General features: G+C 39.2%; 3 protein-coding genes across 3 annotated transcripts; all 3 read left to right on the forward strand.

Moving 5' to 3' along the window:
- The first annotated feature begins 2,569 nt into the window (after positions 1 to 2,569).
- On the forward strand, positions 2,570 to 7,209 carry zmat2 (zinc finger, matrin-type 2). Its single transcript, XM_033636019.2, has 6 exons — positions 2,570 to 2,642; positions 4,469 to 4,568; positions 4,914 to 5,037; positions 5,959 to 6,032; positions 6,127 to 6,272; positions 6,369 to 7,209. Exons 1-6 carry the CDS (start codon positions 2,625 to 2,627, stop codon positions 6,510 to 6,512), a joined length of 606 nt encoding a protein of 201 aa, XP_033491910.1. The 5' UTR covers positions 2,570 to 2,624; the 3' UTR covers positions 6,513 to 7,209.
- A 9,745-nt stretch (positions 7,210 to 16,954) lies between these two features.
- lcp2a (lymphocyte cytosolic protein 2a) lies at positions 16,955 to 41,659 on the forward strand. The gene is made up of 21 exons (XM_033638830.2): positions 16,955 to 17,399; positions 19,246 to 19,308; positions 20,371 to 20,417; positions 22,281 to 22,346; positions 25,419 to 25,444; positions 25,716 to 25,756; positions 27,317 to 27,509; positions 29,424 to 29,509; positions 29,620 to 29,677; positions 30,387 to 30,464; positions 30,989 to 31,014; positions 33,323 to 33,342; positions 34,353 to 34,463; positions 34,670 to 34,688; positions 34,780 to 34,795; positions 34,878 to 34,965; positions 35,659 to 35,711; positions 36,163 to 36,245; positions 37,802 to 37,876; positions 40,099 to 40,248; positions 40,416 to 41,659. Exons 1-21 carry the CDS (start codon positions 17,322 to 17,324, stop codon positions 40,554 to 40,556), a joined length of 1,518 nt encoding a protein of 505 aa, XP_033494721.1. The 5' UTR covers positions 16,955 to 17,321; the 3' UTR covers positions 40,557 to 41,659.
- A 9,420-nt stretch (positions 41,660 to 51,079) lies between these two features.
- foxi3a (forkhead box I3a) lies at positions 51,080 to 53,260 on the forward strand. The gene is made up of 2 exons (XM_033652057.2): positions 51,080 to 51,794; positions 52,330 to 53,260. The coding sequence occupies exons 1-2, from the start codon at positions 51,236 to 51,238 to the stop codon at positions 52,980 to 52,982; spliced, it is 1,212 nt and encodes a 403-aa protein (XP_033507948.2). The 5' UTR covers positions 51,080 to 51,235; the 3' UTR covers positions 52,983 to 53,260.
- Positions 53,261 to 72,089: the final 18,829 nt, after the last annotated feature.

The following is a 72,089-nucleotide window of genomic DNA, read 5'->3' on the forward strand; positions in this document are numbered from 1 at the left end:
CTAAGCATTGGTTGACCGTCGTGGAAAATTAGTTCTATAGGTGACATCTTGGGTAAATTCCACTGTCCTTTAAGGTTAACCCTTATGAAATCCCTCAACTGTAGATATTTTAAAAAAAATCTTTATCAGACAGTTGGTATTTCTCCTTCAACTGCTGGAAGGACATAAAAATTCCATCTGTATAGCAATGTTCCAAGTGTGTGATAGCTCTTTTAGACCATTGTTCAAAGTTTCTGTTTTGATAAAAAATGTGAATAAGTCTATTTCCCCATAAAGGGGTCTTAGGAGATAGAAAACTGCCCCACCCAAACATTCTATGTATTTTGAACCAGGTTTGGACTGAGTGCACAATGATAGCTTTATTAGTGATAGATCTAACTGACTTTTCATCCAGTTTATACAAAATATCAGATGGGATGGTCTCTTTTATGTCCAGATTTTCAATATTCAGCCATGAGATTGAGGGAGCTCCATCAGTTGAGCCAAAAATCTAGATTGTGCAGCAAAATAGTAAAGTCTAAAGTTAGGGAGTTTCAACCCCCCATTTGCATAGCTTAAAGTGAGTTTGTTTAAAGAGATTCTTGGAGATTTACCTTGCCAAATAAATCTTTTAATCATATTATCCAAGAAAAAAATGTAGAAGGTACATGAATTGGAAGAGATTGAAACACATACAAAAATTTAGGTAAAATATTCATTTTTATAATATTAATTCGTCCTAACAGAGTAAAGGGAAGGTTAAACCACTTATTCAGATCTTGTTCTACTCTCTGTAACAAATTCAAGAGGTTAAGCCTATATAGATTCTTTAAATCCTTACTCACTGATATACCCTTGTATTTAAGCCCATTAGGTGACCACTTGAAGGGAAATTTGTGTTGAATAGTCATATTTGAATTCTAACAATGGTAATATTTCACTTTTATCAAGATTAATCTTGTAACCTAAAAGAGAGCTGTACAAGTTCAACAAATCTACTAAATGGGAATCTTTCTCCATCTTTATATCAACATTTATATAGAATATTTACTCTTTTATTTTTCCATTTACTTATTTATAGTTTTATTTATTTGTTCCTGTGTTTTAGTTATTAATTAAAACCTAAGTCATTTTTGTCCACCATAAAGGAATTATATCACTGTATCCTTTATTATATTATATTCCTGTATTGTTTTAGTGTTTTAGTTATTTATTGATATTTCAGTCATTTTTCATCCTCCATAACATTATAACGGAATTATATCAGACTAGAAAATCTAAAAATAAATAAATAATAATAATAATAATAAAATAAATGCAGTTGTACAAAATGTAGAAATAAATTTTTGTGTTTTATGTTTATGTAAAGAGCCAAGTGTGACTGTAATCTGCGTGTTGATGTGAGACGCCGGTACTTTTTTTTTTTTTCCTCCGTATGCCCAAGATGAATTTCTCTTGAGAGACAATAAAGATCAATCTTATCTTATCTTAAGATATGTATTTATGTGCTGTTTAACTATCAACTTTCATTCATTTATTCATGCATTGATTTATTTTCATATTTATTTCAATATTAAGTCTATTCCCGTGTCTATTTAGTGTTGTAGTTATTCATTGATATTTAAGTTATTTTTCTTCCTCTATACAAGTAACATTATAAAGGAATAATAATATATCAGCCTACAAAATTATGCAGACTAAAAAGGGACCTCAGTATCAATAAATAAAAAGAAATAATAATAAATGTAGTAATATATAAATACAGAAATAAGTGTATATAGAAATACAGAACTAAATAAATGCAGTTGTTGAAAATGGAGAAATAAATTTAAAATATTTTTTTACTATCAATTTCATTTTTCCATGCATTTATCCATTTCCATATTATTTCAACATTCGCTCAATTCACTCTTTGATTTATACATTGCTATTATTTGTTTGTTTGTTACTTTTTATTCCTGTATATGTTAAAAATTAAGTCAATTATTGTCCTCCACAGTTAAATAACATTATAAAGGAAATTTGTTATTTGGCATCCAAAAATAAAAGTACTGGTAGTCTAATAATAATGAAAAATAAACTTCATAAACTAGTCAAATCTTTAAGTTCTTATAGAGACCTGAGACTTTATGATAAATATTTTATTTACCACAAAGAGTTCTGTCCTTTAGAAGAACATTGACTGTAAATAATAGACTTTAATTTTTTTTTAAATTATTTATACATTTATGTATGCATTATTTATTCATGTATGGTATTGATGATTTATTCCTGTATTTATTTATTTGTTTATTTGTTGATACTTAAATCATTTGTCGTCCTCTTTAGAAATAACACTGTAAAGAAATTAGTTATGTGACTTTCCAAAATAAAAGTACTGGTAGTCAAATAATAAAGGAAAATAAATTAAATAAACTAAAACAGCTTTAATAAGCAGTGAAATCGACTCATGAATACAATTAATATTAAAATATTGTTAACGTAATCAATATTGAAATACCCTCAATATAATATATATTAATATATGATTAATTTAATGTATATAAAATTAGTGTGTCTCTGCTCCAGCAGGCGGCGCTGTGATGCGACTTAATAGACCAACACTGATTTTACGACATGACGTATTCTGTTACTGGATAAACAAGATGGCGTCTGGCAGTGGGGTGAGTTCCTGATCTAATCTGTTTTACAGCGTTAAAAATGTAAAATTGTTTGAACATCCAGTGACCTTCACTTCAGCCGGAGTTTGTCTGTTTATCAGAGCCGGTAACGCTTCACACCGAGTCCGTTTAAATGGTGTAAAACCCGGTAGAAGCGGCGCCTCAGCTATAAGCTAACCGCTAACAGCTAAACGGTGGCTAGCCCTTCTAGCCTGATTACAGAGAAGCAACGTTTCCGGTTTCATTTTCAATAAAAAAACTAATGTTTATGAAACGTCACGTGTTGGTTTAACGTGTTTATACATTACTGTGATCTATGTAACTGCTAAATATTAGCATGCGCTCCGCTAGCAACAACAACAAGACGACTTCCGGCGGGAGACCTTTCAGAATAAAACAGCATCATTAACACAAACACATCAAACTCACATTTTAAGTGAAATACATGGTGTTTGTAGATTTTATCTGCTGCTGCGGAGGCTGATGTGGGCCAATCACATGTGTCAGAGGAATATTTATGTGTGTCTGAATGGTCACTGATGCTTTTAGTTTGAAAAAAGTCGTCTTCATAAACAGATGTCATCATGTATGGACGGTGTAATCATTCAGTTCAACAGTTTTATTCAAAAAGCCAAATATCACTAATCACAAATTGTCTTAGAGGGTTTTACAGCATCCCTCTGTCCTTGGACCCTCACCCGGATAAAGAAACACTTCCCAAAAAACCTTTAACTGGTAAAAAAAAAAAGAAAAAAAGAAAAGAATGGCAGAAACCTCAGGAAGAACAGCTGAGGAGACATCCCTCTCTCAGGATGGACAGACGTGCAATACGTGCAATGTGTGAATAGTACATCAACATAATAAATATGCAGTGATCTATAATCAATCATCCACGATCAAGGGTCACTGACTCTTTCCTGGACTGGACAACAAAATCAAAATCCAGGTGCACTCACTATTCTCCTGTCATGCAGCCCTGTGGGGACATCAGCTAATGGACAGATAGAGGACAAACATCAACATAAATAAAACAAAGGTGGAGAAAACACACAGAACTAGGGATACAAGATAATATCAGCACGTCATCGGTATCGGCCAATGTGGTTTTTCTTATTTTGCACAGTGAATATATGTTACAAACACTGAACAGTATTTCATGACTCCATCTGCTGGTGGGCCGTCATGATAAGAGTATGTATGTATAATATGATGTTAACTCCACTACAGAAGAGACTTGATGATCACTAGATCAGTATCAGATATCAGCCAAATAAGTTGTTACATATCAGATATCAGCAGAAAATCCAATCTCGTGCATCCTTACACAGAACTTAACATAGTAGGGGTGGGGAAAAAACTGATACAGCGTAGTATCGTAATAATTTTGTGCGGCAATATCGTATCATCACACAGTGCCAGTATCAATTCTTTTATTATATAAATTATTACTGTTACAAATACAAATTAAACTTTGGGTAGCCAACCAGAATAAAATAATCGACTGCTTTTTCAGTCCACTAGATACAGTTTGCTGCTACAAAAAAAGATTGAAGCGCGATGAACAGACTAAAAAAAATGAATCTTATTAGATAAAACAGAAGTTTTTCTTCGGGGTGTAATTTACAGCTGAAAAAAAGTGATACGTTACAGTATATTTTAGCGCAATACTCAGCACATCGCACCATATTTGGATCGTGGTTCCTCTGGTGGTTCCCACCCCTAAAACACAGCAAAATAAAATACTGCAACATTTACATGATCTGTTTCTTGTTCTGCATGGGTGCAGGTTCATCTTCTTCTCTGACTCTCTTCTTCTTCTTCTGTTACAGTCCAGTAAGAACGACTTCCGCAGGAAGTGGGACAAAGACGAATATGAAAACCTCGCTCAGAAACGACTGGCTGAGGAGAGAGACAGAGAGAGGAGAGATGGTGAGAAGATGGGTTAAAATCAGAAAACCCAGATCAGTGAATTTAGTTTCTACTTCTGATTCTGAGACTTTCAGGAAATTATTAAAGAAGAATCTGTGTATAATGTCTTTTAGCTGCATCATTTTCTTTTTCATACTCGAGTGTTTGTTTGTTTTCATGTCTCTGTGTTTACTGTTTTCCTCCTCAGGTGTTTGTTTATATATTTCTGATATCTGCCATTAGTCGTGACCCTCTTCAAACTGTTTGTTCAGTCGGACTCTTCACATCTGAGAAACTAGACTCAGTGAAGAGAAATTATTAATTATAACTTTGTAGTTTAACCGACACGTTACTCATCTCTTTCAGGGAAAACGGCTCCGCCCGTTAAGCGGGACCTCCTGCGTCACAGAGACTACAAAGTGGACCTGGAGTCCAAACTGGGGAAGACCATTGTCATCACAAAGACCACTCCTCAGGCTGAGATGGGCGGGTACGAAGAGTTTCTGACACCAGAAACAGATTTGATTTCACTCTTTCATATTTTACGGCAAAGACACACCAAACAGCGGCAAAGTGCAGCCATACAGTGTCTGTGGAAGGCTGCGGCCGTATGAGTCTGTGGTGAGCTGCCGCCAGACTAAAATTTGGGAGAGTTTAACTTTTAGCATTAAGTTGTGACAATCAGTAAACAGAGTCCTATAACTCCTTCGACATGTTGACCCACATTGCAAAAGCCCCTTTTATACTGCCTTCCCAAGGGGGGACCGAAATGGCGTCTGTGTAAAGCGACAGCTGGCAGGACGGGTGTGATGGTTTGATGACACGTTATCTGTGTAACTAGCCGTCGGGGCCTGTTTCAGAAAGCAGGTTTAACAAACTGAGTGTAACCCTGAACTCTGAGTTTTATTCTGCAGCTGCACCGCCATCTTGTTCATCATAAATATTAACATATTGTCTCCAATATTATCGGAATTATGTTATTGACATGTTATGTCATTATTATTATTCATAAAGCGCCATGCCTCTTTTAATTCTGTGGTGTCAGCTTGTTGTCTAAAACCACTGGAGCATCACGTTGCCCGTGTTTGGTTCTGTGTAAAAATACAAAGGCAGCATAAAGAAGAGACTTAGTTGCGACTCTATAGCGCCATCTCTGTGTAAAAGGTCAAAAGAATTTTTTCGCACCTGCAACGCATGAACACGCCTCCTCACCGCAGAATATTAACTGTTGTGGCGAGCTGCACGTCGTAGCTTCTTGGTGTGTGTTTGGCGTTTGCCTGCAGAGTGAAGACGAGTTTAAAGCTTCTAGAATTGACTTTACTGTAACCATAATGAACCTGAACGGCTCAGTCTGTCGCCTTGCTCTGATTGGCTGTCTTCTTCTTCTTCTTCTTCTTCTTCTTTCTCTCAGTTATTACTGTAACGTCTGTGACTGTGTTGTCAAAGACTCCATCAACTTCCTGGATCACATTAATGGCAAAAAACGTGAGTTCACATTGATGACAAGACGACGAGTCATCTGTCTGTACGTGTGTTACTGTGTGTAACTCTGTGTGTGTGTAACGGTGTGTGCAAACAGACCAGAGGAACTTGGGGATGTCGATGCGAGTCGAGCGCTCGTCTCTGGATCAGGTGAAGAAACGTTTTGAGGTGAACAAGAAGAAGATGGAGGAGAAGCAGAAGGAGTACGACTTTGAGGAGCGCATGAAGGAGCTGCGGGAGGAGGTGAGTTGGAGGAGGAGGAGGAGGTGTGGGGACACGCCCTCTGTTGGTTGTATTTTCTGGTGCATACGTAACGTCTGGCGTGCTCTGTGTTGTCAGGAGGAGAAGGCGAAGGCCTACAAGAAGGAGAAGCAGAAGGAGAGGAAGCGGCGGGCTGAGGAGGACGTGGACTTTGAGGAGGACGATGAGATGGCGGCTGTGATGGGTTTCTCCGGCTTCGGCTCGTCCAAGAAGAGTCACTGATGCTCCGCAGCTGCACGGCGAGGATGGCCACCACGCACCAGGACGGGGAACTGGTTTCCAGTCAGCTGGAGCTTCAGACTGTGACGACAGGAAGTTCCGCTGCACGCTCACTGTCCCGATTCAGACTTAAAACCTGAAAATTATTCTTTTTATCTGCTGTCATGCTTTTATTTTGGTAGTTTGATCCATCACTGTCAGCTCTGATGGCGTTTACTTCAGCTGCTTCCTGTCGGTGAGCACCAAAAGTTCGTTTGGATAATCTGTGTGTCAGAAAACATCAGAACTGAGAGATGATGAGCGGACCAAAAATAAAACTGCGGAAGTTTTCTTTAACGACAAGACGTCTGACTGCGAGGCGTTCAAGTTCATGCAGATAAAATGAGATTTTGTTTTCACGGGAAGCAGATTTTCATTCTGAAAAACATTTAACACCTTAAAATCTAAATTTTGATATGATTTAAATTCTCATCTTGAAAAATATAATTCAAGTTAAATCTGATTTTGTGATTAAGAATTTGTTCTGACGTCTTCACTGGACCTGAAAATGATTTATGAACAGTTACAAATATCAGCAGCTTAAATTTTAACTTGTTAAATGTTGATTTTTGACGTTATTATATTAGTATTATTATCAACATGTTGAGTCTGTCTGAAAATTCAGATTTTAATAAACACACTGTTTTTTTTTGGTTTCTAAGTGATTACTCTGATTTATCAGCTCTGTTAGTGTCAGTGAACGCATCACCAAAATCGCCTCATAATAATCGTGTATATATCAGTTACTCTGTGTGTTACGTTGAATTCATGAAGAAAACTTTGGTTTTTCTGACATGTCTCCACAGAAAACCGAACATATTGATTTACTGATTGGGCTCCACGTTTAACAGCAGCAAAACTATATCAAAACATCTGTTTACAAACTGTCACAACTCGTGCGGAATAATCCAAGTCTCATTTATCCAGTCAGATGATCAGAACTTCAGTAACACGTTGTAAAGGTAATGTGTTACAGTAATGTATTGCGTTTTAGCAGTAAGATGTAAATCTATGAAAATAAAGTCAATATATTACGAGATCAAACTCATCATTTTAGGAGAAAGAAAGTCACAGATTAAGACCAGAAGGTCAGGTAACCAGAGGTCTGTACTACGAAGCAGGATTTGGAGTTAGCGAGGTAAGTTCAAGGTTAACTCTGGGTTTCAGTGCTACGAAGCTGATTCTCTTCTTAACAGGATAAATCACTGTGGCAACTGATGCTGATAAGCTGACCTGCTCGGGAGTAGGTTATGTTCAGAGTATCAGGTCACAGCCTGTCAACACCCCAACCTCTGACCAATCAGATCAAGAGGAGCCAGCCAGTAAGATTACTGACTGACTCAGGGTTACACTGAACTGGCTTTGTGAAACGGAAAACTCAGAATGAATCATCACAGAGGAATTCCTCAGAACTGCAGGTCTGTCAGTGTTGAAAAGAAATGAATCTACATGGAAACATTAAGCGATGATTTATGAATACTTTTCATAAAACGAGAACGAGCGTTAATTGGCGGTGGAAACGTGCCCCAGGTGTTGAGTGGCCCACTAAAAGTGTTTGTTTTTGTCACTGATAGGCTCAGATTGTTATTCTAAGTGTCTGACAACATTATGAAAGGATCCCTACAGAGATAGAGCTTTGTGTTAAAGAGTAAGATCCAGAAACAGCCCTGAAATCACCATCACCAAACCCACCAGACTCCATTTAAATAAACAGTCATTTTAGAGGCAACATGTTTTCACATCTAACTGGGTGAATTAAGGGTTAATTTCAACCAAACCAGAGTTGGTGACTGTTTGTAACGGTGGAAAGACGAACCAAGATGGTTTTTGTGAGTTTAATTTTAGTGCTGTTGACTTTGAATGAAGTCTGTTTTATGATGATAAAATGAGGTTATTTAAATTGAGTCTGGTGGGTTTGGTGATGGTGATTTCAGGGCTGTTTCTGGATCTTACTCTTTAACACAAAGCTCTATCTCTGTAGGGATCCTTTCATAATGTTGTCGGACACTTAGAATAACAATCTGAGCCTATCAGTGACAAAAACAAATACTGTTAGTGGACGGACACTGACGGTGTGAGCAGAGTGGAAACACTGCAGCTGTTTCCTCTCAACACTGGACCAATTTTAAAAATTGTTGCTCCCATTGATCAACTTGACATAAAAACATATGAACATAGGTTCCAGACTAAAAAATACTTTAGTCACCCTCTCACACTCAGTAAGGACAAAAATAAGTCACAACAGAACACACTTCAAGTTCACACACGTCAGAGTTAAACACTCACTGGTCCGGACGGAGCTGCTCTTTCTGCTGCTGCAGAGCTCTGGACCTGCAGCTTCATGCTCTCCATGGACCGGAACAGTGCGGTGAAACTGGTGGCCTGAACAGGTGCAGTGGATTATCATTACCTATGGCCCAGAGGGCGTCCAAACACCTACCTGCTCCAAACTGCACACAACATGTCAGCACTCACATTTTCCACCAAATGCAAAAGAACTGCATAAAGAAAAGAAAAAGAGTATCCCTTCAACAGAAGTTTGAGCTGTGCTTTTTGTGAGTCTGATATTGAATCATTAGATCATCAATCTGCACAGAGTAAAAAATAAATAAATCCAAGTCTTAAATATGTAAAGGTGTCCATCCGAAGAGTTCAGGTCTGATTCAGAGCAGGTTCAGTGAAAACTGACATTTCTTCAGTAAACCCAGTTTACTTACTCCAGCCCTTACTTAGAGCAGGCCAACTGGGCACATGCCCAGTGGCCCAAAGTGTCAGGGAGCTCCGAGAACTTCACTGGCAAAATGTTACTCAAATGTACAAGTACTGACCAGGAAGACAAAACAAAAACAAAAACAAAAAATGAAGAAAAGCTTTCATATAAAAGATATTTTAAGCAATAATTTACAATCAGGTAATGTGCTGTCCAGCCTGATCTCAGGCAGAGAATTCCAGAGCCTCAGGGCCTTGATGGTAAAAGCCTGGTCACCTTTACATACCAGCCTTTAATGAGGGAGAACTAGTGAGGAATTGCACAGAGACACAATGTAACTACAAAGTGGAACAAAATGACCAAAAAGACACAAAATTATGTTAAAAAGGCTCAAAGGACTACAAAAAGCATGCAAGGAGACACAAAACAACTTTTAAGAATAAAAAAATGACCACAAAAGACTAAAACGCCAACAAAAAGACATAAACAACCTCAAAGAGACACAAAATGAAGACTCAAATGACTACACCGGGGCCGATATTATGAATATTTAGGGTTATTGGTATCAGTGATTTTTTTTCCACTGATATGCCGATATACAGTTTGTTGTCCTTAGCTGCACTGTTTGCCCCTGTCGTGCTTCTCACTGCCTGCACGGACCATTCTAGGCTCTTAAAAGCAAACACAAGACCTACCCTTTTAGCCTGGCTTTTAATTGAGCTCTCCTTTATTTTATTTTATTTCATTATTATTTTTATATTTTTCCATTCATTTGTTTACTTGTCAAAGTTGTTTTCAAAGTGCTGCTGGCAGCACTCTGTACCGTTTGATTGGAAAAGTTCTCAGAATGAATATATGCTTAATTGCATTTGAATGTAATGCTTTGTCAGTGTTTATTTTTTTCAATTCTGTGTCAACTATGATTTTTACAGCAGACATCTATTAGTTGTAAATATCGGCTATTCTCTGTTTCATAATAATTGGTATCAGCATCTGCTCTGAAAAAATGTATCGATCGATCCCTAGCTCAAAGGACTACAAAGGCTTATTCTGGTGACTGGTTTATTTACTGAAACAACTGTGTGTTCAGATTCAAAGATTAAAGTCCACAAAGTGAAAACAGACTCTCCTGCTGATCCAGTACTTTAACTCTGAACACCAGAAGCAGGGAAATTACCTGAATGTTTCACTAACTCAGTGAACTTCTTCTTCTGCTTCACTAATTTAAGGGTTTATCAGAGGATGAATGTGAAGTTATTTTAGACGCAGAGGAAGCCAAACACACATTTTTGAAATTTGCATGTTCACACTGCAGCGGCTCAGTTACTGTCAGCTTTGACCGCTGGTTAGACATGTGGGGATTTATTTTTGCATCTGCACTCCCAGAATGCACCTCTCTGAGTCAGTCTGTGTCATTTATTGACTCTTTGTTGCTGTTCTGTGGAAATATCTGCCAAAATGTGTCTTTTATGTGTTTTATCTTGTACCACTGTTGTACATTTGTGCAATGACAGTTAAGTATTCTATTCTTCTGTCTGCCATATCTCCAGTATGATGCAACAGGCTGTTCTCACTGTGTGTACGTAAGAAAAGTGATGCACCAGAGTTTGTGTATAACTCATGTGATCACGAAGGATGTAATCACATGAGCAACATGGTGATGGGCGAAAAGAAAGAAGAAGTATAAAAAGCAGTAGACAAGCTGTGGTGATGAAAGGGTTAAACAAATACAGGACTTTCCTCCAGTAGACTGATGTTCATGTCCCGCAAGTGGAGTTTGTTATTTTAATGTACTTTGTCACGTCGTCATGTTACATTAGTCTTTAATGTTAAGTATGTAATGTGATGACGCCAAACCTATGTAACTTTATGTTAAGTACGTAACTTTACTTTCCTAAACCTAACATTTGTAACATTACATTTCTAACCCAACCTACATAACTTTACATTAAGTACGTGACTTAACTTTCCTAAACCTTACCTAAGTAGCTTAACATTTTTTAACCTAACCTATGAAACTTCATTTTCCACAACCCAATCTACCTAACTTTACTTTTCTAAACCTGACATGCAAAACTTTAAAGTACACTTTGTACTTTATGTTAAGTATAATTCACTTTCCTAAATCCAGTCTACGTAACTTTATCTTTCATAGTATGTAACCTTATGTTTCTAACCTAACCTACAAAAATTTACGTGAAATGTATGGCTTTACTTGACTGAATTGTTAATTTTCAACAAGGGGGATGCAATGTAGCTTTGATTTTTTTGCGTGCACACATCATCAAACATGACAGCACAGATGTGCAAAATTAATCAAGATAAAGAAAAATGGCATGACCTATACCTGCTGCCTTTAAAAACACAAATAATGCAGTAGTATTGCTATTGCAATACAGACAAAAACATTTTAGAGTATAAATAAGATTAGTTCTGAAACAGCTGTGAAAATTAATCTTAGAGTCACTCTTATCCTATAGAAATTTCCTTAGCCAGTTATAATTTCTCCTTACCTGTGAAGCCTTGGGCTGATAATTGCTGCTCTTTATATTGTGGCAATAAAGATTAAAAAAATATGTGCAAAGCATTAGTGAACACAAGTTCTTATTAGGGAGGAGTAGGTTTATTCCTAACATGAAATTAGCTAGCAAGCGATTTAACATTGGTAACAATAACATTAGTGTTCTTGTTAACTATCTTAACTTGATATATTGGCATCTATTAATTAGTCATCATTTATCTATTATCTACATGCAACAGCATTACTCAACTTACACGGTTTGTTTGGAAGAAACTGTGCAAGGATTTTTTCTTCTTGCTGGCTGCTTTGCTGAACATAGTTAACATAGAGGCACTGCCCAGTAGAACACCTCTGGTCTGTGTGCGATTGATTCTGATCACAACATGAGAGCTGTGTCTGCCTACTCATGATGCATTTAAAGACGGCTCAGAAAAACACATTACCACATGTTAAAAATTGAACAGTTATAATGGCTGTAAAAAAGTGCAGAGGATGGAGGGCACAGATACGGGAAGTGTGGGGGACATTACCCTGCTTCATGTCAGAACTATTTTCTTTCTACCAAATTACACTCACTAACTGAATCACTGTGCAGAAGGAAGCGTATACTCATGAATGAGAGGCTCGTGCTCGTGACAGTGGGAGATGTAAACACTAATGGCATCCTCTTCGGCTAAGCTGCAACGTTAGCTAGCGCAGGGATGCTAGGTGAGCTAGCAGTAGATGCACGCTTCCTTCTGCGCGGTGATATGGTTGACAGGTGTACTTCGTGAAAAGAAATTGGTTCCTGCTCACAACAAGGTTATGATGTCACAATAACCCTGAGTCTAAAGTGACACCTTCACAGTGTTTGTTTTGTCCAACCAACAGTCAGATATTATGATGAACCATCAGGGGCCAGTCGCACAAAACAACTTAAGTTAAGATTTTTTTCATAAAGTCCTAGTTAAGGTTTACTAATTATGAAATTGGTTGCACAAAACACTCTAAGTCTTCTCCTTAAGGGTTCCTTAAAATGTACAGTTAAGTATTTATGGTTTTCTCCTTATCTTGTTTTATACTTAAGGAATCCTTAAACCGTTGAATGAAAGACCTTAGCAACTAAAGCAGGGTAAAAATACCTACGATTCCTCTGACTCTGTCTTAACTGCAACATGATGGAGTTTATGGTGATAAATGAAAAAACTAACATGCCAGAGAAGAGTGTTCTGCGACCAGGAGAACCCAATGGATACACTTTTAATTTTACACTTTACACTAGATTTGATTGAATTAATAATTGTTGTTTCTTCCAACAATCGTTTTCTGTTCTCTGGGGATCAAATTTATTTTGTAGTTTGTTCTCTGTATGATTGTATTCTTCCAGAAGTTTAATCTCTTCCTCCTCTGACCAGTATGGTTTTCTTATCTTCTTCTCATCTGACATTTTTTTCACTATCTAAATATGAGCCAGCTTTGTGAGACAATAACTGCCGCCACAAGCCTGAGTCCAAGCAAACAAACAATCTCTATGGAAACTTGTACTGCTGTAAAATCTCTTTCAATGTAGTAATAATAACAATGATAATAATAAGAGAAAGAGGAAGAAGGGCTTTACAATAAGGACAGTATAAGCTCTGAGTGCTTCACATGAAAATAGACATAATGGATATAAAACAGACCTGTGTCAGTAAAGGCAAAGCGAGTTAAAGTCTAAAGTGATCAGAAATGTCTTTAACTTTCTTTTAAAAATATTTAGCGAGCAGCTTCTTTGATATATATAGGTAGTGTGTTCCATAGCTTTGGGGCGTCACTGACAAAAGCTGCGTCCCTGATCTTCTTCCAATAAACCAGCAGCAGATGATCACAGTGTTCTTGGAGACAAATAGTTAACAAGGGAGTTAGCGATGTAGCTCGGTCCCAGCCCATTTAGAGCTTTGTATACAAGTAGGAGGAGCTTAAAATCAATCGTAAATGTAACAGGAAGTCAGCGCAGAGCAGCTCAGACTGGCCTGATGTGTTCTTTCCTCTTGGTTCTGGTTCATAGTCTAGCTGCAGAGTTTTCAATCAGCTGAGGTCTATCAGTAAAAAGTGCATTACAGTAGTTGCGTAACCTTGAAATAAAAGTATGAACCAATTCCTCTTCATCTTTTTCAGTTTGACATGCTCATACCTTAGCAATGTTTCTGAGTTGGAAAAATGTTTTCATCACCTTGTTAATGTGGGACTTGAAGCTTAGATCTGAATCGAGGATCACACTGAGACTCGTCACATCGGATTTGAATCAGGGAGTTAAATTAACCTGATTATTAAGCAGCATTTCTTTTTTTGTTTTAGGGCCGACACGCAGGTACGTAACTTTTTATGTGATATTTCAGTTTTGTCTTCATTTAACTTTAAGAAATGATTGCTCATCCATTTATTTATTGCCAAAAGTACTACGTAACTTCATGTTTCTAACCTAACCTACGTAACTTTACGTTTTTAACCTAACCTATGTAACTTTACCTTCAGTACTTGATTTAACGTAGATAACATGGGGACAACCAACCATGTTTTTTTTTCCGAAACCGTACATAGGTAACTTTACTTTTCTTCCCTAATCTATGTAACTTACTTTTCAAAGGCTAACCTACATAACTTTACGTAAAGTACGTTACTTCAGTTTCCTATACCTTACCTACCTACTTTTACATTTCTAACCTAACTTATGTAACTTTTCATTTCTCGTCTAGCCTAGGTAACTTCATGTTTCTAACCTAACCTGGGTAACTTTACGTTTCTAACCTGACCTATGTAACTTTCTGTTTCTAACCTAACCTATATAACTTTACGTTTCTAATCTAATCTACGTAACTTTACAATTCTTACCTGGCCTTCGCAACTTTGTTTCCAACCTTTGTTTGGTACATTACTTTCTTAAACCCAATCTATGTAACTTTACTTTTCTTACTTAAGCTACATAACTTTACGTTTTCAATCTAACCTATGTAACTTTGCAATAAGCTTGTGACTTTACGTTAAGCATATCACATCATGACACCTGGTCATGTTTCTCTTCGTAAACCTAACCTATGTAACTTTACACTTAGTGCATAACTTTACGTTAAGTACATAACTTTATGATCAATCAATTTCAATCAATTTTATTTATAAAGCCCAATATCACAAATCATAATTTGCCTCACAGGGCTTTACAGCATACGTCATCCCTCTGTCCTTAGGACCCTCACAGCTGATCAGGAAAAACTCCCGAAAAACCCCTTTAACGGAGGAAAAAATGGTAGAAACCTCAGGAACAGCAACTGAGGAGGGATCCCTCTTTCTAATCCTTCCAGGACGGACAGACGTGCAATAGATGTCGTACAGAACAGATCAACATAATAAATTTACAGTAATCCATATGACACAATGAGACAGAGAGAGAGACAGAGAGAGAGACAGAGACAGAGAGAGATGCAGGACAGACGGTAATAACAGTAGCTTACAACAACATTAATGAAAGTAATAATATTATAATTCTAATTACGGCTATTGTGGTACAATATGTTGAACGTATATATTAATATCTGTCTATAGTATATATATTTGACAATAATCATGTGTATAATAACAGTAGAAGTATGACTAATGATAACAGCAGCAGGAGGCATCTGGCAGGACCACAGCAGCAGCACAACCACACACGTCACACCATCCAGGCACCACTGTGATATAAGTTAACCTGCAAGACAGTGGAGCACAAAGGCTCTGGAGAAGAAGCCGAGTTAGTGACATCCAGAATGGCCGAGTTAGCAAGATGCAGTAACAGGACATGAGTGTTAGCAAGGGAGAGAGAGAGAGAGAGAGAGAGAGAGAGAGAGAGAGAAGGTGCTTGGTGTATTATAGGAAGTCCCCCGGCAGACTAGGCCTAAGTCAGCCTAACTAGGGGCTGGTACAAGGCAAGCCTGAGCCGGCCCTAACTATAAGCTTTGTCAAAGAGGAAAGTCATAAGTCTAGTCTTAAATGTGGAGATGGTGTCTGCCTCCCGGACCGCAACAGGAAGATGATTCCACAGGAGAGGAGCCTGATAGCTGAAGGCTCTGGCTTCTGATCTACTTTTGGAGACTTTAGGGAACACAAGTAACCCTACATTCTCAGAGCGCAGTGTTCTGGTGGGATAATATGGCACTATGAGCTGTCTAAGATATGACAGAGCCTGACCATTTAGAGCTTTATGAGTTAACAGTAGGATTTTAAATTCAATTCTGGATTTTACAGGGAGCCAGTGCAGAGAAGCTAAAACAGGAGAAATATGATCTTGTTTCTTAGTTCCTGTACAATAAGTACATAACTTTACGTTAAGTACATAACTTTACTTTCCTAAACCCAATCTGTGTAACTTAACTTTACTTACCTAACCTACATAACTTAACATTAAGTACGTAAGTTTTCATGTAACATTTCAGTTTTATGTTCATTTAACTTTAAGAAATTTTTGCTCATCCATTTATTTGTTCCCAAAACACAGGTAGCGATGGAGTTCATGGCTGCGGCATCGTTTGGTTCAGCTGAGATGTACAGTTGCATGTCATCCGCATAACTATGGAAACAGACATTGTGTTCTCTAATGATGTCAGTAAATAAGTTAACGTGTGTCCTTCAATAAGGAAACCTTTTAAGAGATTCTATGCAACTGTGTAAGTCTCTCAGCTAAGGAGAAATTAAGCCTTAAGTGTCATACATAAGGAGAAAACTTAATGTGTTTTTTTTTGCAGCTGGTTATAAACTCGTCATGTTATATTAGTAAAGTTACTGGAGCTGTCAGATAAATGTGGCGCAGCAGACGAAGAATGACTCAAGTACAAGTACTTAGTTACTTTCCACCATCTGTCAAATGTCGCCATGGTTTCAGTCTTTAAAGGATGTTACGATGCAGACGCTCAGACTGAACTATGAAACTGATCCAGAGTCTGTCATTTCCTTCTTCTTCTGGTGTTTTTTTTAAACAGTGCGTCGTCGTCATGTTTCTTTTCAGCTGCATCGAGTGGGTGCAACTGCAGCATCTGTTCCGCTCTGTGGTCAGACTGGGGGAGGAGGAGGATGTTGCCTTCATCCCCCCCTCTGCACAGTCACTTCCTCTGAGATGGAGGGAGGGAGGGAGGGGGAGGAGGAAAGAGAGGCAAAGAGATAGAGAGACGTAGACACAGAAAGAGTGGGAGCGAGAGAGAGAGAGAAAGAAGGAAGCCATTTTGGTTCCTCAGTGACATGTCCGCCTGCTTTCTGCTTTCTTCTCTCTGGTTTCTGCTCGTGGAAAGACCCTTGCAGACACAGAAAGCGGCAGGTCAATTTTTTTGAGGAAGTAAAACTTTGTGGCAGTTATTTGATTTTCTGAGAATCATCAAGAAAAGTTTGGTTTTGCGTTTCGCAGGAAAGAGCGGCAGAGGAGGGAGTGAGGCCTGTAAACCTCTGACTGAAGAAGAGCAGCAGGACTGGGAAATAAAAGACTTGTCTTTAGGTGATCCACTCAGATGGTCTCCTCTCGTTAACGGTCTTTGGTTTGACTTTACGTTGAGGACACAGGATGAGCTCTGGTCGAGTGCCGTCCAGGGCGGAGGTGACGGGGTGGAGCCCACAGCAGCTGGCAGACTACCTGAAGAGGGTGAGACCTCCGACCATGCTCTCTTTATATTCCTGTGCACAGACATTGTTTCAGTGACACTTGAAACTTGCAGTAAAATTACAATTTGTGTTTAAATCAGTTTATTTTGATGCAGTCACTGCAGTCAGCTGATTCATCTGTGTGAGTCTGTACATCAAATCCAACTCTGACTCACAAACTCACACTGTTGACCAGCAACAAGCCGTCCTGACAGAGCTGACCTCTGAGTGGACGGAGAGCTGGAAAATCCAAAATGAAGGAAACTATTGTAGCTTATTAGCTGTGTCACCTTCCAGTATAAACTGGTTTACACCCAGTTAACAGACACAAGAATATCATATTGATACAGACCACGGCCTTGATCACACAGAAAGCATTGTAGGTTGCAAGAAGGCGCACCACCAACACACTCTCACTCTGACCTTGTCATATACTGATATTTGGTTGTGGACTTTCCACGTCCACATATGACGTCCAAGGTACCCTGGGTGTGTTGGTTGTTGACGTTCTAGGACGCCGTGTCAACTTCAGCCTGTTACATGCATTGTCTGTTTTCAAAATACACTTCTGTTTTCACAGGAAATTTAACATTTACATACAGTCTCTTTCAAAATAAAAGCACTACATCGGCATCACCGCAAATTGACATTTTTTTCCTTCAGCAACAAAAGCATATGGTTAGGTTTAGGACAAAAAGAACAGGGTTTGGCTTTATAATCTTACAGGACGCAAACATCGCTCTCTCGAATGAAAGTCAATGCTTGTTGGACCTATCCATCACCCCTCCTGCCTGCCCCAGTTGGACTTTTACCGCCGTAACTTATGTCTTTGTCCCACCGAATTTCCACCTGACGCTGCCAGGCGCCATTAAACTATAACGACAACCAGCCACGTATCATGCTGACGTTAAAGGACACCTTTTTCATTGGTTTCTGACGCCGCAAGTCACTGTCCAAGTGCCAGATTTCAACGACTTCGGAGTGAGACTGAGCTCGACCAAGACCTTCTTGAAGAGGTGGTCTTAGTTTGGTTACAAATGAACTCTGGTGCGGTTGGTTTGTGGTGAGAACGTGTTCCGACCTGGATCTGAACCAACTGCAGTCACATGACACATTGTTTGGATTAAAAATGAGCATGTTACAGTCCTGGAGGATTATTAATGTGCACCTCCTCCTGTACTGCCTTAATATGCACATTCAGCACATCCAATGCATCAAAACATTGTTTTCTAGTTGGAGCCGCGCCTCGTTTTCAAACTGTATGGTTTGACTGAAATGAACAATGACAGCAATATAGTCCACGATGAGCAGCGCTAAAATCAACCTGCGTAGTTGCCCCTCCATTGTGACATTAGAAAGTGTCACATTTATCTTGCAAGTGTACTCTTCTTCAACGTTTGGTTTATTTCCTGGATTTTTCACACATAGAAATTCTGACCAATCAAGAGCAATTTTGTCACAGCTTTCTCAGTTTCTGTTCACACTGACAAACAAACCAAGAGGAGTAAACATGAAGCTCTGCCGACTGACAGGTAACTCACTGATTGGACAGTTTTGATGTTTGTCATCCTGCATCATCAGGACACATATGAGGAAATCAAACTTCGGTTACTGACTTAAGTTTCTGCAGCAAACATGATTCTTGTCCTAAACTGTGCTGGTGCCAACCTGAGGAAACACTCCTGTGGGTTGTATCAGAGCGTAGAGACAAATGCCCTCTGTGCTCATTGGGGTTGGAGGACTTGTTGAGATGATGTCACTGAGGTTGTGGGTTCAGCTCCGGCTGCCTCCACCTGCACTGACACTGTGTGAACTACGTCACTGATGTCTGTGATGTGTGTTTGCAGATGAGTCTGTCTGGCTGTGATAAGGTGGTGCTGAAGCACTCCATCAGCGGCTCCAGATTTGTGGTGAGTTCCTTTAAATTTACAAACCTTTAATGAAATTGTCCTGTCAGCTGAGAGGAGGTGATAAGATGGAGGCAAGGAAAGACAAGAGGAGGTAAAGGAGGGGGTGGAGGAGTCAAGAGTTTGAGAGGAAGGAGGAGGTAAGGAGATGTTGAAAAGGGAGGGTGAGAGAAGATGGGAGGAGGACATAGAGGAGGAGGGAAGGAAGAAGGAAAGAGGGGGTGAGGAGGGAAAGAATATGTCAGAGGAGGACAGAAGGATGTAGGGAAGGAAAGTAGGAAGTAAGGTGATGGTAGAGAAGGAAGGAAAGAGATGGTGGAGGAGGTAAAGACAAGGTGGAGAAGGTTAAAAGGAAAGGAGGAGGTAAGGAAGGACAGAAGGATGTAGGGAAGGTAATGAGGAGGTAAGGAGATGGTAGAAAAGATATCAAGGAGGAGGTAAAGAAGAGGTTGAAAAGGTTAAAATGAAAGGAGGAGATGGAGAAGGATGTGGGAGGTATGTAGGGAATAAACAAAGAAGGTAAAGGGATTGTCAAATAGGGACAAGAGGTGGAGGAGAAAGTTTAAAAGAAAGTGGAGAAGGTTATAAGGAAAGGAGGAGGTGGAGAAGGACAGAAGGCTGTAGGGGAAGAAAGGATGAAGTAAGGAGATGGTAGAAAAGGAATGGAAGAGGTGGAGGACGAGGTAAGGAGAAGGAGGAGAAAGATATAAGGGAAGGAGCAGATAGAGAAGGACAGAAGGATGTAAGAAAGGAAAGGAGGGAGCAAGAAGATGGTATAAAAGGAAGGAAAGAGGAGAAGGAGATAAAGAGAAAGTGGAGAAGGGTATAAGGAAAGGATGAGGTGGAGAAGGACAAAAGGATGAAGGGGAGGAAAGGAGGAGGTAAGGGAAGAAGAAGAAGAATGTCCTCTTTGCCTCCTCATCTTCTCCGAGACATATTTAAGCTGCTTTTGTCCTCAATAAGACTAAAATGTCCTGATAAGGATAAAAGTCCTGTTTTGTCCTGTTGACCTCAACGTCCTCACAATGTCCTCACATCCTCACACTGTCTTCTCTTGTTTTGTAGAACCTGAGTGAGAACGACCTCCAGAAATTCCCCAAACTTCACGCTCCGTGAGTACAGAGCAGCTGCTGAGTCACTGTTACCGAAACACTCCCACAGGTGTCTGCGTGGAGCTGCGGACGTCGGTCTGTGGAGATGGGACTGATATATCAAACACTAATAACACTAATTCTTAATTAAAACACCAGAAGAAACCATAGCAAAGTTTCAATCCATAAACACACAAATAAACGTATTTATTGTAGTATTATATATTTTTATTATATATATGTATATCTTTATTTATTATACATATTTATTATTAATATTTCATCATTTTTAACATTTTTGATCATATTCACTGATCTTTCACGACCCACAGAATAATTTGTTCTTTGAATATGTAATCAGTATATACATGAAACTAAAAAAAAGACCCTCTGTTTTTATACACAAAAACATTTTATTCTGTTTTATTCCATTACTTTTTTATAAACACTTGAATTTGTGTATTTTCATAAAAAAAAAACTTAAAAAAATAAATAAAAAATTCGGACAAAAAACTGAGAAAAATTTATTTTTTTCAAAGACACGCATTTTTAAATTAAAAATAAATTTCACATTTACATTTGTTGTTTTTTTTTCTCATTTCCTCACGTCAATTTGAACTGTATAAATAACAATAAAAGTAATTATTATTATTGTTCCGATAACAATACTAATAAAAACAACAATAATAATAGCAGTAATAATAATATTGATGATAATATTAATAGTAACAGTAATATAATAATAATAATAATGAAACTAACATTCTCTTTGAGGTATAGTGGAACATGTTGTCACATTCAGTGTTCTGTTGTCTTTGTCTCCTCTGTGGTTGTCTTGTCCGTGTGTCACTGTCACCATCATGGAGATCCCGTTTCGTCCCACCAAACTCATTTGCTTCTTCCTCCAAATCAGATTCAGAATGTTGATCAAAACAGGAAGTGTCAGAGTCTGAGTCCATCAACATCTCCACCGCTTGATACAACCGTAAACTTTTCCGTTGACACTGTCATTTTGGGAGGGTTTACAAGCAACTACATTTCTGTAAACATCATCTTCTGGTTTCCACCGGATCTTCCTTTTTGTTTGTTTTTGGACACAGCAGTGCTCTTCAATGTCACAAGATGTTTAACAGCGTCCCCTACCTATAACAGTAAAAAAACACGGATTGCTAGAATATCTTGCTAATGGCGGGGAAGCGTTCTGTCATAAATAACAGATAATCTTGGCAATGACGGGGATAGTGTTAACATGTAAAAATATAATGTCTGAATGAGTCAAATGTGCGTTACAAAATGTCCTGTAAGCAAGAACATTTCTGATGTGTTATGATGTTTAGAACATTTAAACTATAGTAGTGCCCTCAGGAATAAGCTGGATAGATATCACCACTTAACTTCCTCAGTTCATTTTTTACATTTAGACAATTCTTTTTTACATCACAAGTTTTCTTAAATTTTATGTTTGAATATGCAAATGAAGCATTATCTTATTAAATATGCGCTGATTTGGCAGAATTTCCAGAACAGAAATCTGAACAGTGGATAAAACCAGGTTCAAAATACTTGTTTTACTTTGTCAAATGTTTTTACACAGTGGATTTGGATCTGTTTTTTAGAAAATACTGTCAACAGCTACGAAAAAACAAACAAACAAACAAACAAACAAAAAAACATTTTCTCAGTGTTTTTTAGGAATAAATGTTTTATAAATCAGTCTTTAGTTAAAACTTCTCTCTAAAAACCTTCCGAATACAGACAGGAATAAACAGCAGAGTGTTTGACTTAACTGATAAATCCAAAAGTGAAAAGTGGCTGGAGCAGCTCATCACATCATTACTGATGAAGAACAGTTTGGATAAACTTTATGTGTCTGTGTCTCCTCAGGATGATCTCTAAGATCAGCACTGAAATCAGCAAGAAGGAGGAGAAGAGAGGCCTGTTTGGTAAAAAGTAAGAACATGTTAATAATTTTTTTTCTCTTTCTCTGAAATATAGAATACTGATCTTTGTGTTTCGGTGTACTTCGTTATTTAGTCTTTGAAATAACATGTAAAACTCTGAGAGAAAATATTTGTTGCAGAATACATTCAGTTGAAGGTTTAGCTTTTTTGTCACACGTTGAATACAGCTGCAGCCTCCGCACTAAAAACACACACAGCATGTAGAAAGAAATATTCAAATATTTAAATTAGAACAGAAGGAAAGAATAAAATGTAAATCTAGTATGAATTTATAGACTGTAGTAATTCAAAGGGATAGTTCAGTTTTTTAAAGAGGGGTTGTATGTGTATTTATCAGGAGACAGTTTATTACATACAGTAAATGTGGGCAGCACATCCTCAGTTTGGAGAAGCAGCCGGAGTCTGACATGGAAACTAAACAACCTGCTGCTGTGGAGGGGTCAGCGACAAAATGTGTTTTAGAAACCAGAAAAAAAGTCTCACCTAAAAACATGAATATCAGTTTCAGTGTACGCTATATTAAGAATATTTTCACTGCTTCACTTTAATGTCAAGTAGTTTCCAGCTGTAAAAAAATAGCTTTAATATTCTCCTGAGACCTGATCTTAAGTTTGGTATGCATTTTTTTTTTTTAAACTCTTAGCTATTTGGGATCAGCAGGAGCTGATAAGTATAAAAAATTAAACGTTGTAAATGATAATTAAAGGAGCTATATGTAAGAAATCTAAAGCAAATAGTCGTAAAATCCTCCTAATATGTCACAGAGACTAAGGAATAATGTTCATATAATATACTGATCTCACCAACAACAATAGCTGTCTACCAGTCATGCAGTCAGTAGAGTCTCAGCATCAGTTACAGTTACGACTGAGCTACAGCAGCCCAGCAAGCAGCATTAGCAGTGTCCCAGTACATAGCATTAGCAGCCGGCTCCTCAGCTGTATCCCGGCAGCAGCGTTAGCAGCAGAGAAGCTGGACTTGCTCGAATGGTCCGCTGGAAAACTGAAGATCAAGGATGCAGTGACACAGCCCTGCCATGGCAGCCGCCCGTGGGCAAACAAATCAGTCTCCAGCGTGCCGCTGTCCAGCAACCTCGAATCTGTAGGGGAGGGGGGGCGGACACGACTCGCGGCAGCATTTTGAATTTGAGTGCAGTAACCGTTTTGGCCACATTCTTACATACAGCGCCTTTAAGTCCCAATGTCCTCAAACAAGACAATAATAAAGTCCCAATGTCCTCAGACAGTACTTTCTAATTAACTTGTTACTGTTGATAAAATGTGTCGAATTTTTTGCCATATCAAACTTTAAACATTATTAATCATAAATAAACATTTTTCAACGAAAAATGTTATCAGATTTTGGACCTTGTCCACTTTTGTGTCGGGATTGGCTGCAGACTGACTTGGCAGAGATGGCTGTCATCTTGTTTTTACATGGATGAGTGCATCCATTCAGCTGCTCCACCATCCACAGTCAGACACACATGGCTGATTATTTACTGCTGAATTACAGCTCACAACTTGCACCAACGGCTGACATTGCTCCTCTCTGACTGTTTCTGCTGGCTACTAAACCATCCCGGTGCAGACTATTTTCTGGGGTTTACCAGACCTGTCACTCATGCTGCATCTGAAGATAATTACAAGCACGACCGCTTTCTGATTTCAATGTCCGATAGTCAAGAACGTTTTAGTCACATCTCATTAACAAAAATGAAACATAGATTTCATCTCAGTTTTTATTATCAATATCTATTTTTAGCTTGTCATCGTCATGGACAAAAGTAAAAAGAATTTCAGCACTAAGTTGCGTGCATACTGTTTTGAGCTACTGCTCAGATGATCTGTTTCTTTAATCAGCTTCCTGAACTGATGCATTTGGCCTACAGATGATATAGTCAGACTCATATATGAGTCAGACTCTAATCTCACCCCCAGACCCCTGTCTCTCCTGATGTTTCCTTTCTGCTACTTTGGCAAAAAAATGTTGAATGTCCATTTTTTACCCTCCACTCACCACCTATCATAAAAGGGAAATGATTGACAATATCAAACTACTTGCAGACAGAAACACTCTTTTCCGTGTAGCCTACAGCCTATTCTGTGTAGCCTATGTAATATGAACATAATTACGTTGGACTAGTTATTCTGCAGTCACAGACATCAATTGAATTGCATAAACAAACCAGATGTCTACCAGACGCAATTCAGTGGGCGAGTGAACCTAGTCATTGCTAAAACCTTACCTAGGAGTTTGCAAGTTATTTCTAACGTTAAATACCAAAACAGATTTATTACTAGCTAAAGGCAACTGTTATGACAACATGACAGCACCTTATCTCTGCCTCAGCAAACGTTACGAGACCTATCAGCTAATAGCTAGCTACAGTAGCTAGTGCTAGCTGTCTGACTGGCTGCACCACCGGCTAGCAACGTTACAGTTCACATAGGCATTTAGGAAGCAAACTGAACTATTAGCATTGATACAACTCTGTACAAAAAAATGTAGTCGTTCAACATTTTATTCCCTATTTTCAATAACTTCAGTCTTACTTGCTGCCTATTCAAAATCCTCGCTGTTGCCGATCGATTGTGCAGCAAGCTAAAATCACTGTTTTTGTCAGTGGAGTCTGGTGGCTTTGACGAGAGCACAGATGGGGAACTGAAGTCATTTATGGCTTCCCAATTGAAACAGGCAGTCTGACGGCAATATAAAGGACTGAAAATACTCTTTATATAATGTACTCTTAAGCTGATATTAATTTTTTTAGGTGGGACTTTTTTAGGTGTCTTCAGCCTGCTTCTCTAAACTGGGGGTGTGCGGACTGACATGTACTGTATGTAATATACTGGCAACTGATAAATACCCCATACAACCCCAATACAAAAATTAGAGCCATCCCTTTAAGCAGTTACTAAACTGTACCATGTATGTCAAGACTTAGATATTATAGGAACACAAGTAAAGGGTTTAAAATAAAATACTTGTAAGTATTAGGTGAACTTTTGCCAATTTAATAATAATAACAATAATACAATTCTCTTTCTTCCCGTCACAGACCAACGCCCAAATATCATGAACCAGGTAGGAACTTTACTTTCATTGATATATCAATCAATTTCTCATGCTGAGTACTGGTATTTTGTTTATTTTCAATGTTATATTCTTACCTAATTTTATAAATGTCTGATTATTTGTTTTTTTATTACTCAGTTGTTGTTGCTTTTTATGTATCTGTACTTATTTCTGTCCTGAAATTCTCCTCTGGGGATCAATAAAGTTTAATTTAAGTTGAAATGTATATGAATGTGAAGATATTAGTATATTCAGCTGTATGCTGCTTTCTCCTCTGCAGATGTGGCTGCTGATGTTCAGGGCTGGGGTGAAGACGAGTTTGTAAGTCTGATGGTTCATCATCTTGTTTTTTAAATTAGGAAAGTAATCAAATCATTTTTATTCACAAGTTACAAACAATTCAATAGAATAAGTTGTCTAATGGTATCAGTTTTTGTTTCAATATTTTATTTCAGTGGTATAAAATTTCCACAGCAGCTGTAATAGAGTACCTCAGGAATGCAGAAATGAGCTCAATCTGAGATTAAGTTGACACAATGTAGAATCACACTGTATGCAGACGATACTGTTATTTACTACTCCCCAAATATATATAGGTGCACCAGAAACTGCTTAAATATAGAGTGGTACAGGAATGAGTCTTAAAACCTGGAAATGAGTTAGCATGTTAGCACTTCCTGTTCCCTCACCTTGAAGTAAGTGGGTTTTGGTTTGATAAATAAGGTTTGTGGTTACAAAAGCTAAAGAGACTTTCAAGTCTCAAAAGTAGCAGCAGTGTGAACTGACTAGTCTGAGCTCAACTCACACTGGCTGATGGTGACACCTGCAACTTAGCTGGTCAAATGGCCGGCGGCTGGTTTTAAAGGACATCACCTGTTTCAACAGCCAATCAGCTTGTAGTGAAGTCCACTGGTTAAGTCAAAATGACAGTAGACAGCATGTTGCTTGTTGCGGCAGGTGCTCCATCCCCGCCGAACCTTGCGTTTTCCTCCTCAAGGTGTTCTGGTGTCGGACGGTGGATCGCTGCTGCTGCTGCTCGCAGTTTGTGCTAATGCCCCACCCACACGCGTTATATTTCTATATGAAAAGACGAATGGTTAACTTAATCACACATTTACTCTGCTTGGTGCTCTGATGTTCTCTGGATAACCAAACAGAACATTCTGACAGCGCTCCGAATTTACAAACAGCCTACGTGTGCTCTGATATCATCATCCTCCGTCGAAAACAAGCCAACTTGTTAGTTATCCATTCATTCTTTTCCATAACCGCTTTAGACTCACAAGTCAGTCTTTAGACACTTTGCTTAACTAAAGACTGATGACTTTCTCCCTGATTTTGTGTTTAGATGGGCGGATACAATTTCAGAGTTTAAAAAAACTCCCTACGTTGCAGAACCAATAGTAAATCCGCAGGGCGGTCCTTTGGTGGCTCGCTGAACTCTTGTGCTCATAAACATAGTCCGACTAGAAACATGTGTAGCGGTACAAAATGGCTCAAGTCGCTGTAAGTCCTTCATTTCCACAATGTTGTGGAGTTAAATCTCTCGGCATCCATTTTCAAGCTCTATTGTGTGTTTGTTTCCTTACGGATGAGAAAAGGGGGAGCGCGCATTTCTGGGAGGGCGTGTCCTTTTCAAAAATGCAAGAGGCATTGCTTTGTTGGCGGCCGTTTTCGTCGGTGTGTTAAACACACTTTAGAAAGGAGTGTTCCCAGACTATCGGAAGGCGGAGAGCTCTGATTGTCTGGTGGCGAGACTATAACCGCTTATCCTTTTTTATCATACTGTTTACTAACAGTAAAAGGGTGTATTAGAGGTGTTCCTTTTGGTACCAGATTTTGATTCAGTTGCATTTCTCTGCCTGTCCTTCGCTCCATCAGGATGATGAAGAATTTGATGATGACTACGAGAGTCCGTACAGTGGTGATGAGGAGGGCAGCGGAGGAGATTACGAGTCCCCAAACGATGACCAGGACTGTGCCAATGATTATGAGCCTCCACCCACCGAGCCTCCAGAGGACCTGGCCCTCAAGCTGTGCCCCACCCTGCCCATTGGAGACAGTGATTATATCGGTAGATAACAGAAAACAGACAAACACGTTTTCCATACAGAATACTTTTCAGTTGTTTTTCAACTTTTAAAGTCAAGAAATGTGATATTTTATGTTATTTTCTGCAACATTAATCTTTAATCTACAGTCATGTTGAGCAGCTCCTCTAAACTTTTAGCTGCAGTCACATTAGGACACTGAGGTAGAAACAACATATATTTTTATCTTTCAGGTTTAACAGATTCTTCATACTTGAACAAAAGACAATAATTCATTCATGAGCACTTGAAAGTACGACAGACTAAGGACTGTGATTAGAACCAAAATTAAGTCAAAATATTACAAGATAAAATGTTGTAATCCATTAAGAATAAAGTCGTAACTTTAGGTCATTATCATTCATCTGACACATAAAAGACAGACTGCTGTTACCTGTTTACATCAACACGGAATTAAAATCTCCATTTTATTCTCGTAATATTACAACTCTCTTAAATTATTACAACTTCCTGTAAAATTACATCTTTTATTTCTCAAAATGTTTTAAAATATATCTTGAATGTATATTTAAATAATGACTTTATTCTTATGAAATTTCAACTTTAGTCTCGTAATATCATGATTTTTTTCCTTAAAATATTATAACTTATCTTTATTAAATTCTAACTTTATTCTCATAATATTATTACTTCTCTCCTGAAATATTATGACTTTATTCTTATGAAATTACCACCTCATCCTCATAATATCATGATTTTCTTCTCAAAATATTACACACACACACACACACACACATATATATATATACACACACACACAAATAATATTTTGAGAAAAAAATCATGATATATATATATATATATATATATATATATATATATAATTCTTTTTAAATTCTGACATAATATTATGTGTTTTTTTCAATATTATGACTTTGTTCTCAGAATTAATTTAATTATTGTAAATTCTGATTTTTTTTCTTGAAATAATATGATTTTATTTTGATGAAATTTAAATGTAAATTACAATTTTTGAAAAAAAATTATCACTTTTTTCTTACAATGCATGTAATATTACAACTTTTTTCTTGAAATAATATGATAATTTATTCTGATTAAATTTCAATATCTTTCTCATCATATGACATTTTTTCCTAAAGATATTATGTTTACTCTTATTAAATTCTGACTTTAATATTACGATTTTGTAAAAATATAATGACTTCTCATAAAATTTTGACTATATTGTAATATGACAGGTTTTTTAAAAAAATCTGACTTAATTCTGATGAAATTTCAACTTCATTCTTGTAAAATGACTTTACTTTATTTAATATATTCTAACTTTATTCTTATTAAATTCTGACTTTACTATTACATTTTTAAAATATTGTGACTTTAATCTAAAAAAATTTGGGACTATATTCTTGTAGTATTACGATTTTTTTCTGGAAATATTATGACGTGATTCTCATGGAATTCTGATTTTATTCTTAAAATAATACTACTTCTCTCTTGAAATATGACTTTATTCTCATCAAATTTTGACTTTATTTTTGTAAGTAATTTTTTTCTTGAAATATTGACTTTATTTTCATGAAATTATGACTTCAATTTCATTACACTGACTTTTTTCTTGAAATAATATGACTTGATACTCATTAAATCATGACTTTAATATCTTGACATTAAAACTTACATTATGACCTTATTTTCACAAATTACATCCTTATTTTCATAATTTCATGACTTCCTTTACTTGAAATATTATGACTTAATTCTAATAATATCTCTAATATTTAATTGTAAGGAACTTGTTAAAACTATTTTTCTCAGAGGTTATTTAAAAAAGTGAAATGTTATTTCCACTTTCTTTAAGAGTTACGATGAGATAACCATAACACAACAGCAAACTTTTGTTGTATGTGTGTGTGTAGATAACCATGTGTCATCCCGAGGCCCGCCCCCTGCTGTGTGTCCCCGCCCCCCAGCCTCCACCCTTTCTGCACCCTCTCCCCGCATGGTGAGTCTCATTTAACACTCAAGTAATAATTTCAAACATATTTGAATTGGTGATATCAGTTTTGTTAACTAAACCTGTGTGTGTGTGTGTGTGTGTGTGTATGTGCGCAGCCGGGAGAGTCACTGTCCTCTAGAAGAGACCACTCTCCACACTGCGGGGGGAGAAAATGTGAGTATCGTTTAAATCTCCCTCTGTCTTGCCGTCATAGCTCAATAAATGTGAACACACAGACATGAGACATGTTAATATCCTTCATTTATCTCCGATGTCCATCCAGAATAAAAGTCCATAAATCAGCTTAGAAATCAGAGAAAAAGGAGGATGCAGAACTCACCTGAGAAAAAAGTTTTCTTCAGTGTTACAGTGACCCAATGATAGCTGTCTGTACATCCACGGCTACACTACAAACAAGGCTATTCAAGAGAAGGCTGAGACACGGGGTCAAACATGGGGGGATTGTACATGCGCAGTAAAATCTGGTCTGCACTTCCTCAAAGGCTCTGTAGATGGCGTGAGACTGCGGAATAAGGGGGATGTGCATGCATGTCATTTTCACAGCTTATTATTGGACTGTTACTGGTGGCCTGCGTTGTGGGTGAAAATGACAGAGACGCAATTCTGACAACTTCAGGCAGCTGCTGTCCAAAAGTCCAAGCAGACTGCACCAAGCGCACTCCTTGATCGCCTGAGTGGATCCTGCCCTTTTTATCTAGCGCCCCTGCTGTCACCCTCTAGCATCGCAGTTCAAGTTACACTGCACATGTGCAATCCCCCCATGTTTGACCCCGTGTCTCAGCCTTCTCTTGAATAGCCCTGACTGCAAACAGGAAGTGCTCACAGATCTTTCGGTATACTTTGATTCTGTTGTTGTGTTCAGTTCCTCCAGGGCCGCCGCAGATCTTTCGTGAAAACAAACCAGGCAGAAGTTCAGGATCCAACCTGTCCCCTGTCAGAGGTAATCCTGAACCCAACATGTTCCTCTTTTAAAGTACGACACCACCATTGATTTCTTTGGTTTTACTCCAATTTGTAAGAAAAATAATCTGCAGAAAGGAAAAACATCACTGTTAACACTGACATCATAGGCTCACCAAATATATATATATATTTAAAAAAAACCTTTGTAACTTACACTTTTGGTGCATTCAGGGACCCGCTGACAGCTGAATTTCAGAGTCATTGTTTCATTTTGATGCACAAATAATGGTAGCTCGTTGCAACAACATGCAAAAAGAGGAAAAACACAGTTTAAAATTAAATATCCAACTCAACAAGTTTTATTATTGTCATCTTTATTTTACTGTGCTTTGTTTTACCAGCTTCATAACTGATTTTCTTTGCAGTCGTCTTCCCTGAAAAAACACACAAAGATAATGTAACAAAAAAAGATTGTATTAAATTAATTGTGACTGATCGATAATGACTATGAATTTATTAATCTGATATTTTAATCATGATAGCGTTTACTTTTCTCCACAGGAACTAATCGCAACACAGTGGAAAGGGTGAGTCCTGCTTTTTAAATTATCTTAATACAACAACACTCCACAGTTCAGAGTTCACACATTTTGACCCATAAATTTCCACCACGACTTTGAGGCAGACTTTCATGACCATTATGTGTTCTCTGAAACGTCTATGTGTAAAATTTACTCTGAGCACATCAAAGTATAAAACATGTAATTTCCTCTTGCCAGTAGGTGGTGTGAGGATAAATAATGTTCTCAGTTAAACTAATCATGGTAAACTAAAGAGAAAGAAACTCTGCTTACCAGCACTGCCGCGCCATGTGATGATGAAGGCCCAATTCCAATCCGATCCCTTACAGACTCACTGACTTAGAGGTGCGTTCATGTAAAGTGCGTGAGTGTGTGAGGGCTGTCCCATTGTCAAATCATCAAGTCAGTGAGTCAGTGAGTGAGCCCTTTATGCCCCCTTACCGTAGGTCAGCATCGATGTGGACTTACGGTAAGGAAATTACAGTTCATAGCGTTGTGACGTCAAATACAGGGGTTGCCATCGGAACACCGGAAGTGTTATAAAAAAAAAACAAAACGAAAACACAGTCGGCAGATATGCAAACGGTAACGTTATGGAAGGAGAGTGAAAAAACAGATAGATAAACAATGAAACATTACATTAACAAGGATTTAATAAACACACATGAGGTCAGAGGAATACCAGTGGTTATATTCCACAGACAAAGAATATATATATATATATATAGAGAGAGAGAGATCTATTTATCTATCTATCTATCTATCTATCTATCTATCGATATATATAGATATATATTCTTTGTGTGTAGAATATATGCTGACAATAACCGATAAATGATCACGCCCAGAGCCGCCAATGTTAACAACATTTTGTAGAGAGGGGGATAAGTGCTGTCCCATTCCTATTTGTAGCATCCGGAGCCCTTTCAGACTCACACTCAATCACTTACAGCTGATGTCAGTTAAGTCAGTGAGGGTTCAGGGCTTGAGTCTTTAGGGGCCGGATTGGAATTGGGCCGAAGAAAGGAGTGAAAGGGTGCAAGGGTTTAAACAGTGCTTAGCAGATGAACTCCATCAGATTAATGACGAGTGAACAAAGAGTCAAAGTAACCAATCAGTGCTGAGGAAAGGGGAGGAAAGGAAGCAAAGTAAAGGAAGTGTCAAAATAAAGGAAATAGGAATCTTTACTACAGGTAGCACTATAACTATCACAAAATATTTTTTATTTTTTATTTTTTTTTATATTTTTTATTTTTTATTATAATATACAATCACATCAACTCTCTAGGAAGAGTTTGTTAAAGTATGACCTCTGTAAATGGCCAAAAATGCACAAAAATTGCACAGTAAATTCAAAATGGCCGACTTTCTGTTGGGTCTAGGATATGGCTCCAAGAGGCTATTTTATGTCTTGGGGAGGTCACATGTGCCTCTTAATTTTGTGGATTAAACATACCATGGAGGCTACCTCATTGAAGTTTTATAGGGGGTGCTACTGAACCCTATTTTTTTTAAGCACGGGATTTGTAAAATATGAAAATTTTCAGCAGTTCTGTTATGTGTGAGTTTTCAAGCATCTTTAGCCCCCTGGAAATATGATTTATGTGAGAGAAAAATAATTCCTTCAGTTTCAACAGGGTCCTCCTCACACTGTTCAGTGCTCAGGCCCTAAAAATCCATGTCAAAATTTATCAGTCAGTCACTTAAAATATGGAGCCAGTCCAAAAGTACATATACTGTAAATAAAAAAAATGCATGCAAACCTGGGAGCTATCTGGCTGTTGGTGAAACCATGACCTGATAAAGCTGCACATGGTTTCATATGGCTTGTGGGAATAACGTGAGTGAGAGTTAGCCACCTATAGCGCCCGTGGTACCTCTGCAGTTTGAGCTTTGTGTCTGGGCACAGCACCTGAAATGGTCTCTTGTTTGATGGTGGATGAGAGGGAAGCACTGCAGTTGCAGCTAGTGTATTCTGTTATACAAGTACTTTTGAAGCAAATTTCCATGACAAAACTTTCTGTGTTTATTATCTTTTAAATTTTTTCCAGGACTTGTGAAACAGCTATTTTCATAATCCATGACCTTTATAGGTTTTTCATGACTGTACATACTCTGGCGGTTTTCAGGTGGATCCATGTAAATATTTCAAAACTGATCTGCAAACTGACCACATGAATGACAAAGAAAACTGAAAACAAAAAGGGACCAATAGGAGGACATATGACAGACACTGAAACCTTGTAGTTTTTTTAAAAGAATAGTTTGACTTTTAGTTTTTATTGTGTTAATGTTATTTCTGTGTTTCTTACAGGGGGGGACGCAGCCTTGGAGGTAAATGCTGTTCATCATACTCATTTAGGATAAACAAAGGGGGTACCACAAGGCTCTGTCCTGGGTCCTTCACTATTTACACTTTACATACAGGACTCCTGCACATTTTACCAATAAATGTTTTAATCTTTCCAAAAAATATAAAATATAATATAATATAATATATACATATATATATATATATATATATATATATTTACACCATTTCCAAGACTTTATTTAAGTAGTCTAAAGTGTATAGGCTTTTTTAGTGTGCAGCTATACATTATTAAACACACACTTGCCAGGCATTTGTAGATAAGCCAGTGTTTGCTAACTTCACTTGCTCGTTAGACATTCCTGCTGCTAACTAGCTGCATATGCCAACAATAGCAAGTCATCAACTCTGTGCCTCTTTTGGGTGAGAGTAAACCAATGATCCTGTAGATGTCAGTGCAATTTGATGTGTGTCTGGATTATGGCTGGAACTATTAATTTAGTAATTGAATATTATACCGATGAATCCATTGATTGACAGAGTAATTGAATGAGAAATACTCTTGCCTCATTAAAGAGCAATGGTAAATATACAAAAGCAAAAATAATACCGGTCTCTTAAATAAACAACGAAATCCAAATTTTTATTGCTTAAGATGTCCCACTGTAGTAATAATACAAGAACGTATTCTGTGTTACATTGACATGTTTTGTGATTATCATGTACATATTTTAAACAACAGCTAAACAATTTATATTCAGAACTTTTCTGAAACATTCAGTAAATTTCCAACCATTTCCAGGTTTCTCATTTCCTATGTAATGACCATGGAAATTCATAGTATCTATTTATATGCAGATGACACTGTCTTGTATGTGCTCCGCTCCTCTTCAGCTTTAATATATTAAACATAGTCAGCAGCACATCATCAAGAGCTCGGCCACAGAGGAGGTTAGAGGAACTCTAGAGTGTTATATTGAGATAGACATAAAAACATGTGAACTTAACCTGTCATTTTTTTGTGTGCGTTTAGGCCTCAGACGGACACTCCGGATCCTCCCAACTGGTCCAAACCTCCTGTTCTTCCTCCGTCCTCCACCTCCGTCAGCAGGAGCAACTCCGCAGCCAGACCTCCTGCCAACAGGTCAGCTCACACATCATCCATTCATCAAATCATCTCAAATCAAATTGATCAAGTGTTTGTATTCAAAGTCATCACATTTATCTCCACTATTGTCATCTTATTAAAATTTTTAGTTCAATTTTTCACGATAAAACAGCTGTAAAATGATTAGTTTGTGCAAGCTATTTGATAATAATCAGATTTTTGTGTGTGGTTTGGTTTTACAGGTTTGATCCAAGGAGGGAGGTAAGTTTCTGCTCTGAGAGACATTTATTCTGATGTTGAATTTGTCGAGAACAAACTGTGATCCTTTCTCTGATTTCTTCTCTCTCTGCAGCAAACACATGATGAAGGTGAGATTTCTTTTCTCTGCTTTTCCCAAAGCATATCACAAAATATTAGATTGATTCTTTAAACCTGTCTTCTCTCTTCCAGCACTGAAACACAACACCTTCCCCCTCCACAATAAAAGTCTGCCACCCCGTCCTGGACCCCACGGGCTCCCCTCACGGCAAGCAGACAGGTATGAAAAAAGTAATGGTGAAATACTAATTTTTGAAAGCATCCTGTCAGTGCTGGAGTACCACAGAGTTCTATTGTCGGCCCAGTTTAGTTTAAAAAACAATTACGAAAATATGTAAATAAATAAACATTTTTAAACTGTTTTTCAACTTGTACATTGTATGCGAGGAAGTTGTATTCAGCTACCTTGTCTTGACGCATCTTATTTTTTATTTTGATTCCACCAAATCTCTAAATTTGAAAGCATTTGAGTTTATAAATAATTTGTTGGCTGATTTTTGATAAGCAGCTTTTTAAATGATTCTTAAAGCTCTCTTCTGTAGCATGAAAATTTGCAGTTGTTTTGTATCTATTTCTTCGAACCTCCTCACAGTAGGTAATGTATGGAACTATGTAAGGGTGATGCAATATATATAAGTACTTAAGGTTCTTTTGTTTTGTGCATTGTTGCAATAGAGCTTGACATTTTTGGCATCATTTATACGTGGTTTCCCACATTGTTTATGGTCTATTACAACTCCCCAGAATGTATTTTCATAAACTAAAAATTATTGATTTTCACTGTCCTCATGGTGATAGAACCCAAGATGTAGAAAAACAAGGGCTTAGTGGCACCCACAGGTGGTGACCTTAAGTAAAATGAATCAGGCAGATATGATGAATAATCTGTTTTATTTTGTTTGTTTTTGTGCAGTTTGCCTCCCAGCATTCCCTCTGCAGGTTCTCTGCCTCACAAACTGCAATCTGGTAAGAACACAATGACACAAACATTAAAGGAACAGTTTGAGGTTTTTGGGAAATGTACTTTTTCTGTTTCCTGCTGAGTGTAAAGTCCCATTCACATGGGATTAACATCACATCAGATGTGTGTTTTGCATTTTGCATTAGTGTCAAATGTTACTTATTTTTCAGTGTCTGAGTCAATATAATAAAACCAAACAACACTGCTTTAATGTCAATGTACAGTTCTGTCTTTTATTTATTTATTTATTTTAGGTGACTGTTAAGATATAATTACCACCATACACATAACTCGCAGTTATGACCCGGTGGATGTGGGAAACGGGATTTTTGCTTTGGGTTCCAAACAGTCTTGTGATGTCCTTTTAAAAACAGTAGAGGGTGCTGTCTTACTATTGTAGTTACAGTATTGCGTGTGTGTGTGTGTGTGTGTGTGTGTGTGTGTGTGTGTGTGCAGCGATTGCTGAACAGAGAGGCAGTTTTATAGGATCAGACAGACCGTCGTTTCGTCCTTCTCTACCCACAACAGCACCAAAACAGGTAACAGAGCACACTCATACATTGTCTGTTTGTACATGTGAGGATCCTAAAAACCCTGACTCCAACTCTGATTCTAAAACCAAGTCTTAACCTTCAGACATCTCTTTGATGTAATAGGGCAACCAAATCACCAGAATAAATGTCAGCATTGTACGTTTTTGCAAACCATGGATACAATAACTTTTATGTTCGTTTGTAGTGGATATTTGGACACGTTACATTTCAGCAATGCTGTGGTTAAGTTTGGGCACAAAACCACTTGCTTATGGTCAAAAGATCCTGTTTGGGCTTAAAATACCCGATTTTGGTGGCACAATCCCAGCAGGAAACACAGCAATGTCTTGTTAAAAAACAACTTCTATTCATGGCACTATCCCGGGAGGAAACGCGGCAATGTCCCAGTAAAAAACAAGCACTTTCTATGGCACTATCCTGGCTGAAAACATAGTAATGTCCTGGCAAAACAAAAACACTTTTTTTTGGTACTACCCAGCAGGAAATGCAGCGATGTCACAGTAAATAAACACCCTCTTTTTGTGGCACTATCCTGGCAGGAAATGCAGCAATGTCCTGGTAAAAACCAACCACTTTTTGTGTTCAATCCCGGCAGAAAATGTGGGGATTTCATGAAAAAAAAAAAAAGAACAATGGCTTTCATAGCATTATCCTGGCTGGAAACATAGCAATGTTTCGATAGAAAACAATCACTTTTTGTGGCAATATCCTGGCAAGAAATGCTGTGATGGCACAGTTGGGAAAAAAAAGCATAGGTATGAATGTAATGTATCTGTGGTTTGCAGAAACGTTCAATGCCAACATTTTCTTCTGGTGTCTTGGCCGAATGGGGACCAGTCCGCACAATGCAAAAAGGTCCTCGCTACGATGGTGAAAATTGTTGGTCCCCACAAAGAAAGCAATACAGAAAGTCTCTTATCAACTTCTGAGCTTCACAAACACTAAATCCATTGCACACACCTTAATTTCCTCAACTTTAGATTACTGTAATTGTCTGCTAAGTGGCATAAATCAGAGAATGACTCTGAGACAGCTGTACTACTTACAAAAAAACAAGAAAAGAGATCATATTACTTACTTCTTAGTGTCATAATTAAGAGTCAATTCTGACATTTTTACTTGTAACCTATAAAACACTTCATGGCCCCAGGCAGTGACTCTGAAATGCTGTGTCCTTGTAATCCTGCACACAGTCTGAGGTCACCTGTTTGCTGTTAAAGTTGTAAGATTAAAGAGAAATCAGTGTCATGCACATTTTGTACCATAGGCCTCATAAAAAAACAACAACTTTGTCCACGTGTGTGTTTATGTGTGCAATTCAAATGTGTGTATGTTGTGTTTTTCTTCATTTCCTTTAGTCCTTGTAAAGCACTTTGTGATCTGTGGTTTTAATCAGTGTCATAAAAATAAACTTTGTAATTATCATTATTATAAAGAGGGTTAAGTGTTGAAACTGTTTTTGTGGATGTTCTTCAAAATGAACAGCAGATGGTGCTGTTGTCTTTTTCTAATCTAAGTCTAATATATATGTGTGTGTTCAGGACCTGGACCCGCGCTGGTATGTGGGTAAAGTGACCAGAGGTCAGGCAGAAGGATGTCTGAAACAAGTCCGCAAGGTAACACAAAACAGGCAGTTAAACAAAAGTCTGTGTTATTTTAAAGGTACTTTTTAAATTACTTAGCATGCAATAAATTTGGATATATTTAATTTGACTACCTGTTTACACCAAGATAAGCTTTTAACCATTTACTTCAGTAAAAGTAAAATGTTCATGTTTATTATAATACTGTATATATTATGTGGTTATTAGCATTCCTGCATTAAGGTGTAAACTGTTTATATTTTAATACTGTATTTGGTGAAGGTTAACTGAATTTCAGCTACAAACTGTGGTGTGGTTCAATGTGAAGCAGCTATAATTTTTAAGTCCAAAGCCTCATACTCTCTGTACGATATACAGTTATAGCTGTTTTTTTTAATTTATTTATTTATTTATTTGAACATGTGAAAAAAAATAATAATAAAATAAATAAATAAAAATAAGCAATTGATTAAAACAATTAGAAAGAGAAGAAAACAATATATTTACATCGCATTACATGTTCAAAAGGAGTAGGAAGAAGTATAAACTTATCTGGTCCTACCCCTTGTTCACTCAATATTCATATCAATAATAATAATAAAATTAAATAAATGTAGTGCAGTAAAAAGTAGTTAAAAAAGTATAAAAAGTATTTAAAAATGTGTCTGAATATAGAATAAAATGGCATAAAATGGAAGAAGTAAAGCAGAAGTTTCACAAAAATGTATTTATGTAGCTTAAATGCTTAGTAGTATTTTTACACCAGTTTTTTTAGGTCAACCCAATCACCAGAAAAAATATTGGTATTGTACATTTCTGCAAACCACGGAAACATTACATTTATACATATTCATTTATTTGTTTATTTTTAATCAATTTATTAAACATGTTGAAATAATACAAAGACAAAATTCAACTTATAAGCAATAAAAACAAAAACAAAAGGGATCCTCAGCAACATTAAAGCAACAAATGAGCAACTAAAATAATATCGCTCATGTTCAGAAGGGGTAAGGAGAAGTTAAAACTTTTCTGGTCCTACCCCCTCTTAATTCATTCATTCATTCATTCATCTTCTAACCGCTTCATCCTCTTGGGGGTTTGCGCGGGGGCTGGAGCCTATCCCAGCTTACATCGGGCGAGAGGCAGGGTACACCCTGGACAGGTCGCCAGACTATCGCAGGGCTGACGCATAGAGACAAACAACCATTCACACTCACATTCACACCTACGGACAATTTAGAGTTATCAGTTAACCTAGTCCCCAATCTGCATGTCTTTGGACTGTGGGAGGAGGCTGGAGTGCCCAGAGAGAGCCCACGCTGACACGGGGAGAGCATGCAGGCTCCGCATGGAGGGGCTCCCACACCCAGGATCGAGCCGGCAGCCTTCTTGCTGTGAGGCGATAGTGCTAACCACTACATCACCGTGCCGCCCCCCTGCCCCCTCTTATTTTATTTTTTTATGTCTCTATGTATTAATCATAGAAAATAAAAGTTAAATTTACAGCCATTAGTGTCCATAATAGTGATCTCAGTCAGCTTAACCATATCAACCCTTTTGGACTTTGTTTTTTTGGAGGAAAACATCATGTTTTGGCTTAAAATAACTGATTTTTGTGTTAGTATGCTGGCTGGAAATGCAGTGATATGTCCGTAACATCACAACCATTTTTCTGTGGCACAGTCTTGGCTTGAAATGCAGCAATGTCTCTGTAGAAAAAACAAACACAGCAAATTCTCATTAAAAGACAACCAATTTCATGGCAGTATCCCAGCTGGAAATGCGGTGAAGTCTCAACAAAAAAAACCCATTTTGTAATACAATACAAAATACAGTTAGAAAAAACACTTTTTGTGGCACAATCCTGGCTGGAAACACAGTGAATTTTTAGTAAAAACTCATTTACATGGCAGTATCTCAGCTGGAAATGCAGCTAAGTCTCTGTAAAAAACAGTTTTTCTGTGGCACTATCTCAGCTGAAAACGCAGCAATGTCTTGGTTGAAAAAACACATTTTGTTATACAATACAAAAAACAGTTTTTTGTGGTACAATCCCGGCTGGTCTTGTTATTGATCGCTCTCAACCAATTCAGCTCATATACTGCATCACTTTAGGAACACTGATATGACATGAATGAAACAAATGAATGCAATGTATTCGTGGTCTGCAAAAATGTAAAGTGCCAACATTTTCTTGTGTAACTGGGCTTTAGACGTCCATCCCTTATGTATTATTCTGTGTCTCTGTGGAGGACGGGGCGTATCTGGTGAGGGACAGCACCCGGCAGCTGGCCAATCAGCCCTTTACCCTGATGGTCTACTACCAGGACAAAGTCTACAACATCCAGATCAGACAGCAGAACCAGAAATTCCTGCTGGGAACCGGACTCAAAGTCCAGGAGGTAAACATGTAGTAACAGAAGAAGTACTGTTATGTACTGAGAGCCGAACCTGTTCTGTAATAACTGAATTAAGTTTGTATTTTAAGGAAAAATCTGAGGGTTTTCCCTTTCACTTAAATTTGCAGTCCAATAAACTCCTGTATAATCATGCGTTTATGTGTGTGCAGTCTTTCCCCTCAGTGAGTGACATCATCGGCCATTACTCCCAGTCTCCTCTGCTCCTCATCGACGCCAAGAACCGCACCTCCAGCCAACAGAACCAGTGTCTGCTCTCAGACCCAGCCGGATACTACATGACCAGACATTAAACGTCCTGACCGGATAAACCGGAGCACAGAACTAAACCAGAGAGAAACCCGACAGGCAGAATTCAGATGAATGTTCACCTCAAATGTTACATTAGCAGGAGCGTTGATATGTTTGTGTTGTTCATGTCAAGTTTTTTTTTCTGTTTTAACAAATGACAAATGTCAGATTTTTGCACACGTTGCTTCATTTGCTTATTTTGACCATTTACAAACTACAGTTTCATCATTGTGTCAGCTCTCTGTTCTTTGAGTTTGAAAGGTTGGAGACTGCAACATTTGATTCTATATTAACATATAACATTGAACATTTAAATGTAATATTGAGATTTAACATTTAACATTTAGATTTAACATTCAAAAGTTAGATCCGATATTTAGATTCAACATTAAAATTAAACATTCAACATTTATATTTAATATTCAAAATTTAGATTTAACAGTTAACATTTAACATTCAACATTTAGATTTAGTATTAAGAATATAGAGCCAATATTTACATTCAACATTAATATTAAAAATTCAACATTTATATTTAATATTTGACGTTAAATGTTTTATTTTGATCTAACAGTTAACATTTAGGTTTAATATTCAAAATTTACATCCAACATGTATTAACATGTATTAACATGTAACATGAATTGAAAATGAAATGAAAAAAATGAGCTAAATATTTAAAATACATCAGAAAATTGTAAACAAATGTTTACATTCCGCGCTCCATATGAGACGATAAACCTTTCAATAAAAAGTCTAAAACATTTCCGATCGGAAGTTTTAGATTTAAATGTACATCAGTACATGATTTTGGATAAATGCTGTATGTCTATAGCATTTAGTTAAAGTACATTCCACATTCAAACTATGCATGTTAATGGCTAAAACCTTCCTTGTTCTGTCTTCAGCTAAGCTAAAAAAATATCCCAGGTTTCATGATTGTATTTACAGCTCCATTTTGTTTGTTACAGATGAAGTCTCAAAGTCTTCCAGTATTCAGGCTCCATTTTGTGCCTTCTGTTTGGGACGTTTTCAATTCAGTGTAAATGTGTCAGATTTGACTTGTTTGTCCCTCAGCTGTTTCATTAAAACCTTGTGAAAACAACCGCAGCGTCCTGGTTTCTCTGTGCGGGAGCAGCATGTTTTCTGATTCTGTCTATGGCCCACGTTAGCACCCCCTTCAGGCTGTAATGATCATCATACCGGGAAACTAAACTATTGGTAGATCTTCACCATTAATCGGTTAAAAAGACACTGCCTATACTAGCAGTAAGTACGTATTTGGACAAAATATAGCATATAATATGCAGTGTGCAAAAGCAAAATCTCTAGTATGTCAAAAATATACTGTATACTAGTCCATACCCATTGAGTGCACAGCTGCCCACGCACAGTTTCACATGGTGTGTGTTCGGGATACAGGTCACAGGAAATTGCAGATTAAATAGTCAACTGAACCCATTAAGAAGAGCAATGTATTCAGACAGAGTTTTTGTGAATTTGATAGTACAATTGCTTTATTGAAAGTACAGTAGTACCATTGCCAATAGTGGGATAGATAGTGGGCTAAAACTGTACATTAGCAGTTGAGGTAGCACGTTGAAAGGCAGATATGCCCATTCAAAGGTTGCAATTTCAATCTGTTGCTATAGCGCCCCCCTTTGGCCAATTGATGTAATATTGCTTCATTCCCATCCTCCCATGACCCTCTACCAAATTTCACATGGATTGACCAAGTCAGTGAGGAGAAAAACGTGGAACAGACACACAGACACCCACAGACAGACAGAGTTTTCGTCATTATAGTAAGATATACTGTATCTACCTTATTTTCAAACACGGAAGTAAATAGTGATCAACTTCCATTTTTTTGTGCATGACTTCCGGCCAGCTGCTTTCCCTCATGCTTTCCCTTACTGGAGCTAACGGTGCAAGCTAATTTTTTTCAATTTTCAGTTGTTTATGTTAGTCAATCAGTTAGTTAGTTAGTTAGTTAGTCTGTGTATTTTGTATAGATAACTGTGCCCACGTTTCCGTTATAAAGGAAATTTATTCCCTCTAAACGCGAATAAATCGCACGTCAATCATAAACTATGAACCCAAAAAGCACAATCTATCCCGAGTGAGACAAACTGCTTGATCCCCGTCTCCAGCGTACCGGCAGAGAACCTGCAGAACCGAATCAGCGAAAAAACACACCGGGCTACACAGCCTCTCTACCTGAGCAGCTGAAGCTGCGGCTCACACCCTCGACACACAGACACACAGACGGTGCTTCTGCATGCCAGCCAAACGTGTGCGCAACTGTGAGAAATAAATATGTGAGGTGTACGCTGCTTTTCTATCTTTTTTTCCTTTTCTTTCTTTCTTTCTTTCTTTCTGTCAGCGACATACACTCCTAACACAGGACGGGTTGTTTTAATTGACTGAGTTGATTATTAAGCCATAGTGATGCGCGGATCAGCTCTGATAGCACCCGAAACAGCATGTACGCATCAGCCATCCAGCCGTTACAACATGATTGAGCTAGCAAAGCAGTTTTGTGTTGCTATGTGTGGTATTTATTCAGTTTTGGGAAATCACGCTGTCTAGAAAGCATCAGTGGCTGCAGCTGGCAGGGACAGCTAACACTAGCAGCAAAGCTAACATCAGGACGTCATCTGTTAAAAGCCTCCCGTTGTCGGATACAACATGAAACTGCTCCAGTTAGCTCAGTCATGTTGTAACTAAGACATCCGCTGGAAAAAATTTTTTTTTCACAGACTGTTTATTGAGTTATTACTGACACTGCTAACGGCTAACAGCTAATGGTTAGCCCAGCTAATCTACGATAACCATGTTAATTACTAAACGTGCACACAGAAATAGTAATGTTTGTTCAGTCATTGTGTTTATAGACTTTACATACATCAGATTAGTCTAAACGGTGATATAGTGACGTGAAAAATGTGATATATATGTATATAGAGCTAAACTCAACAAAGTAAACAACAAGGCGATTCCCATTTACACAGTGGTAAGAGTGCTGGACTGGAAGTGTCGCACAAAAAAATGGAAGGTGGTTGCGTTCTGTTTTGCCTCCGTGTTTCCGTGAAAAATAAGGTGGATACCGTACATATTGTATGTCACAACAACTGGTTATTCTCAAAATGGTGGACAGCAACACCCCTAATTTAATCTTGTATAAGGAGAACAGGCTGCAGCCTATCTGTAAAGACACATTTTTCCTGCTATCCATAACAACCTAACGAACTACCTTCGACGTCATATGTGGACGTGGAAAGTCCATGAACAAACGTGGACATGTGATGAGGTCACAGTGAGAATATGTTGATCAGGTTTAGGACAAAAGAACAGGGTTGGGCTTTATAATCTTACAGGAAGTGAACACCGGCCTCCCAAGTGAAAGTCAGTGGTTGTTGGACCCATCCACCTGTCCACCCTACACAGACTTCAGCCACCTTAATTTTTATTGTTGTCCCACCACATTTCCCTCTGACACCGCTGGGAGCTGTTAAACAATAACAGCGACCAGCTGCGTTTCATGCCGATTTGAAAGGACAGCTTTTTTGATGGTGTATGACGCCAGAAGTCAGGTGAAAATCGATGTTTGTTGGACCCATCCACCTCTCCTCTGCACGCCCTTCTTGGACTTCTGCCGCCTTAACTTTCGTTCTTGTCCCCCTGATGCTGCCACCGCCACTTAACTATAATCGCGATGGGCTGGGTATCATGCTGACATTACAGGACAGCTTTTTCTGTCAGTGTCTCATGCTGCAAGTCACTGCCCAAGCACCAGATTTCGACGACTTCAGAGTGAGACTGGCCTCTCATGCAATACAAAGTCAATAGAGGGCGGTGAATTGTTTCTCCCTCCAGTGGGGGCGGGACATAAATGCCCCCTATGATCTAGGAGTATGACAGTATGGTTGAAACGAAGGATTTCATTGGTCAAACATATTTTCCAACAGGTGGAAATCCGCTGAAATTGAGGTCCGGACGAATTTCCTCACACTTATGTTTTGCAGCAGTGTTGTAACATTCAGAAAAATCCAGAAGATCAGTTTTTATAAATTTCCACACAAACTTTTCAGACGTAAATCTGTGCTCGGTGTGACACGGCTTTAATTCATGTGTTGATGGATTGAGGCTTCAGTAATTAACTCTTATCTTCTAATCACAATGTCATCAGTCAGAAGCATCATGAATCCAGGCGACTGACAGCAGAGCTATCTGAACTGAAGCAGACAAACTTCTTATCTGTTCACCGTCAGCGAGACTCAGGTGATTCACACCTGTGTGTGTGTGTGTGTGTGTGTGTGTGTGTGTGTGTGTGTGTGTCTGTGTGTGTGATGACAGTTGGCAGCAGCAGCAGTAATCTTCGCCCTGCGGTGCCTTCAAGGACGCTGCAGTCAAAACAACACACAGTCTAAACTATAACTGACGGATGACTGGGATTATACAAGAAGGGGGTGAAGGGGCACATGGGAAAAAAAAAGAAAATATCTTTAACTGTCAAATCTAGTCCGTCTGAAGGCGAGCAGCAGAGGGAGAGTAAGTGTCTAACACTAATAACATTTAAGTAAGTGTGTTCAGTATCAACAAGCGGCTCCACATATAAAATACAGGGAGGGGGTTAAAATCACTGAGCCGAGCAGGTGACGTTAAAATCACAGAAACAGTCTGGACGGAGCTGCAGACAAGCTCTGAAGCTTTATAGGAATGGGTTCTGTAACTTTCTGAAAACTGAGATGGGTCACCTGTGTGAGATGCGTCTGAACGCCTCTGTCAGCTCAACTATAAAATCAAACAAGTTCAAAATGCACAGAATCAATTAAAAGCGGAAAAAGGTAAAAAATTGCTCCTTGTGCTGAGCTACATCTCAGAAGACGACATCGTTCTTTTAACTGCTCCATATTTTTCTGATAAATTTAGTTACTTTACATATTTAGATTATTTAAACAAAATATGATCAGCCTCCAGGGCTGAAAAAAATGAAGCTAAAGTACCAAAAAACTGCAGTTCCTCTAATGACCACTTGAGGCTGGCTCCAAGAGCGAGTCAATCACCATAGGCCTCCATGTCAAAATGTAGAAATAAACACGTTTACAGCCTTGTACAAAAAACAAAAATACAAAAACAGTTTTGATCTCTAAAGCTAATTTCAAAATTCATGAGAACTGTATGGGGACTGAATTTTCAAGATGGCCGCCACCAAAATGCCACACTTGAGCCTTTAAAACAGGAGTCCACAAACCAGTGGGTGACGTCTGATTATTTCATACAGTCTATTACTGTTTTTTTCTGCGCATTACACTAGTATGTTTTGACATATTACTCATAGTTTCTGGACATTTTACTAAATTACTAAAATTTTTCTGGGGGATATTTGGAAATTTTATAAATATTTTTTGGACATTTTGCTAAACTTTTCCAGGGTAAAATTTGGACATTTTACAAACTTTTTTTCTGACATTTACTAAAACATTAAGACACACTAAGACATTTTTTGTTATATTTTTTTGGACATTTTAATAAAGGTTTACCTGGCAATTTTGAATATTTTATCGTCATTTTTCTAATCTATTTCAGGATGAAATTTGGACATTCTATTTTTCTGGCATTTTACTTAATAGTTTTTTTTGGACATATTAAAAAAGAATTAGCTAGCAAATTTGAATGTCACTAATATTTTTCTGATATTCTACAAATATAATTGTAGACACTTTTACTCATATTTTTTAGACATTGTGCTAAACTTTTTCAGGGTGAAATTTGGACATTTTACAAATATTTTTTGGACATTTTAATTAAAATTTACGTGGCAAATTTGGACATGATACCAATATTGTTTGGACATTTTGATCAACTTTTTCCCACTTTTTATTTATATTTTTCTTTAGAACAATTTAATTAAGTTTGAAGATATATTTTAATATTTGACTAATATTTTTTGGACATTTGCTAAAAGTTTTTTGGGGAAGTTTGGATATTCTATTGATATTTTTGGGACATTTTACAAAACATTTCCCTTGCAAATTTGGATATTATGCTAATATTTTTTGGAAATTCTGCTAAACCTATTTGTGGGGAAATCTGCAAGTTTTACTAATATTTTTGGTCATTTTACAACAATTTTTCAGTGGGAAATTTTGACGTTTTACTAATATTAAAGTAATATTTTTCAATCAATTTAAAATTATTTGTTCGGACACTTAACTAATATTTTTGGACACCATTTGGCCATATTTCTGGAGAGTGTGGTGATGTTGGCGCTGTGTCGTACCTTGTCGTTGACCCTGGTGGCGTTCTTCAGGAACCAGTCCTCCTCTTCCTCCATCCAGTACGTATTAAACGGCTCCTGACAGATTTCACGCAACTGTAGGAGGAAAAAAACAACACGTTTATTTTTGATCTCTCACATTGTGTATCTTTATTATTGGAAATTATTAAATTTTCAGTCACTCAAAAGACACAAATGTGCTGAGTAAAAATTAATGAAAATATAATAAATACAACAGATAAAACAGATAAAAGAATTGCTTAGTGTTTCTGACACATTTACTACCTGCTGAACTTTATTTCAGTGATGGAAAGTAACTAAATACTGTACTTCAGAAAAATACAAGTACCTTAAAATTGTGCCGACCATTTCATGTTACAGAATACCTCTGCTCTACTCCATCTCAGAGGTAATTATTGTACTTTACCTGCAGCACATTTATGTGACAGCATTAGTTACTGTACAGATGATTATTATAACATATAATCAATAATAAATGATAGCTTATTGCAGATGAACCTACCCAACATTATATAAAGTCATTAAAATGAGTTCCATCTTTATCATTAAAGTGATGAACACATGAATGCATCAGTAATTAAAATACAATAATATAACAGCTTATACATTATTCTGCATAATCAATACTTTTATTTTTGGTGCTTTGATGCTAATACTTTTGTTCTTAAGTAACATTTTGAATTCAGGACTTTTGCTTGTAACAGAGTATTTTTTCACTGTGGTATTACTACTTTTAAAATAGAGTACTTCTTCCACCTCTGAACTAAAATAACATCTCATTTTGTTTGAGAAGTTGTCATCATGTCAGATGACTTGAAAATCTGAGACAAAAACCAGTTTGTACCAGATGTCTTGTTTAATTCCAAACCTCAGACTTGACATGTTTACACCAGATTAAAAACTGGTTCCTCGCCTCACTACGATATGTTTGTGGAATAATTCATGGTGATTTGAACAGTTAAAAACATCTTTGTTCGCAGTGAAACTGAAGCATTTACATTAAAGTATGGCATCAGGTTTGATGAGCGCTGAGTAGTTAAAGTGAATGTGGACGTGCTGACTGTGTGTTTGGGTTGTTTTAAGAACAATAGTTTGGGCGACACCTCAAACAGCAGCTGATGGTCTGTGTGTGTGTTTGGCTTCAGACTGTCAGGCTGCACTTTCTCTGACATCTCATTCACTTTCACTTTTGTAAACTTTTGTAAACACATTTCAAACAAACTCTTCTGCTGAGGAGTTTTACTGTTTTAGTCTCTTCGATAACTTGAGCAAAATAAATTTCAAAGTAAAGGGCAGATAAAAATATCTGTATGCACATAAAACTCTTTTCAGGTATTACTTTCCTTAAGTGGTGTGAATGTAATTTCTTGAAATTAAAGCTTCAGTTTCGACAACAGAAACTAAAGGCCCGTTTCCACCGCAGGAACTTCGGGGTAAATTTATGGGGCCGGGGCCGTTGGTGCGTGTCTCCACCGCAGGAACCACCTCTTAAGGACAGAGTTCCGGAACTTTTACAGGGGCTAAACAAGTCCCTGCCTCGGAGTAGGTACTCAGAACGGCCCGAAAAACTCCTGGCTGGGGCTTGGGGTTTACTTGGTGCTGATTGGATATACTCAAGGCGGAATGTGACGTCAACAGAAAGCAACAAAATAGCCGGCATTTTTAAAACTCAGCAGATGAGGGTTAGCTCATTCATAGCTTCTACCGCCATGTAAACAAACTCAATAACCGGTCCGTGAAAAACATATTTTTTCCGACGGATATCTTAGTTACAACATGATTGAGCTAGCAAAGCAGTTTTGTGTTGCTATGTGTGGTATTTATTCAGTTTTGGGAAATCACGATGTCTAGAAAGCATCAGTGGCTGCAGCTGACAGGGACAGCTAACAGCTAACAGCAGCAGCAAAGCTAACATCAGGACATCATCTGTTAAAAGCCTCCCGTTGTCGGAAACGACATGAAACTACTCCAGTTAGCTCAATCATGTTGTAACTAAGACATCTGCTGGAGAAAATATTTTTTTCACGGGCCACTTTGTGAGTTTAGTGAGTTAATACAGACACCGCTATCAGCTAACAGCTAACAGCGTCAATGCCCCTACGTCGCCCCGGTCAAAATGGTTGCGCAACGATTACGTCACATCCAGAGCCCGTAACTTTACAGGAACCTTCCTCGTACTCCGCTCTCTCAGTGGAGACACGGCGGTTGAGAGGGTCGAGCGAGAGGACATTCCTGTAGTAGTTCCTGCCCCCCAAATAGTACCAGGAACTTCTTCAGTGGAAACGGGCCTTAAAACCACTCTACCCCCCAAACCTGATAATGACCTGACATTAGACCGATGTATAAAGAGACCTGGACACAATGTTGGAGGCAGGGCCTGTTCATTCTGCTGCTCAGTGAAGCATGAGGCCAAAAAAGTTCAGCTGCCATGTATAAAATTAACTGGATTATCGTCACATATTGACGTTTGGTTTCCACGTCCACATATGACGTCCAATGTACCCTGGGTGTGTTGGTTGTTGATGTTCTGGGACGCCATGTCAACTTCAGCCTGTTACATGTATTGTCTTTTTTCAAAATACACTTCCGTTTTCACAGGAAATGTACAGTTTGTATACAGTCTCTTTCAAAATAAAAGCACTATGTCGGTACACCATGAATTGAAATTTTTTCATTCAACAACAAATGCACATGGTTGGGTTTAGGACAAAAGAACAGGATTTGGTTTTAGAATCTCACGGGACACAAACACCGCTCTCCTGGGTGACAGTCGGTGCTGTTGGATCCATCCACCACCCATCCCATCTGCCCTACTCGGACTTCCACCCCCTTAACTTTCGTTGTTGTCCTGCCATGTTTCCCCCTAATGCCGCTGGGAGCTCTTAAACAATAACGGCGACAAGCTGGGTATCATGCCAACGTGAAAGGAGGCCTTTTTTGACAGTGTCTGACGCCCCAAGTCACCGAACAAACGCCAGTATTTGACAACATCAGAGTGAGATGGGGTTGCCTGAGTGAAAGTCTGGAGATTGTTTGACCCGTCCACCTCTGCTTCTGCCCCATACAAACGTTCTTGCTCATTACACTACACTAGTTGTTGGTGACTTTTCCCCAGGAGACCGCTGGATTTTGAGTGAAGTCATTTTAAGGCACCATGTTTCTTTTCCTAAACCTAACCACAGTAACTGTACTTGCCAAAACCTCTGTCAGCTTTAAGGACATAACATCATCCATGGGACGCTAATTTGTAGGATATCAAACAAACCGTTGTGTGAGGGTACGCTGCCTGTGTTTTACAGACATGTCTTTCACAGTGTGAGTCTTTTTGGCCCCCATAGCATCACATGACGGCCTCGGAAGATGTTATTTGACCACTACGTAAAATTGGCTTTAACACCTGCCACATTTCCTCAGTAGTGTCAGCTCTATGTAGGTACGACTGTCCCCTCTAGAGACATGTCTCTTCACCCACATTTGCTCACATGTAGTCAGTGTTTCCATTAAAGGCATGCCGAAAGATCTGTGGGCAGCTCCTGCAGCGTACAGATGGATGTACAGATAACTGTCACTGGGTCACTGTGACACTGAAGAAAACTTAAAAACATGAAGATGTTCTGCAGCGTCTGTTTTCTATGACTTCTATGCTGATTCACGTACATTTATTCTGTGTGGATGTCAGAGATAATGATATTAATATGTGTTTGATGTCTCCACTGGTGACCTCGTCTGAATGGGGTTTAAGAAGAGATAAATGGTAACAAATAAATAGATGTTTTATAGTGTGTGTGTGTGTGTGTGTGTGTAAGGAAGGTTGCAGGAGGTGCTCACAGGAGTTTAGACTGTTTGTTTAGAATCAGACTTTCACCAGACGAGACGCTGTAACGTCTGAAACTGTAAGAAGAGGCTCAATCACTCATTTGTCAAGCTGTGTGTGTGTGTGTGTGTGTGTGTGTGTGTGTGTGCGTGTGTACGTGTGTGGTGGCATACCTCAGCATTAAATCCTGAGGCTCTTATCTGCCTGGGGGGAAGAATTCAACCTGCTCTTATTCAAATCAACCCCCAGCACAAACACACACACACACAAACAATTATGCAAGTGAATGCGTGCATGTGTGTGTGTGTGTGTGTGTGTGTAAGAGAGACAGCCCAGTAGCCAATCAGCTCATCCGTGGGCGGGGCACCAGAGTATAAGTTCCTCAGGTGAGCAGCAGCAGCAGCAGCAGCAGCAGGTGTGCAGAGCAGGACAGGTGCAGCCGTGTGTGTCCTCTACAAACACACACACTTTGATAAAAACACACACACAGAAGACGACGTCACCACAGACAGATGTTTATGTTGTGAAGTGAAGACAGACAGACAGAAAGGAAAAAAACCAGCATGGCATCCTTCATCCCGGAGCAAGGTCTGTCCCCCCCTCTGTGTGGACGCTCTCTCCCCCAGCAGGAGCTTCCATCTCTGGGCCTCGATCCGTCTGACTTCAGCCTGTACAGCCCTCCGGCTCCTCCTGAGCCCAGCCTGTTAGCATCACCATGGCTACCACCCTCCAACAACCACAGAGACCCCTACGTCTGCTTCGACAGCCCAGAGCTGGGCCCCGTCCCCAGGGCCGCGGGTCTCCCACCAGCCTACGGAGGTTTCTTCCCTCATCTCTATGGCCTCCAGAGGCCCCTGCTCTCTAGCAGTCCCTGGTTCTCCCTGTCCTCCACGGAAGACATGCTGCGCCTGGTTCGCCCACCCTACTCTTACTCTGCCCTCATCGCTATGGCGATACAGAGTGCGCCAGAGCAGCGGCTGACGCTCAGCCAGATCTACCAGTATGTCTCCAACAACTTCCCCTTCTACAGTCGCAACAAGGCCGGCTGGCAGAACTCCATCCGCCACAACCTGTCGCTCAACGACTGTTTCCGGAAGGTTCCCCGCGATGAGAAAGACCCAGGTGAGCTTTAACTTCCTGTCTACATCACAGGCTTTGATTTCAGTTCATTTCTGCAGAATTTAAACAATCCATCACAGAATTTAGTCTTCAGTCGAGACTTTTATTTTGGTAACAAACTTGTCAATAACAGGAGTCAAATCGTTTTTTAATAGTGTCTCTAACTAAAACAACCAAAGTTTCACCAAACTCCACACAATCTTTTTATAAAACAAGATGTCTGATGCTGTTGAAGAACAGCTTCTTCTGGTTGTTTCCTGAGCTGGATTGTGATTTTTTTGTGTGAAAACACATCAGAGACACTCAGGGCTTTGCAAAGAGATAAATTAAACTCCAGTTATAACTGATCTGTTTACAAAAAGGAGGATGTTTTAAAAGTAGGTGTTTTTTAAAGGGAGTTTGGTGCAGTAGAATCTGATGTCACCTCTAAGCTGTTTCTCTCATGTTCTTATGGAAAGACAACACAAAGTGTTGAATTGCTGCTTCTTTTCTTTAACCTCCTCCTTCTCCTCCTCTTCCTCCTCCTCCTCCTCTGCAGGTAAAGGAAACTACTGGACTCTGGATCCAAACTGTGAGAAGATGTTTGACAACGGAAACTTTCGCCGCAAGAGGAAGAGGAAGGCGGATAACGTAACCACTGGAAAGAAACCCTCCTCTTCCTCCTCCTCTGACTCCTCATCATCAGAGCCCAGCCCAAAAATTCCCAGGAGCGGCAGCACTGAGTTCCCTGCTCTCTCTGACGACTCCCCCAGCGTCAGCAGCTTCCTGTGTGACATCCAGGACTCTCTCCTCTCTCCTCTTCCTCATGTCAGCCCCCCCTCGATGTACACGCAGGTACTGGGCCAGGCCTCCCCTCCTCCTCATCCACCTCCTCCTCAGGGATACTCATACTCACCTGGCGCTGTGGTGCCACAGTGGGACACCTGTAGCTCCTCCTCCTCCCTCCATCACTCCTCTCCCCCTCCTCCTCTCCTCCCCTCCTCCCAGCTGACTCCCCCACACCTCTCCTCCTTTGCTGACCCTCAGCCCGGCTCACCACCACTCTACGTCAACCTGCAGACGGCACCCTGTTTCCTGCCGGACCTCCAGGAGGCCCAGCAGCTGCAGCAGCTTCAGGCCCAGTGTGGGCCTCTCTTCTCTGGGGGCTTCTCTGATGCTCTGCCCCTCGACTCTCTGGTCCTCCAGCAGTGACACAAACTGACGGTGATGCTTGCAGAGAATGTCTCGTGTTTACACTGAAAACTGATGTGAATCTGATGTTTAATTTTAAAGTTTGTAAAAAAAATTATAAAATGTCTCAAGATGAATGTTTGAATGAATTCAAACCAGCCAGAACGCACTGAGCTCGCTGTAAAGAGTGTTGGAATATTTTTATTTATCTTTTTTTCTTAAAGTTAAAAAAGGGGGTGAATGTTTTTTATAATGTAAATATCAAGTGAATATTTGTATTTGGAATAAAAAACAAAAAATGTCAATTTTGTTTCCATTGTCACAGATTTACTCACCAAATGTATTGAAATAACAAACTGAGTTAATTCAGTGAGAAAAAACAAAGTATAATGGATAAAAATGTCTAAATTAGATTTAATGTAAATTTAATAAGGAAGAATTAAACTTAAAATTGAATTTGATCAACAAAGAAACTAAAAACAAATTCTTGTTAAACACATCAGGACGTACGGAAGAAAACAGAAAAAGAAGAAAGCTCTAAGTGAAATAAAAATCCAGTTAAGACTCAAGAGTGAAATGTTCAGGTGCTACTGAGCAGGTAGACTTTAAAAAAGACGTTTGTAACAAACATTAGCATTTTCACAAAGTTTTCACATGGTTTTACAGGGATAAAATCAGTGTTAGCTTCTAAAACAGGCTAACAACACTGCTTCATCAGCAGGCTAACTGTTAGCTTCACCAGCAGGCTAACATCAGTGTTAGCTTCTCCAACAGGCTAGCATCACTGTTATCTTCATCAGCAGGCTAACATCAATGTTAGCTTCTCCAACCGGCTAGCATCACTGTTATCTTAATCAGCAGGCTAACTGTTAGCTTAACCAGCAGGTTAACATCATTGTTAGCTTCTCCAACAGGCTAATATCACTGTTAGCTTCATCTGCAGGCTAGCTGATAGCTTCATTAACGGGCTAACATCGGCGTTTGCTTCTCCAACAGGCTAACATCAAAGGGAACTGTCCATTGGTCCGACATCCCATTGGTTCGACCATATTAAACTCATTGTTCCGAAGTCCGTTCTGAAATCATCATGATGCCCTGTGGTTAAGGTCTGGTTAGGTTTAGGCACAAAAAACACTTGGTTAGGGTCAGGAAAAGATTATGGTGTGGGTTAAAATGAAAAAGAAAGTGACAAACACATAAGCCTTGAGCCTGCTCCGCCTCAAGCCGGTCGCGGCGCACCATACGCCCGCCGCGAGCCGTTCAGCACCGCGGACAGTCGGACTAATGGGATGTCGAACCAATGGGCTGTCGAACCAATGACATGGACCCACATCAAAGGTTAGTTTTATCAAAAGACAGACATCACTGTTAGCTTCACTAACATGCTAACATCACTGTTAGCTTCATCAGCAGGCTATCATCACTATTAGCTTTATTAACAGGCCAACTTCAGTGTTAGCTTCACCAACAGGCTAATGTCGGTGTTGCCTTTGTCAACAGGTAGACATCACTGTTAGCGTCATCTACATGCTAACATCAACGTTAGCTTTATCAACAGGCAGACATGACTATTAGCTTCACCAACACGCTAACATTAGTGTTGGCTTACCTGTTTTTTAAAAGTATTTTAGTGTTTCATCTTATCTCTTCATGTACAGCACTTTGGTCAGCTGTGGTTGTTTTTAAATGTGCTATATAAATATATAATCTGACTAACATCAGTGTTGGCTTCACCAACATGCTAACATCAGTGTTAGCTTCTCCAACATGCTAATATCACTGACAAGGCTTACATCAGTGATAGCTTCATCAGCTACAGTAAAGAAATGCCGTTAAATACAGTAAAGTAACAAATGGAGCAGAGTACATTACAAGAAAGAAGAGGTGTGCAGTAAAGAAACAAATGCAGTAACGAGCTGTAAAAAAAAAACAGTTAAATACAGTAAAGAAACTTAGAAGAGTACAGTAAAGAAATGCAGTGAAGTGCAGTAAAGAAATGCAGTAGACTAAGTTAAGTACAGTAAAGAAACAAATGTAGAAGTGTGCAGTAAAGAAACAAAGAAGAGTACAGCAAAGAAATGCAATAGAGTGCATTAAATAGAGTGAGGCTTTCAAAGCTCTACTGAGGCTTTCAAAGCTCTACTTAATGTCGCGGTCCCGAGCACTCAGTCATGTTCTTGTTATTCCTAGTCTGGCTGTCTATTTTATTCAGCATTTTATATTACTGTACTCGTTTACTGCATTATGTGTTGTGATATGTATTCTGAACTTTTTAACTTCTTAATCGTAGACTAATTCTTAGTCTGGTTTACTATTATACTTGGCACTTTACACTTACTGTACTCTTGTATTGCATTGATGTGTTGTGACCTGTATTTTGAATTGTGCTCAATGCAGGGCATCCTTGAAAAAGAGAGCTTGCTCTCAATGGACCTCCCTGTTAAAATAAAGGCTTAAAAAAAAAATTAAATAAAAAAACACAGTGAAGTACCACATTACAGTTAACTCTCCCCTCATTCCCATGAAGATCCACCAGCCGGCGACAGGTGGTGACATCAACACCTTCAAACAAACAAACAAACAAACAAACAAACAGTCAGACTGTGGTTTGAGAAACTGCTGAGTCATGTGATCCGCAGGGAGGAAACCCCAACCAGGTTTCTGTCTGTTTGACTTAGTTTCAGTGACTCAGCAGTTCATAGACGATGAAGCAGATTACAGCTCAGAGTGCAGCAGTCAGCAGATCCCACACAGGCCGACAGGTAGCGCTCAGATTTCCCACAGACTGTGAGTAACGGCAGGTGAATTGTTCTGTGGGAAAGAAGCTCAGAGGTTCATCTCAGGCCAAAAACAGATGCAAACAGTTGTTGATCAAAATGTTAATTTTTACTAATCAATTATTGATTAATATAGTGAAAAACCCTCTGAGATCTAATGTTCAATTGTGTCTTTTTGTTTGAACAGCCGTCAGTAACTCCATAATATTCAGTTTATTAAGAATTAAAGGAGAAAAACTGAAAGCCTGACAATTATTATTTTTATCATCAGACTGATTGATTAGATGTTTCTCCACTGTAGCGTATGATTAAAACACTTGGTGACAAAATAAGTCATAAATTTGACTTAGTTTAAGTAGGTGATACTTTGGTTATTTGTGTAACCCTGATTCCAAAACAAGTTGGGCGCTGTATAAATCAAATGCAATGAATTTGTGAATCCTTTTTGACCTGTGTTCAACTGAACACAAAACAATCAAAAGGTAGTGAATGTTCAAATTAATAAACTTTATTTATTTGTTGTAAATGTACATTTACATTTGTCTTTGAGTTTGATGCCTGTAACAAAAGACTGGGCCACGGCCGAGGAAAGCTCAATCGATATTTGAACATGAGCTGCCGGCTGCAGCTGTGTTTTCACATATTTTCCTTTTTAAACAAACCAAACTCAGTCCTCTAAAAGTGCACCAACAAGTGGACCAACACAAATGGGACTAGTTTCTTTTTGTGTTCACACTGTCAGTTTGTTTGAAAGAAGACTCAGTCCTCTTTCTGTTTATACTATATTCTATATGTAATATACACCGATCAGCCAAAACATTAAAACCACTGACAGGTGAAGTGAATAATATGAATCATCTTGTTCCAATGCAATGTTCTGCGGGGAAACTTGGGGTCCTAGCATTCATGTGGATGCCACTTGACACGCAGCACCCGCAGGACAATGTATCATGCCACACCACAAAAATTGCTCAGGAATGACCTGAGGGACGTGACAGAGACCTCAAGACCTTGACCTGGCCTCCAAATTCCCCAGATCCAAATCCAATCGAGCATCCTTGGGACATGCTGGTATGTCATCTCGCAACCCACAGGGCTCGAAGGATCTGCTGTGAAGACCCTGGTGCCAGACACCACGGGGCATCCCTAGACTTCCTGTGTCCATACCTTGACATGTCAGAGCTATGTCCAATCCGTAGAAGCCTCACCGTGGATGGGTGGTACATCTGGGGTACTTGCACGTCCCACAGATGCTCAGTCAAATTGGGAACTGGGGAATTTGAAGGCCAGGTCAATGTCTTGAGCTCTTTGCCACGTTCCTTGACACATGCCTGAGTAGTTTTTGTGGTATGGCATGACACATTGTCCTGCTGGGGGGGGCACTGCCATCTGGGAGTGTTTTTGCCATGGGGGGGGGTTTGCTTGGTCTGCAGCGGTGTTTGGGTGAGTGGTGCGTGTCAAGTAGCATTGACATGAATGCCAGGACCCAAAGCTTCTGAGCAGAACATTGCATTGTAACAAGATAATCAATGTTTTTTATTTCACCTGTCAGTGTTTTAAATGTTTTGGCTGATCAGTGTATGTTGACATAGTTGTTCTTTTTTTTTTTTTTTTTTACTTTGACGTGACATTGCAGCGTGGTTATGAAGCCCCTCGCTCTTAGATGAACTTAAAGTTGAAGGAAAACCTTAGTGTTTCTGTGCTGTAGACTGCTGCTGTTTGATGTATTCTACATTCCACATCTAAAGACGTTCAGTATCTTCTGTGGACCAAACCACTCCTCGTCGTGCGTCCTTGCAAGCGCTACACGCCAACGTGGTTTTTATCTGGTTTTTCAAGCGTCTAAGTGCAACAGCAAGTGATCTAGAGGGCTGAATACAAAGGAGCAGTGAGCAAAGTGAACCTGGAGCACTTTGTGTTCATACAGCTCAAGTCAAGTGAACCGCACTGTGGACTCAGACCACCTCCCGACAATTCGCTTCAGAAGGGTCTGAGTTCTCTTGGAGTGTTCACATATGCGCAAAAAATGCTGAGTCACCACATAGAAGTCATTGAATACCAGAGCTTGGTCAGTGAACTTTGGTGTCAGACACCAACAAGAAAGACATCCTTTCACGTTGGCATGATACACAGCTGGTCGCTGTTATTGGTAGACTGCACCCAGTGGTGTCAAGGGGAAACGCGGTGGTACAACAACGCTCCTGTAGCAGTTCTTTTTCTCTATGGCAGCCCGACTCCTCACCACTGATGCATTAAGAGAACTCTGTAGCTGTTGCTGTGTCTGCTGTGTGACAAAGAATGGATGAGGAGAGACTCATTGTTGAGGTCGAGAAATATCCCGAGCGAAATGACCCACAATCTTGTCATTATAAAGAGAATGGCTAAGAAGATATTGTGTGGTGAATCATAGCTCTGGAGATTGGCTCTTCAGGTGAGAATCAACTTTTGATTTTAAGGTCATGCAGAGGTGGAGGTAGTGCAGATCTTTTAGTGAAAGTAGTAATAACTTTGCGTGGTCATCTGTTAAGGAGCTGCCGCCATACACATCCAGGGTGTGCTAGAGCCTGAGCGCGTCTGAGACGGACTGACACAAATTGGTCTGACCTGTCCATCATGGGCGTCATGTCCTCCGGGCTAAAGAGGAAAAGGACCATCCAGATTGTTACCAGCTCAAAGTTCAAAGTGTCTGTGATGGGATGGAGGTGTGTTAGTGCCCATGGCATCATGGGTAACTTCACATCTGTGCACATTATGAAGCACAAAATATGACAATGGAAACAGCGTCACACTTCTTTGAAATCAGGGTGGTATAAATGTGTTTTTAAAAAGGAGGAAACAACAAAACTAAAACAGATATTATATACAAACAGACATTTAGTCAGCTTGTGTAACAATAGCAAAAATGAAATTAAGAATTTTTCCAATAGAAACTAAATTTCTGCTGCCGACAAAACTTCTCATCTCACTTCCAGGTCCACTTAAGGCTCATTTATGCTCAACGTTAAATACGGATCCGGATACGGACGGAGCCTTCTGTCCGTGCTCCGCGTTCATTTCGTCCATATTTCTGCACGTTTCCATAAAGCTTACGGATACAGGTCAAACGGAGCAGTACCACTGGGAAAGGTGGGGGCAGTGTTGCTGTCACTACCCGATAGGTAGCTCTAGTGAGACAAATAGAAGAAATAACAATTCAATTTCTTTCATCGGCAGTACTAGAGAAAAGAATTCTCCGTCTTCCAGTCGCAATGTATTTAACGGCCTCACCGACCACCGCCTCCTACAACGCTGCCCCTGTTTTTGTCTTTTATGCAAGAAGTACATTATCAATATCTCCTCCACAGTCGCCATGTTTGTTTTTGAGTTTGTTGTTGTCATAAACTTTTGACGCTGGGCTGCCTCCTGGTGGATATATTGGTTAACATCCATGCCAACGTAAAGGGCGCATGGAAGTATGTGGGCAGTGACGGTAACACCGTTTGAAAGGGACGTATACATTTTTGTACATAAAGGGAGCATAAATGAGCCCTTACTGTACTTAAACTCTTTACTGCACTGCAGTTATCTGATCATTTTAGTTTGCACACTCAGATTAATAATAAAAAATAAAATCAACTAATAAATTACAATGTACTGCTTGTACGTTTCATTTAAGCATTAGTTCACTTCAACACATGAAACGAGGGTTTTGGGGATCCTCCACTGGAACATTTAACCATCAAACACTTAAATTTCCTGCATTCTGGTGATTCTTTATTTTCCGAAATTGTGCCTTTGCTGCCTCCATTTATGGTGTGAATGTCTTTATTTTATTAAAATAAAAGTCTGTGTTTTTATTGGGGGAACAAATGCACATGTTCTAAATACTGAGGGGGACGTGATCCCCCGACATATGCACCTCTGCTTCAGTAAAAGATCTGAACTCTTCTTCTACAGCTGATATCAACATAAACACCCTGATGATCTTCTTCTCTTAATGTTGGAGGAGTTTGATGGTTATAAACCTTAACTGTATGTGAGGTCCAGTTTTTATTAAAGCCCTAGTTCAAAGCAAGTTAACGCGCATGTGTGTGTCTCCACGCTGTGTGTTTAGTCATCATGTCATCCATTGATGTGTATGTGACAGTAAATAGGCGGCACACTCTGACTGACTGATGCCATCAGCTGATCGATAGATCAATACTGCTGACAGACGTCTGATGGAGTCCAGCTGTTTACACACAACATGAGGAGTGTGTGTGTGCGTGTGTGTGTGTGTCCTGAGGGCGGAGCTGTCTGAGGACGTGTGGAGTGTAAACAAACGGCACACTTACACTGCTTTTGACCTCATCTGTCAGTCACGCACACACACACACAGATGATAAGTGTGTGTGTCATCACAGACGGCTGAAACTGATGATCTGTATTGTCACAATAAACACAGAGTATGTGTGTGTGTGTGTGTGTGTGTGTGCTTTCACTTTGAAAATCAACCTGCAGAGAAAAACTCATCAGTGTTTTTATCACCATTTTACATTTCTTTATTTGTGTTTAACAACACGTCAACACGTCACACCTGAGGGTTAACGTGCTGAACAGAAACTTTTCAAATGCACCTGATGATTAAGCTCATAAATAACAATACTAATAATAATTTAAATTAAACAGCACTTTTCAAGCTTCAATACAAAGTGCTTTATAGATTAAAAGATTTACAGAATAAAACTTTAAAAAATGAGAAAACTGTCAGTATTTGTTTGTATAAAAGGTGCTGTATAAATACAGTTGAGTAGAATGTGGAGCATGCTCAGAGCACTTCGGCCAGTTTGGGTCTGATTGACTGTATACATGCAGGAGTCACATTATCTGGCTGTTAGTCCCACTGTGACAAATTCGATTTAGTACAATTTCAGTCAGACTAACATGTTTACATGTATGTTAAAAGTCTGGTTTTAGTCGGACTGACACAATAAATCCATTTTCTGTGATGTCATGTAAATGTACTGAGTGAGGGGAGGGGCCGTCACTGGAACATTTTTCATTGCACCAACTTTGAGATGAAAGATATAAACTGTTTTATGACCACAAAGATTTAAAGATATTAACTGAAAAAGAAACAGCATTACAGTAACACACACACACACACACACACACACACATTAAAGTGTGCTGACTGAGTCTATCAGTCGCAGATCAAAGATCAAAGATCTGATAGATTTCATCTCTTTGTGACACAACGTGAGGAGGGCTGAAAGTGTGCCGTCTGATTACACACACACACACACACACACACACACACACACACACAAACAAACACAGTCATTTTTATGACACCACAGGATTTGAATGTCAGACTGGGAGGTAAGGCAGAAGGTGGTCTGTGTTGAAAACCTCCTGCAGTCAGTTTGAATCAAACTCCTGCCGAGAGAAGTTCGATTTACAGCTGTGTGATGTCACTAGTCCTCAACAAGCTCATTATGAACCTAAACCAGCATTTTAATAATTATAACACATTTACACATTTAATGAGTTCTTTAAAATGTGTATTTATCACGTTCAGAGAAGAGAGCACAAAGTGTTGGTCCTGTGAATGAGTCTCTACCTGCTCCTGAGGGAATATCTGTCTCTGTAGCTGCTGAATGTTCCTCTGTGTTCACCAGCTTGTCTCTGACTGTGTCTGTCTGCTGTTTGCTGCTGAGCAGGTGGAGCACAGTGACTTTTTCAGAAAGCCATCCCTATGTTTCTGCAAACCATTAACACGTTCCATTTGCACGTCATCTGGGGGTGGATGGTGTTTCATCTACACGAGATGCCTGCCAAGCTGCAGACCACTGTTCAAGATCAACAACAAACAAAACTGGTTGTTTTTTAGTGACTAATTATTGTGTTTGCAGTGGCTTTTAAACAATTAAACCTGGGTGTTTTTGCAGGCTGTTGCTGTTTTTCCTGACGGGATAGTGCCATGAAAAGCGATTACTTATTACAAAGACATCGTTACGTTTCCTGCTGAGATAGTGCCACGATAAGCAGCTGTTTTCTACCAAGACATCACTGTGTTTACTGCCTGGATAGTACTATGAAAAGCGGTTATTCTATACAGAGACATTGTATATTGTCGTGAGTATGCCACAAAAAATGGCTGTACTTCACTGAGACATTACTGCATTTCCTGCCAGGATAGTGCAACAAAAAGTGGTTGTTTTTTAATGGCATTGCTGTGTTACCAAAACTGGGTATTCTATGCCAACATGATATTAACTATGACCATGTATTCTCTTTGTGCCTAAATCTAGCCACTGCTTTGTTGAAAGTAAAGTTTCAATGTGATTGTGTTGCAGAACACAGCTGAGACTGCAACAGACAAGAAATGTGCCACAAAACCAAAACTAGGAGCTAAAAGAGACCAAAAAATATCTGCAGAGCTGCAGAGAGATATTAGATGTGTGGGGTAGTTTCAAGATCTGAAAGAAGTGACAGATTTTATTACTGAAATCCATGATGTTTGCTACTCGTGCATGTATGGTTTTTTTTCTACCAAGACATCGCTGTTTGTTCTGTCGGGATAGTGCCACCAAAACGGGTAGTCTGTGCTGACATTTACCGTGACCACGTGTTGTTTTTGTGCCTAAATCTCACCACGTTATACACAGTGTTGTTGAACATAAAGTTTCAATGAAACATCCAATCCTAACTTTAATTCTAGCGATTGTGTTGCAGAACATGGCTGAGACTGAACCAGACAAGAAATGTGCTGCAAAACAAAATTTAGGAGCTAAGAGAGGCTGAAAAATGTCAGCAGAGCTCCAGAGAAATTTCAAGATCTGGAAGTAGTGACAGATTTCACAGCTGAAAGCCAAACAAATCACGGCTGCTTCTCATGCGTGTAGCATCTGCCAGTTTATGTGCAATTTGTGAGATTCAGTCGTGTTAGAAATGTGATGCTGCCACGCTTTTGTAAAACTGGGAGCTGAAAGAGGCTGAGAATCTCCACAGAGCTGCAGAGATGGAGACAACTCTGTGAGTTTGTTACTATGAGCGACCCTGTCGTATATAAGCAGTCATCAAGTGATAAAGTAAAGCCCCCTAAATGCATCTTTAAGCCCTAAAATACTCATGAGTCAGTCATGTGTTCAAGCTGCCTTTATGTTGCAGATTTTATAAGCACGTTGGAGCTTCAAACAACTCAGGAATCTTTTAATTAGTCCAATCAGAATGATGTGAAACCAAATGTAACTCTGCTGTCTGATTGGAGCGATGAGTTTATCAGCAACATGTTGTCCAGGTGTAGCAGGGCACCACCACAGGACAGTTTATTATTATTTTTTACCATGGTTACCACCATAACTGCCATAACGTCCTGATTACATCTATCTGTGTGTGTGTCTTGTCCCAGCATGCCTCCTACCAGTCGAGCTGCCCCTATAAGAACTTTTCCACCTTAATCCAGTTGCCCTCAAACTCAAAACAGCAGAACAGTTTCTGAGGCTTCAAACGCCTCATGTGAAGAGACAAACGTGGCGGACAGACGGACAGCTCAGTCATAAAAACATCAGCAGTGACAAAACTCACTGATGAACACATGAACGTCTGCCACCTGTTCAAAATGTTTCTTTAATCTGAGTTTGTTTTAATAAGTAAATTTAAATGTGATCCTGAATTTATCATTCAGACTGGAGGCGCTGATATTCTCTTTGCAGACACATGTAGTCAAAGTGTCTCCTTTCAATCAGCTCCTGTTTGCAGTGAACCTAGATGTAGATGCACAGACAACGATCACTGCGATACTGAAGAAAACTTAAAAACACGATGCCTCTCAGGCAGCTTCTGAAGCTTCTGTGGATTTATGGACGTTTATCCTGCATTGGTATCAGAGATATGAGAGGTAATGAAATCCTCAAGGAGTCAAACTGAAACAAAAAAAAATGTTTCATGTCTGTGTTCAAATTTCAGAGTTATGAAAAAGGAGAGTTTTCACTGTGACTCTTTAACTCTCCTGGCCGCTCTGTGGAGGCTTCTGTCTGTGTTCTGCTGAATGTCTATTACAGACCATAATATCCAGCAGTCTGTTTAATGACGTCACACTAAATGCTGCACAACATTCATAATTTTTGCAGTAATTTGAATGTCTGGTAAAAAAAAAAAATCATATTTAATAGTTAATAACAGTTTTAGAAAAAACTTAAGCTGCAGCAGCGAAACTGACGTCTGAGTGCAAAGAGAAGAAGTCTCATAATTTTAGAGTCAGATTTAATAACCGGATCTGTTTTATAACCCTGACCCAGATCACACATCATGTAAGTGTCACTGTACAGAAATTCACAAACCACCTAGCAGCATATAAAGAACTTGAATGAATATTAATAATTAGAATATAATAAACAACCCCAATAAAGTTGGGACAGGAGCTTTTAAAAACGCTTTACCCTTTGGAGGAACGCTTCTGCAGGTTAGCGTCTGACAGGGCAGTCACCGTGCGTTGATGTGAACGCAGCTTTACATGCAGAGATTTCTCCAGATTCTGAGAGTTTTGATGATAATACGGATTGTAGATGATGTAATCTGTAAATTCTTTGCAACTGTGTGTTGAAAAACGTTTGGACTGCAGTTTTTCCACAAAGTGACCGTCCTTGCCTCTGAGTAGCTGAGCCTTTTGAGGATGCTGCATGTTACTTTAACCTGTGAAATGTTCCAGGTGTTTCTCGAGCTTACACAACTTTCTCAGTCTTTTGTTGCTCCTGTTTAAACTTTTTTGGAACGCGTTGCAGGAATCAAATTCAGAATGAGTGTATATTTATAATAAACAATAAAGTATTTTGTCTTTGTGATGTATTTAATGGAATATGTGTCAAAAAGCATTTAAAATCAGTGTATTCTGTTTTGAACTTATTTTTGAATCAGGGCTCTAAAATGGGACATCCTGCATTATGAGTACTTTAACTTGTGGTACTTTAAGTATATTGTGATAATAGTACTTTTTGCTAAAGAAACATTTGAATCCGTGATTTGTATTTTCACACTATGGTAATCTCATTTTGTTTTAGAGTTCAGGTAAAAGAGTACTTTATCCACCACTGGTCTGCAGGAAGGGTTTACACAATGATAAATAACAAAAAGAAAACCCTTTTTCCCAACACAAATACTGATGCATTACACACAACTCTCAAATGATTCCAGAGGCCAACTCAAAGCCAACTGCACAAGTTACCATATACCAAGGTGATGCACTGTCCTCACTACATAGGCATGAACCCCCTCAGCCAACTCAGCGACCATCAGTCACCTCCTCTACATGGATGACATTAAGCTGTACGCCAGGAGTGAGCAAGATATCGACTGACTGATCCACCTCACCAGGATCTACAGCAACGACAACAGAATGTCATTTGGACTAGGTAAGTGTGGTTGAATGGTGTCCAAGAAAGGGAAGACGATCAGAACCGAGGGCCGCACTGCAGATGTTCAGGACAGCCACAAATACCTTGGAGTCCAGTAGGCAAATGCAAACCACAAGGAGGCCGCAAGGAAGTCGGCCACAGCCAAATACCTCCAGAGAGTAAGGCAAGTCCTGAGAAGTCAGCTGAATAGAAAGAACAAGGTCCGAGTCATCAACATGTATGCCCTGCCAGTCATCAGATACCCAGCTGGGATCATAAGCAGGCCAAAGGAGGAGATAGAAGCCACTGATATCAAGACAAGGAAGCTTCTCACAATACATGGAGGGTTTCATCCCAAGTACAGCAGCCTGAGACTGTACACTAAGCGGAGCAAGGGGGTCCAGGACTGGTGAGTGTCAGAGCCACTCTCCAGGACGAAACAACCAAGATCCGGGAATATATCTGGAAGATAGCCCCCAAAGATGAGCTGCCAAGTGAATACCTCAGGCAGCAGAAGAGAAGGACGAACCATCATGGAAGGACAAGCCCCTGCACGGCATGTACCGCCGACAGATTAAAGAAGTGGCCGACATCAAGAAATCCTACCAGTGGCTGAAAAGGCTGGACTGAAGGACAGCACAGAGGCACAGTGTACAGGAACATCTGCACTGAGAATGGGCTGGAAGACCCAAGGTCAGAATGGAAGGCAAGTATTAGTAACATAAGTGATGGTCTTTATTCTGCACTGCAGCCCCTCAGCAGCTCTTCCACCCGCCTCCATGATGCGACTGTAATCCTCTGTGAATGAAACCTGTCAGCTTCCTCTGAGGCGTCTTGCTCAAGGGCACGTCAGCAGCAGGACTGTCAGAGCTGCTGGCAGAGTGCTGCGGCGTGTGTGGTCGACCTGCTAACTGTCAGGCTGATGGCGGGCTGCCTGACATTTGCATAACGTCACCCACACACACACAGATGGAGTGTGTGTGTGTGCTGAGGCCTGCAGCAGAAAACACACCTGAGACAGAAAAGCCTATGAACTTTAAGACAAGCAGGAAACAAACAGCTGATAGGAGATTATTTCACCTGCACTTAAGATAAACCATCTTCCTTTAAGAATTTTCTCAACTTCTTTTTCTTTCTCCTTTAAAGATGCAGAAATCTTTCTGTTTCCTGGTTTACAAATAGGAGACTTAAGAGCAGAGCGACATGCTGAGATCTTTTTAAAGTGCTGTTAGAGGTGAGCCGGGGGTCGGCTTGTCATGCTGGTACCTTGACAGCTTCAGTGAAGACGACCCCTATGTTTTCTGTTGCGTTCGTTAAAGTGAAACCACAACTGATCCAGTTTAACCCCCAACAGTCACCTCTGCTGAGACGCCTCTGTCTGTCCTGTCAGGTGAGACCATCAGGGCACCTCAACTGATATGATAATCAGATTGTGTTGAGTTTATCACACACAGGTAAGTCCTTGGGGAGTCTTGAATGACTCCTTACACCACATCAAGGACAAGTAACCCCTTAGACCACCTCAAGAAATCCTGGAACCCCCTTAAAAATCCTTCAACCTCATCAAGAAACCCTGTATCTAATTCAAAGACAACAAACCCCAACACATTCTCACTCTGATCTCATCACATACTGACGTTTGGTCATGGACTTTCCACATCAACATAAGATGTGCAAGGTACCCTGGAGCCCTCGAGTCCGGTTTCATCGTATGTGTTACGTCAGCTGGTGTTTTTACTTGTGAATCTTTCATACACAGCAACACGGAGTGCAGCCTTCATCTATCTCTCCTTCACTCCGCTGAGCTCACACATGTGAAACTGCCACGAAACACCACACATCATAAACCAAAACCCAGTATGAGACCTTTCAGAACTGAGATTCCAAAAAGAAACCCTTAACAGTCTCACTTGAGGAACTCTAATACCAGCTTAAGGACAGCTAGAATCCTTCAAGGATCCTTAAAGTACATGAAACTAAGGGACATGGACAAATGAGAACCCCAAGCACCTGCAGAACCTGTCAAAATGATCCAAAGTCCTGTCAAGCCTCCTCCCTGAATTCTCTCCTGGATCTTCCCTGCACTTTCCACCCTCTACCCTCTGCCTGTCTGCCTGTCTGTCTTTGTGTCAGTAGTGGAAAGTTTCTGTTACCGCAGGCTGAGTGTTGACAGGAGTTTATGAACATCACAGCAGAGACATTATGACGGCAAGCCTGAACAGGTTTACAGAACAGACGGAAGAGGAGGAGGAGGAGGAGGAGGAGGAATCTTCCATCAGCAGAAACCTGTTAGAAAAACCTCCTCTTTCTTCCTCTTTTTGTGTCCTCAGGCTGAAGGATTCCTGCTCAACATTTCACTCCACCTGCTCCGGCAGTTCATTAGCACACTTATTCGGGACGCTGCAGACATGTAAATCAGTAAACCCCTTAAACCTCCTCAAGGACCCCTTGAACTTTGGAAATAAACCGTGATAGTGTGCCTTGATTCTTGCAGGGCCAGAGGCCAAACAGAAAAAGGGGCTCCCTCTTCCACCCACAGAGTTACAGTTCAGTTCAGGTGTAGTGCAACACCTTGACCAACCAGAGGAGTGTACTGAACATGCAAACATGAAGCAGGGACAGAAACACCTTGAGGTTGAATAAACACACAAAGCCCCTGAATCCTTCTCAAGGACATTGGAATCCTCTTTAAGAAGTCCTGGAAACTCTGAGGAGGCTTCAATACCCAGTTAAGGACCTTTTTAAGAAATGATGACATCCCCTCAAACTCCGCAAACCACCTTGAAGTCGAGATTAAATGAAGATGATCACATCCCCAGTCATGATTTTATTTGATTTGATTGATTGATTTTTTTTGTGCCATCATCTTGATCGAGCCCAGTCTCACCCTGAAGTTGTCGAAATCTGGTGCTTGGGCAGTGACGTGCGGCCAGTTGCTGTTATAGTTTTACAGCAACCAGCCGCATCGGGGGAAACGCGTCGAGACAAGGATGAAAGTTAAGGCAGCAAAAGTCCAACTGGGGCTGGTGGGAGGGGTTGTGGATGGGTTTAACAAACACCGAGAGCGGTGATCACGTCTCCTAAGATTCTGAAGCCAAACCCTGTCCTTTTTTCCTAAACCTAACCATCAGTGTTTGTTGTCGAAGAAAAAAACCTTCAATTCGTGGTGTTGTATCGATGTAGGGCTTTTATTTTGAAAGAGACTGTAGGTGAACGTTAAATTTTCTGTGAAAACAGAAGTGTACTTTGAAAGAAGATGTCAACAACCAACACACCCAGGGTACCTTGCATGGATACACCAAGATTGTGTATCTCAAAGGGAAGCGTCCTGGATAAATAAAGAAGAAACAAAAAATGTTGTGCATCTTGTTGACAAAAAAATACAAAAAATGAACATCTTCAAATTCTTACAAATCCAAAATCAAAATATGACGTGCTTATGTAAGGAAATACTGACCAATTTCAACAAATAATATTAGGAAATCCCCCCCGTCAATCAACCTGCAACTTATATCTGCACGGAGCTATGATTAATTAATTAGCTCACTAGCTACGTAAGGGTGTCTCCACATGTTCTCCACCTCCATGTCTTCCTCAAACCTTAGATTTAATTTCCCTTTTTCAACATTCAGGGCCTCACTGGCATGACACGCCCACTTTCCTGTGATCAAATCAAATTTCTTCTAAACTTATATCTTGCCTGCTTGTCATGTTTCACTCGGAAATACTTCACAGTGCTGAGCTCAGATACTCTGTGTCGTTTCATCCAGACTTTTAAGGCTTGTTTATGTGACAGTCCGCTACAGCACAGAAGTGTCATCTGCAAAATACAATCAAAGTATCAGAAGTGGTGTCCCCTTTCAGAGTGTTATATTTATATTATAATGTTATATATTATTATTGATGCATTCATGTGTAAGCAGTTTTATTGATGCAGTTTTAATGTGGATCTGATTTTACTTTCTTTATAAACTATTCTAATGAAACAACAATTCAGATTTTACAGACTTAATAAGTAAAGTTTTATGTGCAGTAACTTCAGCCGTCAGATAAATTAAATGCAGTAAAAACTACATTTCCCTCTGAAATGTAAAGAGTATTTACTAACTGGGAATAATTCCTACGATACAACGCTGCCACCGTGTGGCTTAAACATCAAACAGCATCAGAAAGAATCACATGGTGAATTCACTTCTGCCACTGTAAAATGTTTTCAGAATATGTTAGTATCTTAGTAGAACAGAATATTAACAAAGCGTTTTTCTCCCGAGTTAGTTCACCTATTTTTTAAAAATTATTTATTACCCTGAAAGAGCGGCTCCATTTAAATTTTTAACCTGATTAAATAGTTGTTCTATTGGAAATTTTATTCTTCATTTGACAACATTTATATTATGGAGACATTATTTAATGTAAAGAATTACAGTTCTTATAGTTCATATCCTCCCATTATACATGAGCATACATGAATGCGCCTGCCTACATGCAAAAATATACAATTGATATATTTCAGTTCATATAGAGTATTTACTCTGGGACAACAAGCAAATAGAAAAATGCTTAAAGATGAAATTAAACATAAATTATGTTTTGGAACAGCACAGAGTATGGACGACAATAAATGACTGAGTATGAATCAATAAATAAATGTATAAAATAAAAATAAAAAATAGGAAACTAAATAATTAGGGAAAAAGTTAATTTCTAAATAACTACATAAGCAATTAAGTGTTTAAATAAATAAACAAATAAATAGGGAAATAAATAAATATATTAATATCTACACAAATAAATGAGGAAATAAATATATAGGAAAAGAGGTACATATAAATAAAAACAGGAAAATCCCCCTCCCCTCCCTCCAGAGTGCAGATGTGTGACATCATCATAGGGTGGGGGGTTTCTCCTGCCACCGACCCACTTACCCCTCCCTTTTTGGAACCTTCTGTCACCTAAGAAGCTGTGTGTCTGTTGAGATCCGTCAACATCTGTTCTTAGCCTTGAGCTATGGAGCACTTTTATCCTTTTATCCTTTCTCTTTATCATGTTTTTCTCTTTTGGTTGTTATGGTTAATGTTGTACTGTATGTATGGATGAAATGGATGTCAACTCACTGCAAAACAAATCTACCACCAGGTATGAATAAAGTAACCTAACCTAAACAGGGAGGTTAAAAAAAAGGCACAATAACTCTGATGTTCAGGTATCCACATCACTCCTTCCTCCGGGGTGAACGCCGTTTGTTTAGACGTTGGAACTCAGGATTTTGGGAGGGGGAAAAGGAGAGGTTCAAAAAGGCACAATAATGATGTTTGTATGTTGGTGATGTTCATGATTCACAATATCACGATATGGTGATGTAGAAAGGAGGTTAAATTGGAAACATCATCATCAAAGTCTCAGTACACGTCCTCACCATCTTCTTTTTTCTCTTTCTCTTTGTCTCTCTCTCTCTCTCCCCCTGCCTCGGCAGCCGAGACCAGCTCAAGATGGCTGTGGTTGAAAAGAGCCCACAGTTGGAACCTCTCTGCAGGTGAAGGCTAACCAGTCTTCGCTGCCCCACTCAGGCGAGGTGTACAGGTTAAGGGGCGAAACACCTGTGAACCTGAGCAACCTGCTGACGATGCAGAGGGGCTCCCATCATTGTGGATGCTCCAAGGGACACCGTCATGGAAGAAACCTGCATTTAAGTTTGTGTAGTTCCTGCAGTTGCAGCTTGTAGCAAAGCATCTTTGATGTTTACTTCACCTCTCACTCTCACACACACACACACACACACACACACACACACACACACAGCAATTAAATATTCAGTTTATTTAAACTCTTTTTTTTTCTATATGAAAAAGTTTCAACATGTTAGTTATATTAGTTACAGAGGGTGAAAAGATGAGTTCTAACAAAAAGTACAAAGTGTGAAAAGTACAAGCGATTCTCACCGAACAACCCAAAGCCGGAACCTAAAGTAGTCAAACGACCTCCTGACCTCCCCACACACACACACACACACACACACACACACACACACACACACACACACACAAGCACTTCACTCTGCGTCAGCTTCTCCAATCACCTTACCAGATGTAGACCATATGGGGTGACCATACGGAGTGAGCTTTAAGCACATACTACAAACAAGGGTGATCAATAAAGCATATGTTACCATTTGCACGATTTTCTTTAAATAGGCTACAGCTTTTTCCACCTTTCGTTAGTTACTCACGCCAGAGAGCGCGTTTACAAGAACACCAAGACCTATCATGGACATTGGTAAGAAAACTTTTACCATCTTTTTAAACCATTTTCTTGTCGTTTAAGTTTCACAGCGATCCGTTATTTATTATAATTATTCTTTTCTATTTACAGGCATCATCAATCAAGAGTTGGACGAAATCATTCGTCAAGCAGAGGTGGAAGAAACTAAGCACTCTGCTCCGGCGCTGATTCCCTCACCAGCCGACGTGGGTAAAACAGTTGACCCGGTCCAATCATCGTCTCAGACCGCTCCGGAGCATGCGAAGGACTGTACAAACGCTACATTCTTCTGGGCTCGGGGGGAAGAGGCGTCGTACACATAGCAGCAGCAGCAACAACGACAGCGACGGTCGACCGAGTGTTTCTCACAACACTTGCAAAACCGGTGAATCAAAATCACCTTTTTTCTTCTTCAAAAAAAATAAAACGCAGGATCTGTGTGTCAGCTTCACGGTGCAATGCTACAAACAAGAAGTTAGACCATTATTGATATAGGTCCGACGTGAAACACGCGTCGGCTCATAAACGTTCCCCCCCTAACCAACAAACGTGTCATATTTATTACTTGTTTTTATTTCATTTAGAATACAATTTGAATAAAATAATGAATAATCCTCTCTCTATTAACACATAATCCCCAATATTAGGCTATAGGAATTATGTTCCATCAGTGCGACCAATGACATCAGTGATAGAGATCATTAGTCATTGATACTACGTGTCTAAAGCTTCATACCGAT

Source organism: Epinephelus lanceolatus, chromosome 11 (assembly GCF_041903045.1).
Source record: "Epinephelus lanceolatus isolate andai-2023 chromosome 11, ASM4190304v1, whole genome shotgun sequence".
In the NCBI taxonomy this organism is placed as follows: Eukaryota; Metazoa; Chordata; class Actinopteri; order Perciformes; family Serranidae; genus Epinephelus; species Epinephelus lanceolatus.

What these genes read in the sequence shown, in the direction of transcription:
- foxi3a (XM_033652057.2), top strand. Translation starts at nt 51,236, where the DNA reads ATGGCATCCTTCATCCCGGAGCAAGGTCTGTCCCCCCCTCTGTGTGGA. An exon ending in CCGCGATGAGAAAGACCCAG is followed by an intron (nt 51,795 to 52,329) that starts GTGAGCTTTAAC and finishes CCTCCTCTGCAG; the next exon opens with GTAAAGGAAACTACTGGACT.
- lcp2a (XM_033638830.2), top strand. Translation starts at nt 17,322, where the DNA reads ATGAGCTCTGGTCGAGTGCCGTCCAGGGCGGAGGTGACGGGGTGGAGC. An exon ending in TGGCAGACTACCTGAAGAGG is followed by an intron (nt 17,400 to 19,245) that starts GTGAGACCTCCG and finishes GTGTGTTTGCAG; the next exon opens with ATGAGTCTGTCTGGCTGTGA. An exon ending in CCCTCACGGCAAGCAGACAG is followed by an intron (nt 34,966 to 35,658) that starts GTATGAAAAAAG and finishes GTTTTTGTGCAG; the next exon opens with TTTGCCTCCCAGCATTCCCT.
- zmat2 (XM_033636019.2), top strand. An exon ending in AGACAGAGAGAGGAGAGATG is followed by an intron (nt 4,569 to 4,913) that starts GTGAGAAGATGG and finishes CATCTCTTTCAG; the next exon opens with GGAAAACGGCTCCGCCCGTT. An exon ending in TCACATTAATGGCAAAAAAC is followed by an intron (nt 6,033 to 6,126) that starts GTGAGTTCACAT and finishes GTGTGCAAACAG; the next exon opens with ACCAGAGGAACTTGGGGATG.